At 35.8% G+C, this 72089-nt stretch overlaps 3 protein-coding genes and 1 non-coding gene across 5 annotated transcripts; all 4 read right to left on the reverse strand.

Annotated features, from left to right (window-relative positions):
* Nucleotides 1-16516: 16516 nt before the first annotated feature.
* LOC127099457 (small nucleolar RNA R71) lies at nucleotides 16517-16623 on the reverse strand. Its single transcript, XR_007793955.1, has one exon. It is a non-coding gene; the product is annotated as a small nucleolar RNA R71 (small nucleolar RNA).
* Nucleotides 16624-40494: 23871 nt separating this feature from the next.
* Nucleotides 40495-45722, reverse strand: LOC127092458 (CDP-diacylglycerol--serine O-phosphatidyltransferase 1). 2 transcript variants are annotated; one of them, XM_051031335.1, is made up of 13 exons: nucleotides 45244-45722; nucleotides 43805-44085; nucleotides 43603-43668; nucleotides 43442-43501; nucleotides 43240-43330; nucleotides 42991-43045; nucleotides 42752-42831; nucleotides 42455-42571; nucleotides 42270-42354; nucleotides 41566-41657; nucleotides 41122-41375; nucleotides 40939-41027; nucleotides 40495-40783 (listed from the first exon to the last, which is right to left on the reverse strand). In XM_051031335.1, exons 2-13 carry the CDS (start codon nucleotides 43963-43965, stop codon nucleotides 40650-40652), a joined length of 1284 nt encoding a protein of 427 aa, XP_050887292.1. In that variant the 5' UTR covers nucleotides 43966-44085; nucleotides 45244-45722; the 3' UTR covers nucleotides 40495-40649. The 2 variants fall into 2 exon arrangements, with proteins under 2 accessions (XP_050887292.1, XP_050887291.1); XM_051031334.1 differs by having other exon boundaries at nucleotides 40939-41048.
* A 13012-nt stretch (nucleotides 45723-58734) lies between these two features.
* Nucleotides 58735-59517, reverse strand: LOC127096342 (uncharacterized). The gene has a single exon (XM_051034926.1). It carries the CDS (start codon nucleotides 59515-59517, stop codon nucleotides 58735-58737), a length of 783 nt encoding a protein of 260 aa, XP_050890883.1.
* A 3719-nt stretch (nucleotides 59518-63236) lies between these two features.
* Nucleotides 63237-63977, reverse strand: LOC127096343 (uncharacterized). Its single transcript, XM_051034927.1, has one exon. It carries the CDS (start codon nucleotides 63975-63977, stop codon nucleotides 63237-63239), a length of 741 nt encoding a protein of 246 aa, XP_050890884.1.
* Nucleotides 63978-72089: the final 8112 nt, after the last annotated feature.

A 72089-nucleotide genomic window follows, 5' to 3' on the forward strand; every position in this document is an offset into this window, starting at 1 on the left:
TAGAGTGGAGGGAAGAAGAGAATGGCTAGGTCCTAAACATGCAAAGATGAGGGAAGAGAAATAAAACCACTTGGAGTTCCCTTCTTGAGATCATAAAGATGATCCAAGTTGCTCCATTCCTTTGGAATTAGCAAGCAATAAGCAAATAACTCAAGCAATCATGCAAATATCAATCAAGCTCCTAGGAATCTTCCAATTTGCTTTTGTATCTCTTGTCTTGGATGTCCATGACAATTGTTTTTCTAATTGGCTCAAGTTAGGATCCCTAGCACACAAGAACACACAAATCAAAAAGTTCCACAATGCAAATAAAAGAATGGACAAGAGTGAGTTTAGAATTAGGATCCTTTCAATGTTATCTTCAAGATTTTAAGCATTCTAAAGGCATGAGGCCTAGTTGCTCTTCAACATATTTAGAATTCTAAAGGCATGAGGTCTAGTTGCTCTTGAAACTCCATTAGAATAGGTAAGGTCCTAAATCTAAGTCCTTTTTCCATTTGCATTGGGTTCACACAAACAAAACAAGGCAATAGTATATACACAATAATATGCTCAAGTGAGCAAAAGGCAAATTGCATAAACATAAACATGGGCTAAAGTGAGCAAAGGGCAAAGACAAATGAATTAATGAGCAAGAAATTAAATTGCATTAAAGTAAATTGCAAGAATTAAATGCTTGAATTAAAAGTTAGTCATTAGTAGTTAATGTTAGTGTGTCATAAGGCAATTTAGTGTTATGTTAAGCAATCGTAAGTGGACTAATGTAGTAGTCACACCTATCTGAGGCCAGTCAATAAAACTATAGGTAACAAACACAAGTTAGAGACCATGACTAGTAAGCCAAGCTCCTACAACTTGCCATGCCAAAAGAAAAAGAAGAATGATCTTGTATGGATTTAGGTTTTTTGCTTGACCAAGAAGCAACCTATCTCTAATGCAAAGCAATTCACTTGATCTTTGATCAAGATGAATTTGATTTGGATCAAAGAAGGTTAAGCCCCTCATATGTCAAGGCTAACCACCAATCATTAACTCATTGATAAAAAAAAAAAGAAGAAGAAATGGAATGTACATAATTGAAATTCAAATGACATAAGTAAAACACATTGACCAAATATGAATGGAATCAACATCAATCAATGGTAAACAGAAGTGAGATGAAGCTTAGAAGTCAAGAAACAATAAAAATATTTTTGGTATTTTTTGAAATTAAAATAATACTTGAATTAAAATAAACAAATAAAGGTCAAACTTCAAATCCAATTCAAATCAACTTGGAAAAGTCCAATTGGATCATCATAAGTTCAACATGGTCAAACAAGGTTTGACAAAAAATTATATCATTTTTTGAAAACAGAAACTAATTTTAAACAATTAAAAATGAAAAGAAAATAACATAATTGAACTAAAATCTCAAATAAATCTCAAATCAATTAAGAAATTGATGGGAATATTTTTCATAGATTTATCATCATTCAAAGATGTTAAGAAAATATTTTTGGCATTTTTGAATATTGGAAAGTATTTTAAATGAATTAAAAATAACTAGAAAAGAGAAAATTCACAAAAAATATTAAATGGAAACATAAAAAATATTAAAAATCATTTTTAGAAACTAGAATTTAAAAGGAAAATTTTGCAATTGATCCCATATTTTTATGATTAAAAATGAAGAAGTTATGAATTTTCAAAATAAAATGAAAATTAAAAATGACAAAAAATCCAGAGGCGTCTGATCCTGATTCATTAAATGACGTGGATCATCACGTGGTCAGGAAACGCGCGCTCACCATACACATTAGTCAAACGCGTGGTAGGATGCATTAAATGAAGTCATAACATTCCAAGGCCAGGATTAAATCTGGAAACAACATCCAATGGTCCAGAGCTCATCCACGTGGGGACGGAGGTGTACACCACCGTCTTCTCCGGCGAGATTCACAGCTCCGGCCAAAAATTGCAGGTTTTCAAACCTTCATTAAAATGCGCGATCTATATATCTTTAGAAAGCTAGGGTGATGTACATCACCCCTGTACCCTTGGTTTCCACTCAAGATCTCTATAGAGAGAGAAATCTGAGATAGAAATTTGTGGTGTTCAAATTGAACTTATTCAATTCATGAAATTAAAAGCTCAAATCAATTGCCTCTCACATGAGGACTTCAGAGGTACCAAGCAAAGCAAGAAGTGATCAATATCCAAGGAGTTTCGAATGAAAACAGTTTGAACAACAACCTTTGAAGTGCAGCTTTACAAGACTTGATCTACTCCAATTCTTTGATGCAGTGTGTTCTTGAGATAGCAAGGAAGCAAGGTTTAGGAATTGAAGTTCAATGATCAACCAATGAAGTTGAAAATTGAACTTGAAAATTGGAAAAGAAAACTCAGAATTCCTTTTAATGGAGGTTGGGATTTCACTTGTGCAGCAGTTCAGGCGCCTTGAGGTTGGTTTTTGAAGAGAATGCAGCACTCTATTTATAGCCAAGCATGATGCAAGCAATGAAATTCTCACTCCATGCATGGGCCTGTACAGGCGCATGGGAGGCCCAAATTCAATTGCAAATGCAAGCTAAGATGTAAGTGAGGTGTTTTGGACGTGCAGATTTCATGGTTTTAGCTTGTGCACAAAGATTCAACGTGGTTTCCATAAATGAACACAAATCTTCACCTCTTCGAAAGCACCATTTGCCAAATTGAAACATAGCCATATGGGTAATGGTTGGAAAGGTATTGACATGAGGAAAAAATGTTATGTTGAACAAAAATCCATTTGGAGTTGGGAAAATATTGAAAACTGATCATGAAGTTCAAGGTACAAAACATGTGTATGAGAATTTTGCCAAAATGGACCAACTTCAAGCCCTTTTGTTTCAATGATGCAAGCCTCAAATGACAAAACCTTCAACATCAAAGTTATATATCTTTTCAAGAAAATAAATTTGGACTTAAATTGTGCATCATTTGGATTTTTGATGAGAAAGTTATGGGCACTTGAAGTTGGACTTTTTCATATTTCAATGACTTTGGTCCAAAGTGACCTATAATGTTTTGTATTATCACATGTGTTTCTTTTAGGATTATGAAATTTTGTCCAACATAAAAAATGAAGTAGACATATTAAAATTTCCAATTAATTTTATACCACATCAAAATCATAAAAAATGAAGGAGTTAGGTCCTTGGGAAGTTGGCCCAAAATTAGGGTTTCAATCAAAATGACCTATAATGTTTTGAAATGAATGATGGCCTTACAAGCTTCAAATGAAATTTTGATGAACATTAAAGTTGTTCATATGGTTCTTAGGAACAGTTTTTCTCTTGGGGTCATCTTCATTTGACAAACACATTAAAAGTTAGGTCTCAGTGGATTTCAAAATAGTCAGATGAATTGACTGATCAACTTTTCAAAGCCAAACTTCAAATCTTGATGAATTGATGATTAAGGACACTCAAATAGGCACAAATATGCATAGAATGATGAATGAAAGAACTTCCATTGATTGTATTTGATCATGGGTTGAGGTTGCTTCATGAGCAAGGCATAGTCAATGCACAGTTGAATTAGGGTTTCCTTGGGAAACAATCCTCAAGCCCTTTGGTTTATCTTGATCAAATTGAAAAATTGAGATACTTGGGAGGCATATATGATGATTGAGAGCTTTAGGAACCATTGTCATGCTTGCTTTCACTTTCATCTGGCCACCTCAATGAGCATAGGAGCCTCCTAGGAGCCTTGGATCACATGATTGTTCAAGCTTCAAAACAAACAAAGTTAGTGACATATTTTTGTGATTTTGGTTAGTAATCAAAATAAGAAAAGCAATAATATACAATTCAAACATGCTTGGTGGTCTCAAACCAACTCACACAAGTCCCAACCCTAGGGTTAAGAAGCCAAGATGCTATGATCCTTGAGGCAAATGCAAATGAGCAATGATATGATGCCATGAGGGATCTTAGGGTCAAAATTAGGGTCTTACAGTGCAGACCAAAAAGATACTTGCACTTTGAAACGTAAAAGACCCAGAAATATCTCAAATATCAAGAAAGTATATAATATTTGTGTCCATAACTAAAAGGCATTAAGGGGGGATAGAATTGAAGTGCAACAACTATTGAAACTTCTAGATGATAACAATTATGTATCTAGGTACCGAACATGCACGATGGAGTAATTGTTCGAGATATATTTTAGACTCATCCTAATTCCATAAAGTTGTCCAACATATTTCCTAATGTACTCATCATTGATTCAAAGTATAAGACCAACAAGTAAAGGCTTCGACTATTGGAAATTGTTGGTGCTACCTCTACCGAGAAGACTTATTCTATCGGGTTTGCCTTTCTAGAGAGCGAAAAAGAGGAAAATGTTACTTGGACTTTAGAAGCGTGTTGGGAACTGTTGAAGGACAAAGAATACATGCTGAAAGTCTTTGTCATTGATAGTGATACCACATTGATAAATTCAGTTGCAAAGGTGATGAGGCTATTCCGCAAGTGCACGAAATCAATCATAGTTTTAAAAGATATCGAACCCACATGGATCAATAATCAACCTTACCGTTATCTATTGATGCTATGTAAATCTAAGCTAAAAATAAAAAATAGGGGGAGACTAAAACTAAGAAATTAAAAATAAAATAGATCTTGGGAAATATATTAAATAAAAGAGAGACCGGAATGTGGTTTTCAGTGTACCTATGAGACTCAATAAATCTTTGCCGTTTGTTATGTTTAAAATAATTTTCGGAAGAAAATATTAGTTTAGAAACACTAGCCTCACATCGCCGTGCTATTGACCTGTATTATATTCCGGAACCACAAATATTTTGTTGTTGCTCACCCATTTAAGTTACAGAACAATTTTTCAAAACCAACAAGTCCTAATTAACTACAAAGCGTTGTCGCTGTTTTAAAAATTAACATCCAGTTTTACTATCTGGCACGAATCTCACATTGTCGAGCTATTGAGCCGATACATTAGTGTTTTCGCTCCCGTGAAAAAACTTTTTGATTTAAAGCTAAAAACTAGAACCAGAAGAATAATTTTATGCAAAGGTTACGCCAATTCAATTTACTGAGTCCCGTCGATACGACGATCCTCACATACCGAACTTTATGGACTTAGCTAGACATAACGTGCATATAACTCATGTTATTATTATTGGGCATACAAAACAGAAACATGATAGAGATGATATAGATATGAGTTATGTAACACCCCGATAATAATAAAATAATTATTTAAATTGAGTTAATAATTTACTTATTAATTTAATTAAATAATTGGAAATTTTATTATTATTATTTTGGATTATTATTATTATTTGGAAAATATATATATGTTGGAAATAAGAGAAAGAATCCCATTTGGTAAAAAGAAAGTTTCACGTGAAAACAGAGAAACGATCGTAAAAGAGGAAAAGGGCAAAGAGACAGAGCAAGGGCTGAAGGTTGAAGAGAGAAAAGCTTGGAGCTCAAAGATTTGCCGGATTAATCAGGTAAGGGGGGTTTATCGTCGATTAATGGGTATTTTGGGATAATATGTCATGGGTAGTGATAAGCCGTTAATTTGACCCTAATTGGAATTTGTAAATGTTGAAATGTTGTTGGATGAACTGTGTTGAAAGTTGAAATTAAATCGGTATTTGTGTGAGTAATGTTTTCCCGATCGTATAGCTGTTTACGGAATCGGAATCGGAGGTCCGGAAGTCTTCCAACGGCGGAATTCTGCATTCTGCCGTGTGTTAGCGCAGGAATTGTTGTTTGGTCTGCGTTAACCGGTTAACCCAGGGTGTTAACCGGTTAACACTGTATTGAAATGTGAAAATATTGAGTTTTGCCTGCGTTAACCGGTTAACCCAGGGCGTTAACCGGTTAACACTGTTGCGTTTTGCCAGAAAGTGAGTTTTGCCTGCGTTAACCGGTTAACCCAGGGCGTTAACCGGTTAACACTGTTGCAGAGTGAAAAAATTATTTGTTTTTAAATGTGGTGTACCTAATTGAGGGTTGGCCTATGTTGCCTATGGTGTAATAGGGATAAATTCCCGCTGTTTTGAGCAGTATATGCAATATTGAAATGTACTAATATTGTGGTTGTTGTTTGGCATAATCTGACATGCTTATGTGATGAAAGATTGATGATGTATAATGATGTACATGATGCTGTGAATGTATATATTATGCATGTATGTGTGAATGGACCATTGTATGGCTCAGAGTGTGAGCATATGTTTATTCTTGAATTATTGTTGATGTTGCATTGCTAGATGATTAGCATGCATGGCATAGCCTTCGGGGCTGTAGCTAATTCCCATAGTGAGGAATTAGTGAGTGAACCATTGTGGGTTTGTTGTTGATGTTTGCATACTAGATGATTAGTGTGCATAGTCTAGCCTTCGGGGCTGTAGCTAATTCCCATGGTGAGGAATTAGTGAGTGAGTCACTAGGTCTCAAATGAGTGGGACTAGTGAGCTTAGTAGCCGTATCTGGAGGGATCGGTGAGCTTGAACTATATGTTCAAGAATAGTCGGTACCGCATGTGTAGAGTCTCATTGCATAAAAATATGTATGGCGTATAATATGAATGGATGTGTTCCAATATTATACGTGTGTTGTGTTGTTGTTAAGTATGATTTGAGATTATACTGGTATTGTATATTGATGTTGAGTATGATGTTTAAGCCAATGAGCTATTACTGAATGTGTATTGCAATTAGGGTGATTGATGTGTTAATTACTTGACATTACATGTTGTTTTATAATGCTTATTATATTGATTGAGGAACTCACCCTTACAACTATTTTTCAGGTAACGAGAAATGAGTTAAGTAGAAGCAAATGCTTGGAGTCTAGTGTAGTCTCCCTAGTGGGTCATGCTCTGATAGATGTAACATCGGGCGGGAACACTTTGATTATTATTGTTGTTGTTGTTGAACTAAATTACATGTGATGTTACATGTTTTGCATGATTGAGTTGATCTCTATCCGCTGCGTAATTGTGCAAATACTTTATATTTAAATTAAATAAAAGAGCATGATTGTTATATTGTTTAAATGGTGTGGAATGTTTGTGTGACACCCTTGGTGCACTATTACTCTGATTATATGTTTATTATTTTAATTAATTTTTTGGGGTATTTTAGAAGGGTGTTACATTAGTGGTATCAGAGCATAGTCGGTCGTGTCGAGTCGTAATTATTCTGTTTTCCCTGTACGGGATAGGTGTTGTGTAACCCTATCAGTACTTATTGTTTTAGTTTGTTGGGTTTTCAGAATAGAAATGGCTGGAAGAGGCAGAGATGATGCTGCGATTGCTGAGGCTCTGGGTATGCTGGCTGGACTACTTGGAGGGAATCCAAATGTTGTAGGAATGGGAGCTGCTCGTCAACTGAGTGAGTTCCAGAAGAACAATCCTCCAATGTTCAAGGGAGCATACGATCCAGATGGTGCTCAGAAGTGGTTGAAGGAGATCGAGAGGATCTTCAGAGTAACTGAGTGTGCTGATAACCAGAAGGTCAGGTTCGGTACACATATGCTGTCAGAGGAAGCTGATGATTGGTGGGTTGCTACCCGCACTGAGTTGGAATCTGCTGGGAATACTGAGATCACTTGGGCTGTGTTCAGGGAAAGGTTCCTGAGAAAGTATTTTCCAGAAGATGTCAGAGGAAAGAAAGAGATAGAGTTTTTGGAATTGAAGCAGGGTAACAGGTCGGTTACTGAGTATGCTGCGAAGTTCACCGAGCTGTCAAAGTACTATACTCCCTATAATGAGGCTGCTGGAGAATTTTCGAAATGTGTGAAGTTTGAGAACGGGTTGCGTCCTGAGATCAAACAAGCTATTGGATATCAGAGGATCAGGGTGTTTTCTGACTTGGTTGACTGTTGCAGAATTTTTGAACAGGATTCCAAGGCTAGAGCAGAGAGCTATCAGCAGAGGGTTGATAGGAAGGGTAAGAATCAGATGGATCGTGGAAAACCGTATGCAGCTGGCAAAGGTTTTCAGAAGCAGAGTGGGATGAAGAGGCCTAGTGGGGGAGACTCTAGTGCTCCTGCTAAGTGTTATAGATGTGGTCGGGTTGGACATCGTGTTCATGAGTGTACCAGTGCTGAGATGAAGTGTTTCAAGTGTGGGAAAGGTGGTCACTTGGCTGCAGAGTGCCGATTGAAGACTGTAACTTGTTTCAACTGTGGAGAGTTGGGTCATATCAGTCCCCAGTGTCCTAAGCCGAAGAAGGAGAATCAGTCAGGAGGCAAGGTTTTTGCTCTATCAGGTTCTGAGACTTCTGCAGATGATCGTTTGATCAGAGGTACGTGTTATATTAATGGCTTTCCTCTTATAGCTATTATTGACACATGTGCTACTCATTCTTTTATATCTGTGGGTTGTGCTGTGAAGCTTAAGTTAGAGATATCTGAGATGCGTGGAAGTATGGTGATTGATACTCCTGCAAAGGGTTCAGTGACTACTACTTCGGTTTGTTTGAGTTGTCCTTTGAATATTTTTGGTAGAGATTTTGGGATAGACCTTGTGTGTCTTCCATTAGTGCAGATTGACGTTATCTTGGGTATGAACTGGTTGGTGTTTAACCGAGTTTATATCAACTGTTTTGATAAGACGGTGATATTTCCTGAGATTGAGGAAGGGCAGAGTCTGTTTCTATCAGCCAGGCAGGTGAATGAGGAAGTGGCAGATGGGGCAAAGTTGTTTATGCTGTTGGCAACTTTAGAGACTAAAGATAAACTGGTGATTCGTGATCTAGCAGTGGTGTGTGATTTCCCTGATGTGTTTCCGGGAGAAGTGAATGAATTGCCGCCAGAGCGTGAAGTTGAGTTCTCGATTGATTTGGTACCTGGTACTAGACCGATATCGATGGCTCCGTACCGTATGTCTGCTGTTGAGTTAGCTGAATTGAAGAGTCAGCTGGAAGATCTGTTGGATGAGAAGTTTATTCGTCCGAGCGTGTCACCGTGGGGTGCACCAGTGTTATTGGTTAAGAAGAAAGAAGGTACTATGAGGTTGTGTGTGGACTACAGGCAACTGAATAAAGTGACGATCAAGAATCGGTATCCTTTGCCGAGGATTGATGATTTGATGGATCAGTTGGTTGGTGCGAGTGTGTTCAGCAAGATAGATTTGAGATCTGGGTATCATCAGATACGTGTGAAAACTGAGGATATTCAGAAGACTGCTTTCAGAACGAGGTATGGACATTATGAGTATTCTGTAATGCCTTTTGGTGTGACTAATGCGCCTGGAGTATTTATGGAGTACATGAATAGGATTTTCCATCCGTACTTGGATCAGTTTGTTGTGGTGTTTATTGATGACATTTTGGTGTATTCGAAATCTGAAGAAGAGCATGCTGAGCATTTGAGAGTGGTTTTAGGAGTGCTGCGAGAAAAGCAGTTATTTGCTAAACTGTCTAAGTGTGAATTTTGGTTAGAAGAAGTTAGTTTTCTTGGTCATGTGATTTCAAGAGGTGGTGTTGCTGTTGATCCTTCTAAGATAGAAGCGGTATCTAAGTGGGAAGCTCCGAAGTCTGTTGCTGAGATTCGAAGTTTCCTTGGTTTGGCTGGTTATTATAGGAAGTTCATTGAGGGATTTTCTAAGTTGGCGTTACCGTTGACGATGTTGACTAGAGAGGGGCAAGCGTTTGTTTGGGACTCAAAATGTGAAGAAGGTTTCCAAGAGTTAAAGAGAAGGTTAACTACTGCTCCTATTCTGATATTACCGAGTCCGTCGGAATCATTTGAGGTTTACTGTGATGCTTCATTGTTGGGTTTGGGTGGTGTGTTGATGCAGAATAAGCAAGTTATAGCTTATGCTTCGAGACAGCTGAGGGTTCATGAAAGGAACTATCCGACACACGATTTAGAGTTGGCAGCTGTGGTATTTGTTCTGAAGTTATGGAGACATTATTTGTACGGGTCAAGATTTGAGGTTTTCAGTGACCACAAAAGTTTGAAGTATTTGTTTGATCAGAAAGAGCTGAATATGAGACAGAGGAGATGGTTAGAATTTCTGAAGGATTATGACTTTGGTTTGAATTACCATCCGGGTAAAGCAAACGTAGTGGCTGATGCATTGAGTCGGAAATCATTACATATGTCTATGTTAATGGTTAAGGAATTGGATTTAATTGAGCAGTTTAGAGATTTGAGTTTGGTGTGTGAGAGTACTCACAATAGTGTTAAATTGGGAATGTTGAAGTTAACGAGTGGTATTCTGGATGAGATCAGAGAGGGTCAGAAATCCGATATGCTTTTGGTTGATAAGTTGACTTTAGTGAATCAAGGCCAAGGTGGTGAATTCAGAGTTGATGAGAATGGTGTTTTGAAATTTGGTAATCGGGTGTGTATTCCGGATGTTACCGAACTTAAGAAGAGTATTCTTGAAGAAGGACATCGTAGTGGTTTGAGTATTCATCCTGGAGCTACGAAGATGTATCATGATTTGAAAAAGTTATTTTGGTGGCCGGGAATGAAAAGAGAAATTGCAAGTTTTGTTTATTCCTGTTTGACTTGTCAGAAGTCAAAGATTGAGCATCAGAAGCCGTCTGGGCTAATGCAACCGTTGGCTATTCCAGAGTGGAAGTGGGATAGTATCAGTATGGATTTTGTTTCTGGTTGCCGAGGACAAATAAGAATTTTGAAGCCATTTGGGTGATTGTGGACAGGTTGACAAAATCGGCTCATTTCATTCCGATCAGAATGGATTATCCGTTAGAGAGATTAGCCGAGTTGTATATTGAGAAGATTGTAAGTTTGCATGGTATTCCGTCGAGTATTGTTTCGGACAGGGATCCTAGATTTACATCGAAGTTTTGGGAAGGTTTGCAGAGAGCTTTGGGAACTAAGCTGAGATTGAGTTCTGCATATCATCCGCAGACTGATGGTCAGACTGAGAGGACCATTCAGTCATTAGAGGATCTTTTGAGAGCTTGTGTTTTGGAAAAGGGAGGCGCTTGGGATTGTTATTTGCCTTTGATTGAGTTTACCTACAACAATAGTTTTCATTCGAGCATTGGTATGGCACCGTTTGAAGCTCTGTATGGTAGGAGATGTCGGACGCCTTTATGTTGGTATGAGTCCGGTGAGAGTGCTGTGGTTGGACCGGAGATTGTCCAACAGACTACAGACAAGATTAAGATGATTCAGGAGAAGATGAGAATTGCTCAGAGTCGTCAGAAGAGTTATCACGACAAGAGGAGGAAGTCACTTGAGTTCCAAGAGGGAGATCATGTGTTTCTTCGTGTTACTCCGATAACTGGTGTTGGTCGAGCTTTGAAGTCGAAGAAGTTGACACCTCGATTTATTGGTCCTTATCAGATTTTGGAGAGGATAGGGGAGGTAGCCTATCGTATCGCTTTACCGTCGTCGCTTGCGAATTTGCATGAGGTTTTTCATGTGTCTCAGTTGAGGAGGTACATTCGTGATCCGTCGCATGTAGTCCAAGTAGATGATGTACAGGTGAGAGATAACCTGACTGTTGAAACATCACCTATGAGGATCGAGGATCGAGAGTTGAAGCAGTTGCGGGGTAAAGAGATTGCCTTGGTGAAGGTAGCTTGGGGAGGACCAGCAGGTGGCAATGTGACTTGGGAACTGGAGAGTAAGATGAAGGAGTCTTACCCAGAGTTGTTCGCTTGAGGTATGTTTTCGAGGACGAAAACTCTTTTAGTGGGGGAGAGTTGTAACACCCCGATAATAATAAAATAATTATTTAAATTGAGTTAATAATTTACTTATTAATTTAATTAAATAATTGGAAATTTTATTATTATTATTTTGGATTATTATTATTATTGGAAAATATATATATGTTGGAAATAAGAGAAAGAATCCCATTTGGTAAAAGAAAGTTTCACGTGAAAACAGAGAAACGATCGTAAAAGAGGAAAAGGGCAAAGAGACAGAGCAAGGGCTGAAGGTTGAAGAGAGAAAAGCTTGGAGCTCAAAGATTTGCCGGATTAATCAGGTAAGGGGGGTTTATCGTCGATTAATGGGTATTTTGGGATAATATGTCATGGGTAGTGATAAGCCGTTAATTTGACCCTAATTGGAATTTGTAAATGTTGAAATGTTGTTGGATGAACTGTGTTGAAAGTTGAAATTAAATCGGTATTTGTGTGAGTAATGTTTTCCCGATCGTATAGCTGTTTACGGAATCGGAATCGGAGGTCCGGAAGTCTTCCAACGGCGGAATTCTGCATTCTGCCGTGTGTTAGCGCAGGAATTGTTGTTTGGTCTGCGTTAACCGGTTAACCCAGGGTGTTAACCGGTTAACACTGTATTGAAATGTGAAAATATTGAGTTTTGCCTGCGTTAACCGGTTAACCCAGGGCGTTAACCGGTTAACACTGTTGCGTTTTGCCAGAAAGTGAGTTTTGCCTGCGTTAACCGGTTAACCCAGGGCGTTAACCGGTTAACACTGTTGCAGAGTGAAAAAATTATTTGTTTTTAAATGTGGTGTACCTAATTGAGGGTTGGCCTATGTTGCCTATGGTGTAATAGGGATAAATTCCCGCTGTTTTGAGCAGTATATGCAATATTGAAATGTACTAATATTGTGGTTGTTGTTTGGCATAATCTGACATGCTTATGTGATGAAAGATTGATGATGTATAATGATGTACATGATGCTGTGAATGTATATATTATGCATGTATGTGTGAATGGACCGTTGTATGGCTCAGAGTGTGAGCATATGTTTATTCTTGAATTATTGTTGATGTTGCATTGCTAGATGATTAGCATGCATGGCATAGCCTTCGGGGCTGTAGCTAATTCCCATAGTGAGGAATTAGTGAGTGAACCATTGTGGGTTTGTTGTTGATGTTTGCATACTAGATGATTAGTGTGCATAGTCTAGCCTTCGGGGCTGTAGCTAATTCCCATGGTGAGGAATTAGTGAGTGAGTCACTAGGTCTCAAATGAGTGGGACTAGTGAGCTTAGTAGCCGTATCTGGAGGGATCGGTGAGCTTGAACTATATGTTCAAGAATAGTCGGTACCGCATGTGTAGAGTCTCATTGCATAAAAATATGTATGGCGTATAATATGAATGGATGTGTTCCAATATTATACGTGTGTTGTGTTGTTGTTAAGTATGATTTGAGATTATACTGGTATTGTATATTGATGTTGAGTATGATGTTTAAGCCAATGAGCTATTACTGAATGTGTATTGCAATTAGGGTGATTGATGTGTTAATTACTTGACATTACATGTTGTTTTATAATGCTTATTATATTGATTGAGGAACTCACCCTTACAACTATTTTTCAGGTAACGAGAAATGAGTTGAGTAGAAGCAAATGCTTGGAGTCTAGTGTAGTCTCCCTAGTGGGTCATGCTCTGATAGATGTAACATCGGGCGGGAACACTTTGATTATTATTGTTGTTGTTGTTGAACTAAATTACATGTGATGTTACATGTTTTGCATGATTGAGTTGATCTCTATCCGCTGCGTAATTGTGCAAATACTTTATATTTAAATTAAATAAAAGAGCATGATTGTTATATTGTTTAAATGGTGTGGAATGTTTGTGTGACACCCTTGGTGCACTATTACTCTGATTATATGTTTATTATTTTAATTAATTTTTTGGGGTATTTTAGAAGGGTGTTACAAGTTATGATTAGATTCAGCAACAAACACATACAAGATCAAATACATAGTTACTAACTAATAATAAAAGCATATAAAACTTATGGGAATTGCAACAATGCGGGAAAATCAAATGTGGAAAAACTTGAATAAGGGAAAACTTATAAATGAATATAACAACAAGATTAATCTTTGATGATCCAAGTAGTGAAAAGAATTCTGAATACAAAGCAGTGTACTAATCCCTCAATGCGAACGATTAATACTTTTTACGGTAAAATATATGCCTAATGAAAACTAAAAAACTTGGATACCATGAAACTGAATGCTAGGTCCTTTATATAGTGAAAAACTGGTAAATACTACTTCCAAAATCGTGTGAGAAATAGTGGAGATAAATCAGGGAAGTAGGAGAAACTGAATTCTTTCTGTTGCAGTTTTTCAGGAGGCACACTGCATGGCAAATGATAACACTAAAACACATTGCGTATTTGGCTCGGATTGCACATGTTTATTGTAATTTATTTGTCAATTTCTTTTATTATGCTTGTGTTTTGTTTCATTTCAGCCAACAGTTCCCTAATAAGCCTCTCGTAAAGAAACAACGCGAAAAGAGTAAAAATTGGGGATTTTAAGTGAAAAATACACACATGGCGTCCCACATGGCGTTGGCCAAGGAGGGCGCCATGAGGTGTCATGGTTTGACCACGTCCCAATGGTCACAAGACCACGTCTCCCACTCTTTTCCCACATGGAGGGCGCCAAGTATAGATGGCGGGGGCCATCTTCATGGTTTTACCACGTCCCAACGGTCAGAAGGCCACGTCTCCCACTCTTTACACACATGGCGGGCGCCATCTACCTAAAGGAAGCTTTCGATAAAGGTAGTTGGAGAACTCTCCCATGACCAGAGAAATTCTCTCACACAAGTTTTGAATGGACTTCTTGGACCCCAATGCATTATTACACTATAAATAGGTCTTAGATTCTTAGTTTAGGGCATCCAGTCTTAGTTCCAGCATTAGACATAAACTCAGTACTCAAAGCGGTAATCTGTCACATCGAGAGGTTATCACACTATTGTTGTAATCGAGATTGGAGCACCGTAGCATAGAAGTTTATTTTCCTATCAAATTTACCTTCAAGTCAGATTTACTTTCCGGTATTGTACTAGATTCAAGTCTCCGATTTGGAGCAGGTTTTTATTTTAATTCACAATTTAATATATATCGCACTGTCTTTACTTTATTTAAATTCCCTTACCGCTTTACATTCTTTATTTTCCTGTCCCTCTTTAAATTTATTTACATTATTGCTCTGTTTTACTTTGTTTACTTTATCGCACGATTTACTTGTTTTAATTTCTTTTACCACAAAAAGATTTGTCTTTGAACCGAACTTAAGAGTGACACTTTCGTTCTTTTGTAAACCCAATCACACACTTATCAAGTTTTTAATCCCTAAATGACTTATTCTGCAAATCAATTATATGCAATGTTTACCATAGTCATGTCCAGCTAAATTTACTGTGCTGGGATGTGAGGTTCGTCGTTTCGACGGTACTCCATATGTTGTTTCTGTAGAAATACTTTAGGGGATGACTTTGATTTTAAATAATTTTTCTGAACTTAAATGGATCGGCCATTACATAAATAGTACCGTGTTTCTATTTACGTAATAGTTGTGATTACGTCGGGTAAGATCAAAAGTCGTCTGACACTTTAGATAAAAGTTGTTTAGTTTTTAATTGATAAAAACAGCGAAAGCGCTTTATTAATTAATTAGGAAATTTTGATATTATTAGAAGGCGATTGTAAAACTATTTTCGGACGCGTTTATAGATTTAGGATCCGGTTATCCGAGCGAAAGCTCAGAACCCTTTTAAGTCAAACTTTCAAATCAAAATCACTTTTCAATTGAGCTAAGAGTTTATTTCCTTAAAAAACGAGTTTACTACTTTAACGCGGTAAGGGCCGACCATATGTGACAAATGAAAGGTATAAATTAGAGAGTAAAACTCGGTTCCGATTATGCTAACGCGATGGTTCCAGTTTAATTAACTTTTATTTCAAGAAGAAAATATTGCCCCGTAAGTGTTATTGTTAGACAATATAAGTACTGTTAGATCGAAGTGAATCACATTCCAGTATTATTTCTCTGAATTCAATCTTTGTTTTTATTTCCTATATGCATTACACTCTGTTTCGATTAGCCTTAGATATACAACATAACAATAGTAACCAATAGATTGACATTGGTCTCTGTGGGATCGATAATCTTTTATATTACTTGGACATACTCCGTATACTTGCGGAAAACACCCATCAAGTTTTTGGCGCTATTGTCGGGGACCAATTATGTCGAATTTCATACCCTGTTGTTACACCGTCTAGACTAAGGCATCCCTTTTTTTGCCGGTCAATGCGAAGAACTCGCAGTACTGGAAACCTAGTTGATCCAATAGAGGAACCTGAAAGATACGCTCGAGCTCGTCTTTTATTCTGAAGACTTAAAAAAGCAATGGCAGAAGACCAAAATGAAAGACCATTTAAGGATTTCGCCCTACCATCCAACGAAGAGCCCCACTATAGTATAGTAAACCCCGCCATACCAACTCATAACTTTGAACTAAGACCCTCTCTGTTATAATTAGTGAAACGAAACCAGTTCGCCGGTATTCCTACGGAAAACCCGAACCAACACCTAAAAGTCTTTATTCAATTAGCGGATATCTTAAAAGCCAATGGTGCTTCTCCTTAGGCGATACGTCTAAGACTATTTCCCTTTTCCCTCAGAAATAGAGCCTGATCATGGCTAGATTCCCTTCCAACAGACTCTATAACCACTTGGAATGACCTAAAGAAAGTATTCCTTGCTAGATACTTTCCACCGAGTAAAACCACTATTCTACGAAACTAAATAACCAGATTCACGCAACAAGAGGGTGAATCATTTTTTGACACTTGGGAGAGATAAAAAGAACTTCTAAGAGCCTGTCCACACCATGGGTTAGAGCAATGGCTTATAATTCAAACCTTTTATAACAGTCTCATCTACAATACCAAAATGGCCATCGACGCTGCCGCAGGTGGTGCTCTGATGAACAAACCATAACCCGAAGCTTGCGTTCTCATTGAAGATATGGCACAAAACCATTACCAATGGGGAACAGAATGGGCATCGGTAGAATGGAAAGAGACCAAAGGAGGTATTTATGAAGTCAATTGCCTTGACCATATGAGTGCCAAAATGGACGCTATAGATTAAAAAGTAGAAAGTTTAATGATTAACCCTACAACTACCGCAACCGCAATCCAAGCCGGATACGAGATCTATGGAACCCAAGGACACACGACAACTGGATGTAATCTTTTAGCTGACACAAGCTCAGATCAGGTCAATTACGCCCAAGATAACCCCTATTCTAACATATATAACCCTGGATGGAGGAATCACCCAAAATTTTCCTATAAGAAAAATAACCACACTCAGAATTCTACACCTCAAAGACCGCCTGGTTTCCAAACCCAAAGACCAAACCAACCAATGCAAAGTACTCCCCCAAAGTCAAACATCGAGAAAATGGTGGAGAGCTTCATTACAACCCAAAATCAATAAAATAAGGAATTCATGAACCAAAACATTCATATAAATGGACTAATTACACAATTGGGCACCAAACTCGATTCTATAATTACCCATAATAAAATGCTTGAAACCCAAATATCTCAAGTGGCACATCAACAAGCTACTCAAACTACACCAGGAGGACAATTTCCTAGACAACCTCAACCTAACCCCAAAGGGCATGCTAACGCTATTTCCCTATGGAGTGGAACTACTTACGATGAACCCGTAAACCCTAGGTTGAATAAACCAGAACCCCCCAAGAAAAATGTTGTGACCACACCCGAGAAACAAGTAGAGGAACCAGTAGAACCTGAGAAACGAAAAGAGGAAGAAGTTAAAGATAAGGAAGGAGAGAAAGATACTAAAGTTTACGTACCACCCCTCCTTACAAACCACCAATCCCATTTCCGCAAAGACTTAAGCAAACCAAATTAGACAACGAATATAAAAGGTTTGTAAAAGTGATTGAGAAACTCCATGTCGAGATTCCATTCACCAAAGAGATCACCCAAATACCATCTTACGCCAAGTTCCTTAAAGACATCCTAACCAACAAACAAAGACTTGATGATCCTAAACCCTTAGAATGCAATTCTATTGCTGAAAATAAACTCGCTAAAAAGGAGAAAGACCCAAGATGTTTTTCTATACGTTGTGTTTTAGGAAATCATGTTATCGATAAAGCACTCCTAGAATTAGGAGCCAACGTGAGCTTAATGTCTTTAGTCGTTTGTAATAAGTTAAACCTGGGAGAAATGCAACCGACTAGAATGTACCTTCAATTAGCCGATAGATTCGTTAAGTATCCAATAGGAATTTTAGAAGACATCCCAGTTATGATTGGCCAACTCTATATTCCTACAGATTTTGTTGTCATGGACATTAAAGAAGACGACGAAATTCCTATCCTTCTAGGTAGACCCTTCTTATCAACAGTTGGGGCTATAATAGATGTCAAGAGAGGAAAAATGACTTTTGAGGTAGGTGATGAAAAAGTAGAATTCATACTATCAAAATTCTTAAAAGCACCAACCATAGACGACTCATGTTATGTCATTGACATCATCGACGAATGCATAAGAGAGTTGGACCAAGAAGACCCCGTTGAAATAATTAAATTACCTTCGACCCCCATAAAGGAGGACGACGAATTTAAAGACCCTTATATAGATGACAACCTTCATGAATGCTTAGCACTCACCCCAAACCATATGCCATGTCCTAAGAAACCATCAATAGAGCTTAAGGAGCTACCTAAGAATCTAAGATACGAGTTTTTGGATGAAGAACTAAATCATCCTGTCATAGTAAGCGCCACCTTAAATGGTGATGAAACAAATCAACTCTTAGATGTTTTAAGAAAATATCCCACAACTCTAGGATATAACATTTCTAATCTCAAAGGGATAAGTCCGTCTGTGTGTATGCACCTGATTATGCTGGAGGAAGTTTCTAAACCCTCTAGAGAACATCAAAGAAGGATAAATCCCATACTGAGTGACAAGGTAAAAACAAAAGTGTTGAAGCTACTAGAGGCTGGAATAATATATCAAATCTTCGATAGCAAGTGGGTAAGCCATGTTGTTAGGGACCAATTAGTACTACTTTTTATATCATTTTTATTGGTCCCTTTTACCAAGTTTTGATGTAATTACACACTTTTATTCTCATTATTTTATATAAATGCAATTAAGTTTAATTTATGTTGTTTTGAATAGTTATTTCACATATTTGTTAGTTTTGTAGAATTTTTGGGCAAGAGAGCTTTGGATTGCACAATGATAATTTTAAAGAAGTGTTGAATGCAATTTGGAGGCCTAACTTGGAAGAATACCACTTGGAAGACTATTTTGATGAAGCTTGCAAAGCAAGGAAGCTGAGGTAGCTTCGGTTCGCGCCGCGAACCCCCTTCGCGCCGCGAAGCCTGCGAATCCAGCAAGCTGTTTTTGAGCCAAGGGTGCTGTGTTCAAGGCCAACTGGTTTTGCCATTTTGGTGTCTGCCTTAGGGGAGCTTTTCTGTTTTGGATGAAAATGATCATTTGAGGAAATGTCAACCCTTTTAGAAAATCAGAATGGAAATTGATATTCATTCTAACACATTCACACATTGATTGATAGTTTTTTTGCTATTTTGTAAGAGAGGAAAACAGAGTTTTTCTTCCATTGCATTTTGCTTTCCAAAATGATGATGAGGAGCTAAACCCCATTTTGTCAAGATTGGAGGTAGTAGCTATTCCTATTTGTTTATGTATTGTATTTGACTCTTATATATGATAAAAGATTATTGATGTATTGAATGATATTTTTGCCCTAAGTTGAATATTAGACTTGAGTAGTTGTTGAAAGAGATTATTTAAGTTTTGATATAAGATATACTTTCAAGTAGTGAATAAGTTGTAGAGATAGATTTATTCACTACTCTTCTTTTGTATCAACCATTAAAGATTGCTATATTGATAGTTAGATGGAGAGATCGTCTAAGGATTAATATAGTGATTATCACAATATCATTTAGACATAAATGACTTTGAGAGGATACTTGAACATCATCAATAATCTTAAATCTATATAGTTATCATAAGAAATCATAAGCATTTGGAATAGTGAACTCCAATCTTGCCAAGCTTTTACATTTGATTAAAACCATTTTATTGTTTTAGTGACATTTTACTCAAAAAGATAACTTTCCAAACAAAGCAACTTTGTTACTTTCTAAATTTATAACAAATTGGATTATAGAACGGAGGTAATAACAACCAATCTTTGTGGATACGATATAAAAATATTTGCCGAAAATATACTTTTCAACAAATTGGCGCCGTTGTCGGGGATTGGTGTTCGATATTACAAGCATTGCAATAATTCATTGTTTTAAGTTTTGTTACTTTTATTACTATCCCTCTTGTGTTTCACCTGGTTTGTTAGTTTTGTAGATTCTAGTGCATGCGAGAAAAAGCTACCGAGGAGCAATTTCAATTCGATCCCGAAATTGAAAGAACACCTAGGAAGCTCCATAGCAAAACACGAAGAAGAAGGAAACTAGCCGAAGAGAGGAACCGGAGAGAAGAAGCATCTACTTCCGCATTTGTTCAAATCGAAGAAGTGGTTGTAGAGGCTTGTGACGGAAACATGGCGGATGACAATCGTACCGAAATGTCCGCTAATAGTCCAAGAAGGAATGCTCAATTTTCCCGAGGAGGAAGAAATACGGAGATGAAGACCGGAATCCTCCAACTTCTCTATGCAAATCCATTCACCGGAATGGACCATGAAGATCCGTATACCCATCTCATCAAATTCTATGAGATTGCGGGTTCTACGGGAATTGATGAAACGGGTGAAGAGGCATTATTCAAGAGGATGTTCCCACACTCCTTAGTGGGAAAGGCAAAAGAGTGGTACCTTGATCAAGCACCAAGAGTGATGACGGATTGGAATTTGTTAGAAGAAAAGTTTTTAGAAAGATATTTCCCTCAATCCTGATTCATGGAAGCCAAAACGACTATTGTGGTATTCACTCAAGGAAGCAACGAGTCTCTAAATGAGGCTTGGGAAAGATTCAAGTCAATGTTGAGAAAATGCAAGGGTCATGGTTTTGATGAGCTCACTCAAATCCATATTTTTCTAAATAGGCTCCAATCAACTCACAAGACACTTTTGGATGCTACCGCGGGTGGCTCTCTTATGTCAAAGAATGCTGAAGAAGCTAAAGTCATTATTGATCGGATGACACTCAATGATCACCAAAGTCAACATGACCGTAGCCCTTCACAACGTAAACTGGGAGTTCTTGAGTTAAATACCAATGATGCCATTCTTGCTCAAAACAAGGTACTTTCTCAATAAGTGGAGTTGCTTACTCAACAAATGGCCAAGCTTCCACAGCAAATGAAGGAAATTCAAGGGTCTCAAGTTCGACATCAAGTAGCATGTTGCGAATTATGTCAAGGGGATCATCCTACTGGTTTTTGTCCTCCACTAGAAGAAGTGAGTTATGTGAATAATCAAAATCAAGGCTATCAAAGACAACCTCCTAACAATCAAGGTTATCAACCAAGAAACAATCAAGGTTATCAACCATCAAGGTTCAACAATCAAAATTTTCAGCAACAAAGTCCTTATCAACACCCTAACTCTCAAGGCCAACAATTGCAAGGAGGAAATTCCAAGCTAGAGGACACTCTTCAACAATTCATGCAAGCTTCCATGGTAAATCAGAAGAGTAACGAAGCAGCAATTAAGAATCTGGAAAATCAAGTAGGCCAACTTGTGAAGCAACTGTCTAAACAAAACGCATGATCTTCCTTTTCCGCTAACACTCAAACCAATCCAAAGGAGCATTGTAAAGCAATTGTCACGAGGAGCGGTAAAGAGTTGACAAGTGAAAAAGTGAGGAAATCATAGTAGAGAACGATATGGATGGGATGCTGGAAAAAGAGGATATGGTTGGTGGAAGGGAGAAAGTGGCTGGAACTCTTCAGTTCGCGCCGCAAAAAGAGCAGGATCTGCCAACAGAGAAGCAGACTGAGTTGGAGGTGAAAAAGGATGCCGAACCAAGAAAGAAGAAGAAAGGAGAGAAAGGTGTGAGCGTCATTCCAACCCAACATCTACCTTATCCACATGCTCCATCGAAGAAGGACAATGCTAGGCATTATGCACGGTTCATGGACATATTCAAACAACTTCAAATCAATATTCCATTTGCCGACGCATTAGAGCAAATGCCACGGTACGCAAAGTTCATGAAGTACATTCTTATAAAGAAAAGGAGACACGTGGAAGACGAAACCATCTTGCTTGATGCACGTTGTAGTGCCATCATTCAAAAGACTCTCCCAAGGAAGGAATCCGATCCGGGCCGAGTCGTTTTACCGGTAACCATTGGAAGCACATACATTGGTAATGGTTTGATTGACTTGGGATCTAGCATCAATCTAATCCCCTTATCCATTGTTAAAAGATTGGGAAATGTTGAGATCAAATCGACAAGGATGACTTTACAACTAGCCGACAAATCTACCACTTCACCATATGGAATTGCTCAAGACATGTTAGTGAAAGTGGACAAATTCTTGTTTCCGGTAGATTTCGTGATAGTAGAGATGGATGAAGATCGTGATGTTCCTCTAATTCTTGGAAGGCCATTCATGAAAACAGCCCGGATGATGATTGACATTGATGATGGACTAATGAAGGTGAGAGTGCAAGATGAAGAGGTGACCTTTAATCTCTTTGAAGCCATGAAGTATCCAAATGACAAGCATGATTCTTTCCGAATCGATGCAATAGAAGAGGAAGTAGTGGAGGTCGCAAATAAAGTTCATATTTCTAATCCTCTAGAAAGATCTCTTATCGGAGCCTACAATGTGTTAACCGAAAATGAAGAAGAAGAGATTGAAGCAATGTTGCATGAGTTAGAGTCTTGTGGCGAGCTTACTTATCAAGAAGAAACAAAGAAAGACTTGGATGCGACGAAGAAAACGGAAGAACCGAAACTCGAGTTGAAAATGCTACCTTCACACTTGAAGTATGTGTTCCTTGGTGACGGGTGTACTAAACCGGTGATCATTAGCAACACCTTGTCCACAAAAGAGGAATTCAAATTGATACAAGTGCTGAAAAAGAATGAAGGTGCAATAGGGTGGGTGTTATCCGACTTGAAGGGTATTAGTCCAGCCTATTGTATGCATAAGATCACGATGGAAGAGAATTTCAAACCCGTTGCACAACCTCAAAGGCGTCTAAATCCATCGATGAAAGAAGTAGTTCGGAAAGAAGTTGTCAAACTTTTGGAAGCTGGAATGATTTATCCTATCTCCGATAGTGAATGGGTGAGCCCGGTACAAGTAGTTCCCAAGAAAGGTGGCATGACGGTTATCAAAAATGATAAAAATGAGTTGATTCCGACAAGAACGGTAACCGGGTGGAGGATGTGTATTGACTATAGAAGGTTGAACCAAGCTACAAGGAAAGATCACTTCCCACTACCTTTCATGGACCAAATGTTGGAAAGGTTAGCCGGAAAAAATTTCTACTGTTTCTTGGACGGGTATTCGGGGTACAACCAAATTTCAGTCAATCCGGCGGATCATGAGAAGACGGCTTTTACATGTCCTTTTGGCATCTTTGCTTACCGAAGAATGCCTTTTGGGTTATGTAATGCACCGGCCATATTTCAACGATGTATGCAAGCTATATTCTCGGACTTAATAGAAGAATGCATTGAGGTGTTCATGGATGATTTCTCTGTTTATGGATCATCTTTTGATTTGTGCTTAAAACATCTTGATGTGGTTTTCGGAAGATGCGTGGAGACCAGCTTAGTACTCAATTGGGAAAAATGCAACTTCATGGTCACCAAAGGTGTTGTACTCGGACACAAGATATCCTCCGAAGGATTAGAAGTTGACAAAGCTAAGGTGGAAGTTATCGAGAAACTACCACCTCCAACAAATATAAAAGGAATAAGGAGCTTTCGCGGACATGCCGGTTTCTACCGGAGATTCATCAAAGATTTTTCAAAGATAGCAAAGCCATTGAGTAACTTGCTCAACAAAGGTACGCATTTTCTTTTCGATGAGTCATGTCTTAAAGCTTTCCTTGATCTAAAAGAAAAGTTAGTCACCGCACCCATAATCGTGGCACCAAATTGGAAACTTGATTTTGAACTTATGTGTGACGCAAGCGATTATGCAGTTGGTGCGGTGTTGGGTCAAAGAAGAGATAAAGTTTTTCATGCTATCCACTATGCTAGTAAAGTGTTAAATGAAGCACAAGTCAATTATGCGACAACTGAAAAAGAGTTACTAGCTATAGTGTACGCATAGGAAAAGTTTAGAGCTTACTTGATTGGGTCAAAAGTTGTAGTCTACACTGACCACTCGGCGATCAAATATTTGCTAACCAAGTTGGATTCCAAACAAAGACTAATTCGTTGGATTCTCTTATTGCAAGAGTTTGATTTGGAAATCCGGGATAAAAAAGGTTCTGAAAACATGGTGGCGGATCATTTATCTCGTTTGGTCAATGTGGACATTACAAACAAAGAAGAGGAAGTAAGAGAAGAATTTCCGGACGAAAAACTGTATGCGATTCAAGTGAGGCCTTGGTTTGCTGATTTTGCTAATTACAAAGCAACCGGTTTAACACCGGAAGACCTCACTTGCAATCAAAGAAGGAAATTCTTGGCGGATGCAAAATATTATGTTTGGGATGATCCATATCTGTTTAAAGTGGGTGTAGACAATATTTTGAGAAGGTGTGTAACAATTGAGGAGTCAAAGGACATCCTTTGGCATTGTCACAACTCTCCGTATGGAGGTCACTATAGCGGTTTGAGAACAGCCACTAAAGTGCTCCAATCGGGATTTTATTGGCCATCTTTATTTAAAGATGCACATGAACATGCGAAGAGTTGTGATACATGCCAACGGAGTGGAGGAATAGGAAAACGAGATGAAATGCCTCTAACCGACATGCTAGAAGTAGAAGTTTTTGATTGTTGGGGTATTGATTTCGTTGGCCCATTCCCCTCTTCTTTCTCAAATGAGTACATACTAGTGGCCGTTGACTATGTCTCGAAGTGGGTAGAATCAATTGCTTCACCTAAGGCCGATGCCAAAACAGTGATTAAATTTTTAAAGAAAAACATATTTTCACATTTTGGTGTGCCTAGGGTGTTGATAAGTGATGGAGGATCACACTTTTGCAATACACCTCTAGAAAAAGTTTTGCAACATTATGGTGTAAAGCACAAGGTGACCACTCCCTACCACCCACAAGCGAATGGTCAAACGAAGGTTTCTAACCGGGAAGTCAAGCGGATCCTTGAGAAAACAGTCTCGAATTCAAGAAAAGATTGGTCTTTAAAACTGGATGAAGCTTTGTGGGCGTATCGTACCGCCTACAAAGCACCTATTGGGCTAAATCCGTTTCAAATGGTGTCTGGGAAGACTTGTCATCTTCCAGTAGAAATGGAGCATAGGGCATTATGGGCTCTCAAATTTTTGAACTTCGACTCCACTTTAGCTGGAGAAAGAAGAAAAGGACAACTCCATGAATTGGAGGAATCAAGGAACAACGCTTACCATTCGAATAAACTTTTAAAGGAAAAGGTAAAGGCATACCACGATAGAAAGGTCCGTCATAAGGAGTTTCATGTTGGACAAATGGTATTGCTTTTCAACTCAAGGTTGAAGTTATTCCCTGGTAAGCTGAAGTCAAAGTGGTCAGGACCGTTTGTTGTCAAAGAGGTGCGCAACTATGGGGTCATTGTGATTGAGGATCCAAAGTCACAGGAGAGCTGGACTGTAAATGGCCAAAGACTCAAAGTCTACCATAATGGCGACGTAAATCGGGATGTGTGTGTGTCATTTCTCTATCCGGACCGGGCTAATCATTGATCCGTCGAGCTCTAAACGATGTTAAACAAAGCGCTTGTTGGAAGGCAACCCAACGTTGTAAGTCTGCATTTTACATTTTCTCAATTCTGCTGTGTTGATATTCTGCTGTGTTAAATTTTGTGAAATTGGGTTCTGTCCACTGCCGTTCGCCCCGCGACCATCTTTCGCCCAGCGAACTGAATGCAAAGCTTCAGTTCGCGCCGCGAACAAGGTTCGCCCCGTGAACGGTGCGTGGTAGAACCACTTAAGTTCTGTTAGGTTATTTTCAAAGTCACTCTTTTTGTTTCAAAACATAAACCCTTTTTCCACTCTCACTACCAAAACTTCCAAAACTTCTAAAAACTCAAGAATTTCCTTCCCCACCTCCCAAATCCTCAGTTGTTAGCTAAGATTCAAGTGCACTTCAATAAGGTATGTTGCTCTTTTCATGTTCTCTTCTCCATTCCTTTCGGGTGCTCATTTAGGTAAGGTTAGGGTTTTGTAAAAATTGGAACTTGACACTTGAAACAACCTTGCATGTCTAATGTGGATTCAGATTAGGATTAGGATAGAGATTGTGATTATGACTGATTTGAAGTAAAAACCTTAAAATCCTTGGAACCCTAGCAGGCTCCTGGAGATTTCCTAGTTCGCAGGGTTCGTGCCGCGAACGGGCTTTCGCGCCGCGAACTGGGAAATTCCAGTGTTATGTTTTATGCTGATTTATTGCTAACTCTCTTCATGTTTTGTTGTGTGGTTGTTCTGATGTTTATTACAGATGTCTAAGAGAACCAAAACCACGACTTCCGTTCAACCCCGTTCATTGAGACGGTTCACAAGTGAAGAACACGAAGAACGATTTGAAAAATTAATCAAGAGAGCTATCCAACCGGAAAGGTTCATCCGTTTATCACCGGGTGGGACTTATCGGAATTTGGTTTCCAATTTTGAGAGAAGAAGGTGGACCAAACTTTGTGAACTAGAGGCGACGATCAATTATGATATTGTACGGGAGTTCTATGCAAACGCCATGCATCTTGAAGAGGGAGTAGCTTTCAACTACCAAACAAGGGTAAGAGGCAGGATTATTTCTTTTGGCAGAGATGCAATTAACTCATATCTTGGTAATCCTCTAACCTTGGGAGAGAATGAACGGTGCGAGTATCGAACCCAGGAATTGGCAAACGTTTGGGATCTTCCAGCGGTGAGTGCCATCTTGTGCCTTCAAGGAAAAACATTTGACCTAAATGATCAAGGACTTCCAAAATCTTGGAAAAGAGAGAATCTAAATCTGGAAGCCAGGGCATTTCTGGTGCTGTTGTTGAACAATATCAGGCCAAGGAGCCACAGCACCACGATCCCTTTGGATGTAGGGTGTTTGCTGTACTACATTATGATCGGCAAATCTGTGGATGTAGCATCAATTATAGCGAGAGAAATGCGAAAGATGGCTATAAGCGGAACAAAATTTGGTGGTAAAGCAGGTGTGCTTGCATACCCGGGGCTGATCATGGGACTTTGCCGACGGGCGAATGTTGCCATTCCGGATGAAGTACACTTCTCTATCACTAGTGTGATTAACGATGCTTATCTGAATAGGTTCTGCCAAATCCAGATGAACAGAGCCGAAGGAGCTGGGACTTCGTCCTCTAGACCCCGACCCCGCACTACTCCAGTCTTCGACCAGATGTCGTTTGCCAATTATTGTTGTGAGAGCTTTGAAGCCTCTAGGAGGTCTCAATCATTTATCTTTGATGCTATGCAAAAACAATTCCAGAACACGTTCCTTGCACCCGAAGCCCGTGCATTTCCTTCTCAGGCGGAATATGTCGCTTATGCTAATTGACCTGAGGGCAGACCAACTTTTATGGGGGGTGCAAGAAGTGGTGCAAACCATAATGAGGAGATGGAGGACGTCCTTGGATCTGTTGGTGGTGGCCAAGAGGAGGAAGATTGAGGAGTTGGTGAATTTGAGGAGTTTGTTTTAGTTTGAGTTTTCTTTGTATTATTTTGCTTTTGAAAAATTTTGATGTACTTTTGGGTGGCTCTAGTTCACCAAAACTTTGGTTTGTTAGTTGTTTTGATAATTGCATGAATACTCTTTGAGATTTAAGTGTGTTACAATCAAATTGGTTTACCAACATTTTTTTTGTTTAATTGTTCTTACTCTTAAGTCAAGCTTAAAGCAACCAAGAAATGTTCGCAAAGAAAGAAGCATAGGACACTTCGAGTGGTGATGATAAGAATTAGTGTCGGCATTTCAAGGTACACCTTATCGCTTTCTAGACTTAACATGAGTAGTTTGATGGTATGCGCAAATTCCATATCATAAATTCATTGAAATATATGTCATTTTTGAATCAAAATAGGACTTAACCAATTATGAGGAAGCTTTCCATTGTACACTAAAATGCGGGAAACCGAGCATTATTTCAACTCATTCTTATCATACTAAATCATGCATCAATCTATTTTTGTGTGAAAATTTTGAAAATGATAGAGGCATTGTTTGTTGAGAAAAACCACTTGCCCAAAAAGTTTGAATCAACTAACCTTGTGAGGAGTAATCCTTAGTTAAACCCCTTTGAGCTTATTTTAGGATTCATTTGATTGATAATTGTAAAATCAATTGAAAATTTTGGAATAAATGAATCCTAATTTCTTTCGTATCAATTGAACCCTCAAACCGAGTTGTTTGTAAATTTTGCCTTTTGCTTATGTCTAAGTAGGGAGCATTATTGAATAAATTGGGTTTTGGAATCTAAAGTTGGGGAGAGTAAAGTAAAAAGATGTGATTAGAAACTTGAAAAAGTGAGTTTTTATGAAAGGGTGGAAATATGAAAAGAAATAAGAAAAAGAAATCACCCTTGAAACCATAGAGCAAAGAAAAAAGCAAAGAAAATGCTCATGGTTGTGTGGATGTGAAAAGAAAAAGAAAAAGAAAAAGATAGGGATCAAAGAAATAGAAATTGTGTAGAGTTGAATATTTGGGAATGCTCCCTTAGGATAGGCAACTTTGTTGAATTTTCTTAATCATATCATTTCTTGTAACCTAAGCCACATTACAACTCTTGAAAGACCTCTTGATTCTCATTTTTCACATGATTTGGTATTTGCTTTGATGACCGCATGATTTGAGTTGTTGTTGATTTAATTGCTTGGATGAGTGAAAGTAACCCTTCATGTTATTCATCATTATTATGATGTGTGTGTAAGTTTGATTCAATTTTGACATACATGGCTTTGAATTCCTTGGAATGATTTTTGCACTCAACCATTTCTCTTATTCATGTTTTGTCTAGAATTGAAATAGGTGGATTGAGAAAGTGCCAAACACTTTTGAACCATTTAAATGTCTTTGATAAATCCTTGTTTCAATCTTTTGTGTCATTGCTTTGGTTGTGATGGTGGAAACTTTTGTTTAGGGACAAACAAAATGCTAAGTTGGGGAGAGTTGTTAGGGACCAATTAGTACTACTTTTTATATAATTTTTATTGGTCCCTTTTACCAAGTTTTGATGTAATTACACACTTTTATTCTCATTATTTTGTATAAATGCAATTAAGTTTAATTTATGTTGTTTTGAATAGTTATTTCACATATTTGTTAGTTTTGTAGAATTTTTGGGCAAGAGAGCTTTGGATTGCACAATCATAATTTTAAAGAAGTGTTGAATGCAATTTGGAGGCCTAACTTGGAAGAATACCACTTGGAAGACTATTTTGATGAAGCTTGCGAAGCAAGGAAGCTGAGGTAGCTTCAGTTCGCGCCGCGAACCCCCTTCGCGCCATGAAGCCTGCGAATCCAGCAAGCTGTTTTTGGGCCAAGGGTGCTGTGTTCAAGGCCAGCTGGTTTTGCCATTTTGGTGTCTGCCTTAGGGGAGCTTTTCTGTTTTGGATGAAAATGATCATTTGAGGAAATGTCAACCCTTTTAGAAAATCAGAATGGAAATTGATATTCATTCTAACACATTCACACATTGATTGATAGTTTTTTTGCTATTTTGTAAGAGAGGAAAACAGAGTTTTTCTTCCATTGCATTTTGCTTTCCAAAATGATGATGAGGAGCTAAACCCCATTTTGTCAAGATTGGAGGTAGTAGTTATTCCTATTTGTTTATGTATTGTATTTGACTCTTATATATGATAAAAGATTGTTGATGTATTGAATGATATTTTTGCCCTAAGTTGAATATTAGACTTGAGTAGTTGTTGAAAGAGATTATTTAAGTTTTGATCTAAGATATACTTTCAAGTAGTGAATAAGTTGTAGAGATAGATTTATTCACTACTCTTCTTTTGTATCAACCATTAAAGATTGCTATATTGATAGTTAGATGGAGAGATCGTCTAAGGATTAATATAGTGATTATCACAATATCATTTAGACATAAATGACTTTGAGAGGATACTTGAACATCATCAATAATCTTAAATCTATATAGTTGTCATAAGAAATCATAAGCATTTGGAATAGTGAACTCCAATCTTGCCAAGCTTTTACATTTGATTAAAACCATTTTATTGTTTTAGTGACATTTTACTCAAAAAGATAACTTTCCAAACAAAGCAACTTTGTTACTTTCTAAATTTATAACAAATTGGATTATAGAACGGCGGTAATAACAACCCATCTCTGTGGATACGATATAAAAATATTTGCCGAAAATATACTTTTCAACTGTACACGTGGTACCTAAAAAGGGAGGTGTCACAGTAGTACAAAACGAAAAAGGAGAACAAGTAGCTAAACGCATAGAAGTCGGTTGGCGTATGTGTATTGATTATAGAAAACTTAATAAAGTAACTAGGAAAGACCATTTCCCGCTCCCGTTCATAGACCAAATGCTTGAACGCCTAGCAAGACATTCTTACTTTTTCTATTTGGATGGATACTCAGGAATTTTCCAAACTCCCATTCACCCTGATGATCAAGAGAAAGCAACCTTTACATGCCCATATGGAACATTTGCCTATCGAAGAATGCCATTTGGACTATGCAATGCCCCAACTACCTTTCAACGATGTATGATGTCAATCTTCGCAGATTTCCTCGACGAGATCATGGAAGTTTTCATGGATAATTTCTCGGTATATGGATCTAGTTTTAAAAACTGTTTAACTAACCTTGAGAAAATCCTGGAACGATGCGTGGAAGTCAATCTCGTTCTAAACTCTGAGAAATGTCATTTTATGGTAACCGAAGGAATAATGTTAGGACACATAATATATTAGAGAGGTATTGAAGTTGATAAGGCTAAAATAGAGGTTATAGAAAACCTCCAACCACCTAAGACAATTAGAGAGATCCGAAGTTTCCTTGGACACGCCGGTTTCTACCAACGCTTCATTAAGGACTTCTCTAAAATAACAAAACCTTTAAAAAATCTTCTAATGAAAGACGTTGAATTCATTTTCTACGATAAGTGCCTACAAGCTTTCGAACACCTTAAACAAGCACTAATCTCCGCACCTATTATGCAACCGCCCGATTGGAGCCAACCTTTCGAAATTATGTTCGATGCAAGCGATTACGATGTGGGTGCTGTGTTAGGGCAAAGGTAAGATAAAAAAATTCATGTAATTTACTACGCTAGTAGGACATTAGATGTTGCACAACTTAATTATGCCACAACCGAAAAGAACTCCTCGTCGTTGTTTTCGCCATCGATAAATTCTGATCTTATTTAGTCGGAGCTAAAATCATAGTTTACACCGATCACGCTGCCATCCGATATCTACTAAGCGAAAAGGACGCTAAGCCTAGACTCCTTCGTTGAATCCTTTTACTACAAGAATTCGATCTTGAGATTCGTGATAAGAAAGACACCGAGACCATGGTTGCTGACCACCTCTCGAGGCTCGAATACCTAAAATCGGATCTTATCTCGATAAATGATGAATTTACCTATGACAAACTTATAATGGAAATTAGAACCAACCATTGTGATGACCCAGGCCCTTATTTAAAACCAGACATTGAAAAAGGTCTTGTATTAACAAACGTACCTTGGTACGCCGACTTTGTAAACTACCTAGCCTCTGATATCATACCCCCCGACCTTAATTACCAACAGAAGAAAAGATTCTTTCACGACATAAAACACTTCTACTGGGACGAGCCCTCCTATTCAAGAGAGGCACAAACGACATATTTCGTCGCTGTGTCCCTGAAGAGGAAGTAGAGAATATAATCAAACACTGTCACTCTGCACCATACGGTGGACATGCGGGCACGTCTAAGACTTGCACCAAAATACTCCAAGCAGGCCTTTTCTGGCCAACGTTATGGCGCAACGTCCATGCCTATATTGTCAAATGTGACCGGTGTCAATGGACTGGGAACGTCTCAAGACACGATGAAATGCCTTTAAACTTTTTCCAAGAAATAGAACTCTTCGATGTCTGGGGAATAGATTTTATGGAACCTTTTCCATCTTCGATGGGAAATAAGTACATTTTAATAGCCGTTGACTACGTGTCTAAGTGGACCGAAGTTGTTGCTTCACCCACAAACGACACTCGCGTAGTCATCAAATTATTTAAAAACTACATATTTCCTAGATTTGGAGTGCCTCGCCTCGTTATAAACGACGGAGGATCCCATTTAATATCAAGAATATTTAACAACCTTTTAAATAAATATGGAGTAAAACACATAGTAGAAACACTGTACCATCTGCAGAGCAGTGGTCAAGTGGGAGTATCGAATAGGGAGATTAAACAAATCTTAGAGAAAACTGTTTCGATATCCCGGAAAGATTGGTCCCTAAGACTACAAGAAGCATTGTGGGCTTACAGGACCACGTTCAAAACCCCTATAGGAACAACCCCTTATCAATTGGTTTATGGAAAATTTTGCCACCTACCGTTTGAGCTAGAACATAAAGCTTATTGGGCCATAAAAGCCCTTAATATGGACTACTTAGCAGCCGGTGAAAAACGCATTCTAGACATCCATAAGTTAGAAGAACTACGTTGAAATGCTTAAGAAAATGCCACCATCTATAAAGAAAGAACCAAAGCATGGCGTGGAAAAAAGATAGTAAAAAAGGAATTTAACGTAGGTGACCCCATACTTCTATTTAACTCTAGATTACGATTATTTCCTGGTAAACTACGCTCAAGATGGACTGGCCCTTATGAGGTCACCAAAGTCCTGAAATCTGGGGCAATAGAAGTCTGTGACCATTCATGTAGTTCTTTTGTGGTGAATGGACAAAGATTAAAATATTATCACAAAGACGACATCCCTACCTACTACTCTGGTCATACTCTGATCGAACCATCGATATTTACATCTACTACGTAAACAAATGAATAGTCGAGCTAACAACGTTAAACAAGCGTTGCGTGGGAGGCAACCCACGACCCTTTCTATTTTTTGTTATTCATGCATCAATATTATTAATGTAGAAAAGATGAATTATTTATTATTTATTATGTGCTTAACAAGACTGACTTATGTGTTATTTACATTTCAGGTTTCAGATTCCACCGTCCTCGATAACATTCTCCACTAACCTTGTTTTTCATGATGCAGAACTTCGACGACATGCACGTTGTGTTTAGAGACGATACTCAGAGGAAATGATATATGGTTCTTTCTGAGAGACCAATGATTCCAACCAGATACCCTGACCTTAACTACCTAGAAGCCTTAGGTATTGAAGCCAGTGTGAAATACCTCTGCAACCAACTCCAATGGAACGAATACTCTAATGCCATGAATGTAACCTACAGACACCTGACACTAGAATTCCTCAGCTTGTTCATTTACGAGTCTTACATAGGCAGAGGATTCAAAAGGGGCCGCATTAACTTTCCGACTATTTGGAAAAGAATACACCTTTAGTCATAGAGACTTTGCTAACCTGTTAGGATTTCAGTATGGCCTCGACGCTATACATGAGTACCCTGAGTGAGATGTCATGCAAGATGAACTTGATAAGTTCTGGAGCGACATCACCGGTGGAGGAGGACCTGATCCTTCCACCCAGTTATCCAACAAAATCCATAACCCAACCTTCAGGTACTTCCAAATGACCTTAGCCCAGACTTTCTTTGGAAAAGGTGAAACTGACGACCATGTCAGTGCTGAAGAGATCCTTATGCTCTTTTGCACCACCCAGTCACGTCCTATAGCCAGCGGTAACTTCCTGATAGAAAACCTCAACCTGACAGCTAGATCCTCCGAGGGACTCATTCATGTAGGAGGAACAATGACCCACATATCTCATGCCCTAGGCCTCACGACAAAAATATCTCATTTGATCGCCTATTGCAACCATACCTTGATTGACCTTAATCATTTCCTAGAATGCGACCTAATTAGGAGAATCTTCTTCAGTCCTGATAATTATAAGCTCCTGATTGATGATGAGACCATCCATTACTTTGGACTACCACATCCTACCCAAATGAGTCTCCATAACAAGGAAAATTGGTCATACCCTTTAGAAGCCCAGGATGAGAGACCTAACCCACCAAAAAACCCATCGGTTCCTGAATACCATCCTACACCACTCCCGGAAAGGGCCATAGTCTACTTTTCTAATGTTCGTTTGCAGCAACGCAAAATTTATTATGAATTTGATAATATGCGCAAGGAGTTAATTTCTCTCCATGAAGACCTTACTGATTTGACCTTGCAGATTGAGAGCTCTGACGCTACTCATGCTACCATGTCCGATTGCCTGTATCAGGAAATCTATAGTCTTCGACGCCAACTTGCAGAGGCATTGGCATCCTGTTCACATATGAATCAGGGTGTCTGTCGCCATTCAGTTTAGAAGAGTTTCGGGAGCACTGAGGACATTACTCACACTACGTGTGAGGGAGATTTACCGTATTTTCATTATTATTGCTATTCACCATTGTCTGACTTATATCATTTTTTTATTCCTTCCGCATCTCTATTTCTTTTAAATTTTATTACCACTCATTATTATTACGCCTATTATCACGACATTTATTACATTTTTAGTAGAATTTCTAAATTTTCATCATTGTTATTTTTTTAAATTAATCTTTATCCTTATCATTTATATCGTGTAAAAATATCATTTATGTCTCTTGCAAGTACCAATACTAAGGAAAATCTCAGAAGACGTTATATGCACCCCCAAAATAAAGCTACAATCCAAGACAAAGCCCAAAACCCGTAGGGGATCTCCAACCCGATAACAAAGATGGCAGACGCCATCTACCCCTAGACAGACACCAAGGGATCTGAAGCATTTACACAGGACAGAAGTGAGAAAACACCCTTTTCTTACATTCTCTTCATCTTCAACCCTCTCAAAACCCCACTTCCTCCATTGTTGACCATATTCAAAACCCACTAAATACCATCAACCACTCATTTTCCCACTAACTCACTACTATTCCCACAAATCCCACTCGCTTTTCATCTTTAAAAATCCAACCTTTCATCCAAAATCCACAAAAACCCATTTTACCAATTCTCACTAAAACCACCAATTTTCTTCAACCAACAATAACAATGGCATGAATGGAGCAATGGAGAATTATTTTTCACGACGGAAATCCATGAGAGAGGCAGAGACGGAAACTCGAAGCATTGCAGACACGCGAAATTTTCGCGACCATGTATATTGATGAGGACTGTATGTATAGCTTAAGTATCTGTCATAGCGTAGTCTACATGCTAGATAATTTAAACTTGCATGATATTTTTGTCCGTAGAGAACTGACATTTGAGAGGCTAACCCGAGAATTTTTGAGTTCCCTAATTTATCTCGCCAGTCCTCACATTGCTAGCATCGTCGGCACGGTGAAGTTTATGATGCTTAATTCTAAATATGAATACACCACCGATGCTCTTGCAGGTCTGTTAGGATTCCCATTTAGGGAAGGTGTTATTTGTGAGGCACCTCTAGAGACCAATTGACAACTCGAAGCTTTCCAATTATGGAGAGACCTGACGGGTCACACCATTAGTTCCTTCGAGGGGAACTTGGCCCCGGATATCCAAAACCCGACCATACGTGTCTTTCGCCATTTGTTGGCCGACACCGTCTTTGCCAGAGAAAACTCTAACAAATTAAATTCCAAAGAATTCATATTTTTGCAGGCTGCCCTTTATCGAAGAAGATTGAACCTCGTGCCTTTTATGATAGCACATATGAATGTTGTAGAGAAGAAGGGTGGCACTGTATCATTTGGGGGGTTGATTACCTCCATTGCACGTGCTCTTGGGCTAGACAATGAGCTAGCTACATTAGAACCACTCCCACCTCGCACAGTAAATTTAATTTTTTGAGAGATATGAGATTGTGCAAGGCAAGGAAAGACGGAGGCTACATCCTCATGGTTTATAATGTAGCTATCTCGAGTGTTGTTTTGTCGTGCTCTCGTCGTACAGATGTGCGACGTCAAAGAAACTGGACTTTTGATTTACAAGTTGCACCCTTTCTCGATCCGCCACCACTGAACGCCCAAGAGGGCGAAGGTGACAGAACCGATGACGAATTTGAGTGGATGGACCGATCCCCCGTTCATCACGTACCTTCACCACATGCATCACCTGCACACACTCTATATTTTACTAACCCTTCCGTAGGTACACCTACTGGTTTCTACATTACTGAAGAGATGTGGAGAGCACAACAAGCTCGCGAAGAAGAACGTGATGGCATGTTCTATGCCATGTATGAAAAGCAACAGTACATGATATAATTCATGCGTGAGTCGCAACGGCAACATGAGCAGTCCATGTAATATATGCTGCAATCTCAACTCACCATCACTTCTCAACAGCAACGCCAGGAAGCCTACCTTGGCAACCAACTCAGGCTAGTAGATTCAACTCAGGGTTCCATACTTGGGAACCTTCTCACACTTCAAGAGTCTAACGCCTCACTAGCAGCGAGGGTCGAGCGACTTAAGCTATCATAGAGTGACCGACGCCGCAGTAGGAGTCGTCACCCTCGACGAGTGGGACAGGGAGGAGAGGGTACTAGCGGTCAGCAGTAGCACGATCCAGGTTCTACCTATCTCATCTTCACCTTTTATCGAAACATTGAGGATAATGTTCAGTTTAAGTGTGGGAGGGGATATTTACTATTTCTTAATTTCCTTTATGTTTTCCTTTTTTATCGCTTTCTAGTTTACTTTTTTTTATATACTTTTAGTCTATTTGTAGTTTGTTTTCAACAATTACATGTGCCTGATGAGTCATTTGTGTAGTTTGTCTATTTTTCCCATTTCTTGAGCCATAACAAAAATTTTAATAAAGAAAACAACTTTTATTTTGAAAACTGTTAGACAAGTTTAGGATCATTCGTTGCATAGACTTGGGAAAACTTTTGAAAAATAGATATCGTCTTAACACTGTAAGCTTCTTGACTATAAGGACTTATCCAGATACTTATTATGTTTTGGCCTTAAAATCTCACCCTTAATTATTTACCCTTAAGTAGTTTATTTTAGCAGTCAACACCATCTTAGTCACCGCTAAGTGACAAACTGATGCAAATAGGTACAATCCCGCGAAAAAAAGAAAGAAAAAAAGGGATATAATTTGAAAGCAAAGAATTCAAAAATGTATTCCACCTTCTAAGTTGGGTAACCCTCGCTCGATTATTTAGCCTAACTGTAGTGAATCTTCTTAGAATATGCTTGTGTATATGTGGTTAAACTACAAAGAATGGTTAATATTGATACAATCATGGATCGGGATTACCAACAGGTTTGCTCACCACGTGAGTGTAAGATAACGGGCTTAATGTGACCGCGCCTGAATGAAAAAGGAGTAAGAAAGGGATGAGTAAAGTAGGCCTGAATATAGTATCATGATATGGATTTGTTTGTATAGAGAAGAAACTTATGACCGCAATCCACGGAAAGTGTTATTACGATGTCTTTGGTTCACGAGTTAGTACCTATCAAAGCATCATTGATCGAACTAAAGTCTATAGCCCAGATTTAATTCTTGTATGTTGTTGTTTATCTTTTGTGCTTATAAGAGTTTTTGCTTGAGGACAAGCAAAGGCTTAAGTGTGGGAGAATTTGATAACACTAAAACACATTGCGTGTTTGGCTCGGATTGCACATGTTTATTGTATTTTATTTGTCAATTTATTGTATTATGCTTGTGTTTTGTTTCATTTTCAGGTAACAATGCCCTAATAATCCTCCCGCAAAGAAACGACGCGAAAAGAGAAAAAGTTTGGGATTTTAAGTGAAAAATACACACATGGCGTCCCACATGGCATTGGCCAAGGAGGGCGCCATGAGGTGTCATGGTTTGACCACGTTCTAACGGTCACAAGACCACGTCTCCTACTCTTTTCCCACATGACGGGCGCCAAGTATAGATGGCGGGCGCCATCTTCATGGTTTGACCACGTCCCAACGGTCAAAAGGCCACATCTCCCACTCTTTACACACATGGCGGACGCCATGTAGGGGATGGCGAGCACCATCTACCTAAAGGAAGCTTTCGGTCAAGGCAGTTGGAGCACTCTCCCATGATCATAGAAATTCTCTCACACGAATTTTGAATGGACTACTTGGACCCCAAAGCATTGTTACACTATAAATAGGTCTTAGATTCTTAGTTTAGGGCATCCAGTCTTAGTTGCAGTATTAGGCATAAACTCTATTCAAAGCGGTAATTTGTCACACCGAGAGGTGATCGCATTATTGTTGTAATCGAGATTGGAGTACCGTAGCATAAAAGTTTATTTTCCTGTCAAACTTACCTTCAAGTCAGATTTACTTTCCGGTATTGTACCAGATTCAAGAAGGTCAAACCATCTCAACCGGTAAAAACAAAAGGTGCTCCTAAGAAGGTCAAACCAACACCTAGTGACAATTCAACAATACGGTCTCCTTTCTATTTTGAATATGTTGACAAAAATGTTTCAGACTCTCCAACTTCAAAGTCTCAAAAAAGTGTTTTCAAAGGAGCTCGCATTAGCAAACCATCCCTTTCACCGCCTCTTCTAAAATCCAATTCATCAATGAGATGTCGATTTTTATGCATAAATACATTGAATTGATCGACAATGTTGAGGGTGACAATAATTGTGATTTTAGAGTTGTTTCTGCTTTGCTCGTTAAAGGAAAGGAGGACCGTCCATTTGTCTACATTGAACTTATAAAAAAGTTGAAGATTCATAAAAAATCATACACACGACTATACGAAAAAAAAAATTTGATGCAATTTCTGAATCTCTTCTTCCTTGCATTAGTGGACCGGAACCAGAGGAAAAATGGATGTGACATAGGTCATCTTAAAACAAGTGTGTGTGAAAGAGTGTATTGATCTGACAAGATACGGTTTCTCAAAAACATTTTTTCCATTCGCACTGCTCCACCTCAAAATCCAAATGATTGTATTATGTGTATAAGGTAGCTTTAAAAAATGTGGCACTTTGTTCAAGTTTATTTGAAACCGGGATGCCATATACCACTGACATCACCGGAGTGAACAACTCATTCATCAAGGAAAATTGAGACTTGACCGAATTATTTTTTTAAAAAGGATGCAAGAGTTCACCAAGTTGAGCGAGATTGAAAGAGAATCAAATAAACACAAGTCAAAGGCTACCCTTCATAAATATAGACTTAGTCGGTGACACATATTTCGATTCATTTTAGTTTTTATTCAACAATGTATATATGTGGTTAGACATATTTTGTATGTAAAATATTAATGTTAATGATGTCAAATATATACATTTTCAAATATTTATAAGTTTTTAGAAAATTTCTCCATTTTTCATAAAAACAAGTTATGTTTCTCACTGTTCTGTTTCTGAAATTGCTTATGTGTTGTGTGATTCCGGAAATGCATTTCCATAATCACAGGATGGGATGGTCCCAAAAATGCATTTTCAGAATTTCCTCAAGTAGAAGATAGAATTTTTAAGGTCCATGTTGGTCTAGAACTTATATAAGTATGAACTCTCATCTTATTTTTTTACCAAATCATATTACACCAGAATGAACATCAATTGACATGTCAGATATGTCTACTTCAACGACGCTAAGTCAACAATCGGATCTAAGTTTAATGAGTACATCTCTTTTTGTAGATCTGAACTTGAACTTCATACTGGAGAATCTTCTATAATACTCTAACAATTGAAAATTTGTGAAGCCGAATATCGTTCACCCTCAATTGACAACAAATGGAAGAATACTGGAGAATCTTCTATAATACTCTAACAATTGAAAATTTGTGAAACCAAATATCGTTCATCCTCAATTGACAACAAATGGAAGATTCAATTCAACAATTTTGATCGAGCTGAATGCGACGATTGCAAGATTGTTAACAATTAGCTTTGTAGCGTTTCATTTTATATATTTATCAATGTTTTATTTCTATGCATCTTTCTATTATATATTTATCAATGTTTTATTTCTATGCATCTTTCTATTTCTGCATTTGCTTCTAGTTCAATATTTGCACATGACTGATAGGTTGTATGTTTAAATTGCACCCCAAAAATGCATTTCTGAATTCTATAAATATTTTTCATTTTTCAAACAAAGCAATTCTTTGAATGCGTTAAGCAACTTCCTACTAAAGAATCCACCCTCAACCCAATGATACAATTTTAAATCTTAAAACTAGACTTACATATTTATATTTAAGATATTGAAGAAATAGTAGTATATTTTTAAAATTATTATTAATTCTACTAAATGATAAAATTAATTTAATGGACATATGAGATGGTGGCAAATGGGGTAGACAATCAATGCAAACATGTGATATCCTTCAAATGACTGAAAACAGGTTTCAGAATGATTGATTCCATTCCATGTGAAGAAAATGCCAATTTTAGTTGCCGTGGAAACCAATTAAAAGCTTTTGCAAAAAGAAACTCAAACTAGGACAAGAATAATCTCGCAAACATTTACAATTATGAGGTCGATTTGATAGTATTTACACATTGTATGGCTCTATGAAAAATCCATAAAAATTAGGAAGTAATCAAATCAAAGAATAATAATGCACTACTACAATAGTAGTAAAAATATAATAACTATCGCCTCTTTCTTTCTAGACTCCTCCTACGGAGAAGTTGCCAAGACCATAGACCCAAAAATGTAACAATTCCCCCTCCAACACATGACCATAAAATTACCAGCCATAATGGCATCGACTTCGGATATAAGCCTGCGCGACGCAAACACAACCAAGGTTTAATCAGTGAATAATCAAGCTCCGTGCATATGTATACAGTATTAGTATGATCTAAATGATAAACCATAGACCGGATACAAATTCAGATACATCGATTAGTGACCGGAAGGTGCATATGAAAGTCTTACCGTATCCGAATTTGATGCAAATGAGAAGTTCGACAATACAAATGGCGAGAGAGAGCCAACAATAAGCTCCAACCTTTTTCACTGGCTTACTGAAAAAACATTCAAAGAGACTATGACAAAATGTTAAAAAATTTATAAGGGTATACTGTCATTAATCACAACATGAGAGATTGAGAATGTTACCTGTCTTGAAGGTATGTGTTGTATTCACGAATTGTTGGAATTGCAAGAAGCCACCACAAAATTAATCTATATATAACAACTGAATTTCGCGGCGGTATCCATAGACAAAACTTCAAAAAGAATGTGTTGAGCTCTACTGTCAAAAATACAATGCAAAGACTAAGGACTTGAATAAATCGCCATGGACCCTGGAATGGATGCCACTCGTCTTTGTCCCATTGGGCCGGTGTGAATTGGCTTAACGTTCGTTTCACCTAGTAACAGAAAAAGAGAAGCAAAGAGTATTCTATCACTATCAGAAACACATTTTAATGAAGAGACAATACGTATTAAAATGAAAAAGCACCATACTCGCAATTTCAGTTTCAATAGAAATCAAAGGTTAAAGCATAACGGAAGAACTTATGATGAAACAAATCAAACTCGAGAGAAAAAAAAGCATACTTTTCCAATTATATTAGGTTGGCGGCTAAGACCAACCCACTTGTATGTTTTTCCATCGAAGTAGCGGACAGTATGCATTCCTGCCCAAATTCCTGCAATATTAAACCAAGTAAATCATGTTACAAACAGCTGTAGCAATTTTTAAAAAAATCAATACAACAATTTAGTGACTACCATCAGTCATCAACAACAACACAAAGAATCACTGAAGTCCACATGATCAATCCAAAATTGTTTTTCTAAGATGAAAAAACCAGTAATAGATAATAGGAACAGAATTTCAATGAAAAATAATATTAAACTCAGTATATACTAGTACAGGCTGGAACATCATTATAAAGACCAAAAAAAAACTAATGCAACTAGTTAAGTCATTGAAAATATGATGCAGAATGAAGGTTCAAAGGAGTCAAAGGAGACTGAAAATATTTTCCACTGAAAGCATTTAAAAAAGTCACCTAACTCTACAGATGTACACGGATTTAATCATTATCATCCAAGATAATGAAAAATGTATAATATACCTTTAGGACTTAGACAGTAAAAGTATATTCACATAAATCATTATCCTATAAGCTTTCTGCATTTATAGAGTGGTCCCCCATTTGACTAGGAGACAAGGAGAATATGTTCATGCTTCAAATAATCAACCACATACTACAACTTGCCAAAAAGTCAAATAAAAATGGAACCGTAACTCTTACCAAACCAATTGCAGATTAAGATGTCCAGAATAATACTGTCCCACCAGCACTCATTGAAATTTGGTAACATGTGACGGAAAGTAAGCTGGAGATGGCAACATAGAATGGTTTGTAAAGAAAACAGAAAACATTTACCAAAACAAAAAAACCCATAATCAGAGATTATTAATCAGATCAATGCTAACCTCCATCAACTCAAAACCTATTGATAGCACCCAAAGAAGGGGCTGATTGCGAATCAATATTGCCTTCCCCCACCACCCAATAATGTGCGCTAGAACAAACTCATCGAAAAGTGTATCCTGAAGAATAAAATGTAATAAATAATCTCCGTGTTAGATAGATAGATAGATTCCAACTAACATGATTAAATAAGGATCGACGAGTTATTTAGAGATAATAGGAACACGACTGAGTAAGGATCAACGAGTTATTTGGAGATAGTAGGCAAGAGTATGAAGTTGTGAAAAAAGAAATCATACATAAACATTCTTAAACCTGCTGGCAGGGTTTTCGGGTATATATATGCGACAATCAGCACCATACGATCTTTCTGGAAGTTCTGCCAAAAATCATATGCAAAGTAATTACAAATTTGAATTTTAGTTAACATGCTTATCAATATCTAATTAGGCAATTTGAATCTCAAATTCAACATCAACCTACAAAGAAATGATTCCAACCTATTCAAAGCTATATTATAAGAATCAGATTAACTTACCAATGCCAAGATCAGGATGAAGATACTTCATAAACTGTCGAGCATCGTCGCGTTTCTGTGAGGGGATTATTAAGATTAAATGTTAGTTCACGCTTATCCACTTGCTGGAAACAGAGTTAAAAATGACAAAAAGAAAGCAACAGAAACCCGAAAACGTTGAAGGCAGCTAACACATTCAAATATCAATAGCAAAGATGCATCAAGAAAATGCAAAACTTTATCTTTACAAAATTTAAAATGACAACCTACCTGAAAAAGCAAAAATGTGAGAGCAACAAGGTATACAACAGCCATCCCATGTACCAAGCGCCAAATTGCAGGATGCGGCCTAATGAGAACCCTGAATTAAAAGAGAAAACCGGTGAAAAATAGTATACAACAAAGTCTCCAGTAACAAGACTAATACATGCTTCCAAAAAGAATAGAAGTGAATGAAAAATGCCAAACTCACGTAGAAGGAGCTTGCAGCAAGCAATAAGTGAGAAAAACAGCAATCATTGCCCATACACCCCTACATATAAACAATCAGGTGGTCGTTTAGCATATCATATACACAGCAAACTGCTAAACAAAGCAAAATGAGTGCAAATTAAACTTAAGATACCACCATACCTTTTAACCGAAGTAACAACATCACCTGATGCATCTCTTTCTGGATCAAGTGCTCCACTTGCCCAACTAGCATATAAAATTATAAACAAAAATATGAAATGAGGGGAAAGGTTTTCAATTTATTAAGGAACAAATTTCCTTGTTTATAAAAATTTTAAATAGCATACTCATTGGCGTTTATTTTGTCGAGCAAAACACTCACATAAGAAAGCCAGCACCAATAAGTAATAGTGTGATCGTGCGAGGCTTGTATGCCCACGCAGTCCATGGATCATGTTCATCATCATTTGACAAATGGGAATCACCGTTTTCTTTAATGACACAATCATATCTCTTTGCTCTTCTATGACCATTGGACTCCATGTTTATTGTTCCGGAGAAGCTACTTTCTAACTAGAATTGAAATCAAAGAAATAAGATCATTTGCAGATACCACGCAGATATCCCAACTAGTTCTACGCGCCTCAATCGATCACCCACCTCCTAGAAAGCACACAAAACAAAAGGTCACAAATTGTTCATCTACTTAATTCAAATATAAATCCATCACATGAAAGTAAGAAGAAAAAAAAACAAACTCATCATGTCTAAGAAAGCACAATATAACTAAAAGACACACCAGACACTACTATAACACATGGAGTACTATCTAGATCTTGTAAAATACTCATTCATGCATAACTACATTCCAGTAACTTCTTATGAGCACTTCAATCACAAGAGAATGAAAAAGCCTACAAATACCATTGTGTAATAGTGTAACACTGAATCTCAAAAGTATGTATGATAAAATGATGATTACAAACTGTAAGTGGAATAAACAAGACAAACCCATGTAAACATACAAATTGAAAATTTAAAAAATAAATCACAAGGGTAACACTAATGCCACATAAATTGAATCATCATCTCCTTCACTTTCTCTTCATTCCCCCCCTTTTCCTCTATCATTCTCTTGATTATTTTATCATATTTTAATAAAGAGAGAGTGAGAGTAAAGAAACAAAACAAAAAGAAGAAAAAAACGAAGAACAGTATATCAAGAAAACTGAATAAAAAATAATAAAAAAAACAGTATACCAATAGGTAATAACTCCTGCATAACAAAACCATGTAAATTAGGGTTCAAATTTCAAAATCAAGGATTAAAAAAACTTTAAAAAAACATCTACAAATCCACTGAATTGACAAGACAACAAACCCCAACTCGGTAATTGCAGATTATCATAGAATCTGAAAAACAATTTAATGTAAAAAAAGAAAAAATTAAAAACAACAATCTCATTAGAAATTCTACAGTATATATAAAATTGTACTACTCAACAATATCAAAAAAAAAAAAAAAAAAAAAACTCTGAGCACCGTTCTCCAATAACAGCATCTCAACACAGAAGAGACCCACATGCACATCATACAGAACCACAGAAAATTCAGAAAACGGTTAAAAAAAAATATTATTCTATTTCATATATTAACAACAAAAAAAACCGAAGCGATTGAAGTTTGATAGCTTCACGATGGATCTAAATCTGAAATTGGCATCAATAATTCAACATTTGATGGATGCATGTGATAAATAAAAAAAATAAAAAAAAAAGGGAAAAAGACGTAGAGTGATGAAATTATAAATAGGAGACTTACGTATAGGAGAGAGAGTGAAAGAGAAAGGAGAGTGCTTGCAGATAAAGGACCCCTGGCCGTACAATTAGCGAAACGAGAAGATCGCGGCCGTTGGAAGAATCGGAGAAGAAAGTGTTTGAATGTTGAGTTTGAGGTATCAAGTGTAAAAGACGAATGAGAATGAGAATGATGAATGAAAAGAGAAGAGAGAAGTGGCAGTGATAGAGAAAGGGGAAAGCAAAAGAAGTTGTTGTTAGTTTTAGTTTCTCTTTCTATCTCTATGGTGTGGTGTGGGTATTGGATTTTGGTGGAAGCAGAGTCTGCAACAGCGGCGAAAAGGTGGAAGAGTGATGATGATGAAGAGAGAAGAGAGAAGAGAGAGAGAGAGAAAAGAGTACGATGGTCAAAGATAGATTTGAAGATGTTTTAGATACGCACGATGACGATCATCATCAACAACATTTTTATTTATGACTATATAGCCCTTTTTGTTTCTAATTAATTGCGCTTTTTTTTTTTGTTATCATGATTCCCTGTTTCTTCTCCCTCTATCTCTAACTACTACTACTACTTTACATCCTTTTCAAATTCTTTTTACCCATATTATAGAACAGTCTGTTTTTATTTTTTATTTTTAAATAAATTATTACTCTTATATATTTTAATTTAATTTTTTTAAAGATTCTTTTTAATAAAAAATTTAAACAGTAATTGTTTTTAAAATTTTATTTTAAATAATTTATTATTTTATTTAAATATTTTTTAAACATAAATTTTAAAAAATTTATATTTTAATATAATTTAGTCGTTGGAGTTCATCTTTTGAAGACGAAGACAAGTAAGAATTCTGAACAACAACATAATAAAAATTATTTAATTTTAAATTTATTTTAAATAGTGTTTCATAAAAATTATTTTTGAAATACAATTTTTTTAAATTATGATTTTGATTATATTTTAATATTCAATAATATATTTATATAATAAAATGTCAAAATTCATAAAAACTAAATTTAAAAAAACTTCTAATATTTTAAAAAATGTTTTTATATTGAAAATACAAAGAAAAAATTTATTTTTTTAAAGTTAAAACAAACCCTTGTATACTGAAAATTATTATTGTTCTTTTTTATGATAATAGTTTTTTATTAATATTTTTATTTATTTTAGTAAATAATATTTTTTATAAAAATAAATAAATTATACTCCATTCCGTTTAATTGTATTTATAAAAGAAATTTTATTTTTTTAATTTATTAATATATTTCTTTGACTAAAAGAATTAATATATCTTTTGACTAAAAGAAAAAGAATTATTAAGTTTAATTATATTGGACGGATGATAATATTGAAAAAAATCTAAATCTCACGTAGAGTCTATTTCAAGTTGATTTTGTATAAATTAATTGGATTAAACTTTAATTCAGAGTTTATCGATTTGTACCACATATAGTTTATATATTCTCCAGAAAGTTCAAGTAATGGCATGAAATTGTACATGGTTAAAAATAAAGTTTAAAAATATTTATAGAGTGATATGTTTCTCACTTTTAACTGATTTTGTAAATATGAATTTGGTCAAATTCAGTATTAAAAATTCATTAGTACAAGTCACCATAATTTTTATATCTGCACAAAACTTTATGAGTATTTATATTAAGTCAAAACTCAAATCAAATATAGTTAAAGATAAAGCTTTAAAATAATTATATAAAGTAATAATTTTCACCTAACAAACCCGTATATAGATTAATTAAGTCAAATAATAATTTTAATAACATTATAATTAAGAGTTGAACTTAGGCTATGACTCAATTTTGTTATATATTGCTTCTATTCATAAATAATATTTCTCTTAGATATAAGGAGGACTTTCTCTCTTTTATATATATATATATACATATAAAGAGGAGGATTTTTGCCTAAAAAGAAAAAATTATACTGTCCTAAACACATCGGAATTCAAGAGAATCTCAAACTAAATAGGACAAAAATCATACATATACATCTCTTTCATGAGATCTATTTCAATTTTAACTAACATATCCGTTAATTGATTAACCTCACTGTATATATGATTGATGCACACCTCAGTTTATATTAAATTATTTTAGTTAGGTTATTTGTGAATTCTTTATAATTTATATGTGTTTTATTTAATTATTATGTGTGAATAGATAAATAAGAGGGTAGGAGTGTATGTCATATAGATAGAGGTGTAGATAATAAGTTGTGACTCGTCGGAAGTGATAAAAACTATTTAGAAATTATTTAAAATCTTGATAATTAGAATATAGAGTATTTTTAATTTAATTATTTAAATAAATAAGTGTGATGGGTGTGTGTGACCGTGAGAGAAGTGCGTAGAGAGTAATTAGAAGTTGGTAAATTTTATTTAGAATTATTTTACTAATTAAAATAATATTCTAGTTTTATTATTCAAATAAAATAATGAGATAAAGAGAAAATATGAGTTTGTAGAGATATTGAGGACAATGTGAGAATTAAGGAAAATGTGAGGGTAATGTAGAAATATTCTAATGAGAGAATTATATTTTTATTTTAAAAAGAGAGTTAAGAGGAAAAAGTTAAGACAAAAAGGGAAAAAGAGGTAGGGCAAAGAGAAGAACAAGGGGAGAGCTAGAGTTTTAAGAGAGAAGACCATAGAGATTACTTATTTTTGCTGGAATCACAAGGTAAAAGGGGAGAAGAACCTTTAATAAGGGTTTATGCATTAGAGGTAGGGTAGAGGAGTCATTAAATTCCAATAAGGTGTATGATATGGATTAATTCTAATTATATGTGATATGTGATAGGAATTTTCTATAGTTATTAATGAATTTTGTGCACTATTCATGACTGATGTTTATGTTTTGATACTTGATGTGTTTTTCACCATTGTTACAATTTCGAAAATTTTAGGCATAACCTTAAATTAATGATTTGACGGTTTAATTGAGTATTTTCGTTTGCGATGATACCCTAAGAGAATGTGAACATACGATGGCAGGTGTTGCATGTTTATTTAAATTAAATGTTATATATCAACAAATATGTGTTTCGAGATGTGTAACATCATATGTGCGAATGTTGTAAAAAATCTTTGTTTTATATATAATTATGTGTTGGAGAAATATGGTGTTACATTAGTGGTATCAGGGCAGGTCGGTCCGTCCGGACAGGTTTTTGACATGTTGTTAATTTCCTAGTACGCGACATGTGTGTGAAACACTGTCGGTGCTTGTTTGTCTTTCTAACTGTTTACCAGTGGGAGCGGGATTAGATCCAAGTGGGGGAGGAGCTCTCACTTTGGTCCAGTGCTACAGGTGTGGTGTTGTTGGTCATCGTTCCAATGAGTGTTCTAGTGCACTTAAGAAATTTTTGAGAGCGAAAATTATTTAAGTGGGAGAGATTTGTCTCCACGTTTTTATTAAATTATTTTTGTTAAGGTATTTGTGAATTCTTTGTGATTTATATGTATTTTATTTAATTATTGTGTTTGAATAGATAAATAAGAGGGTAAGGTGTATCTCATATATAAAGAGATGTGTAGAGAATAAATTGTGACTTATTGGAGTTGATAAAAACTATTTAGAAATTATTTAGAATCTTGATAATTAGAATAAAGAGTATTTTTAATTAAATTATTTAAATAAATAAGTGTGATGGGGTGTGTGACAGTGAGGGGGGAGTGTAGAAAGTAATTAGAAGTTAGTAGATTTTATTTAAAATTATTTTATTAATTAAAATAATGCTCTAATTTTATTATTTAAATAAAATAATAAGATAAAGAGAAAATAAGAGTAAAGATACTGAGGACAAGGTGGAAAATAAGGAAAATAGGCGAGGGTAAGATAGAAATATCTTAATGAGAGAATTATATTTTTATTTTAGAAAGAGAGTTAAGAGGAAAGAGTTTTATCGTACAAAAAGTAAAAAGAGGCAAAGAGGCAAAAATAGAGAAAGAGATAGGGCAAAGAGAAGAACAAGAGGAGAGATAGAGCTTTGGAGAGGAGACCATAGAGATTGCTTGTTTTTACTGGAATCACAAGGTAATGAGGGAGAATAACATTCAATAAGGGCTTATGCATGAGGGGTAGGATAGAAGTGTCTTTAACCTTCAATAGGGGGCATGATATTGATGAATTTTGATTATATGTGACATATGATGAGAATTTTCTATAATTATTGATAAACTTTGTGCATTATTCGTGACTGATATTTTCTATTTTGATACTTGATGTGTTTTCCATTATTGTTACAATTTCGAAGGTTTTACACATAATCTTAAATTAATGATTTGATATTTTAATTGAGTATTTCCGTGCGATGATAATCTAAAAGAAGGTGAACATGTGATGACAGGTGTTGCATGTTTATTTAAATTAAGTGTTACATGATCAGCATGTGTGTATTTTCGAGATGTATAACATCCTATGTGTGAATGTTGTGAAAAATCTCTAATTTAATTATAATTATGCGTTGGGAAAATATGATGTTACAATTGATATTTTATTAATTTTTTTAATTATTTTAGTAAATAATAATATTTTTTGAAAATATAAATAAATTATACTCCATTCCCTTTAATTGTATTTATAAAAGAAAATTTATTTATTTTATTTATTAAATATCTAATATGTTTCTTTGACTAAAAGAATTAATATATCTTTTTACTAAAACGAAAAAAAAATATTAAGTTTAATTGTATTGGACGGATGGTAATATTGAAAAAAAATCCAAATTTCGCGTTAGGATAAAAATAGAGTCTATTTCAAGTTGATTTTGTATAAATTAATTGGGCTAAACTTTAATTCAAATATAATAATATTAAGAGTTTTTCGATTTGTACCACCTATAATTTATATATTCTGCAGAAAGCTCAATAGTAATGGCATGAAATTATACATGGTTAAAGTAAAGTCTAAATATATTTTTATAGTGATATGTTTTTCACTTTTAACTGATTTTGTAAAAATAAATTTGGTCAAATTCAAATTTTAATATGATATTAAAAATTCATTAGTACAAGTCAACATAATTTTTATATGTGCACAAAATCTTATGAGTATTTATATTAAGTCAAAACTCAAATTAAATATAGTTAAAGAAAAAGCTTTAAAATAATTATATAAAGTAATATTTTTCACCTAACAAACCCGTATATAGATTAATTAAGTCAAATAATAATTTTAATATAATATTATAATTAAAAGTTAAACTTAGGCTACTATAAATTATGACTCAATTTTCTTATATGTTGCATCAACTTCTAGTCATAAATATTTTTTCTCTCGGATATAAGGAGGACTTTATAATATATATATATATATATATATATATATATATATATATATATATATATATATATATATATATATATATATATATATATATATATATATATATATATATATATATATATATATATATATATAAAGTCCTCCTTAAATAAATAAGTGTGATGGGGTGTGTGACAGTGAGAGAAGAGTGTAGAGAGTAATTAGAAGTTGGTAGATTTTATTTAAATTATTTTACTAATTAAAATAATGCTCTAGATTTATTATTTAAATAAAATAATGAGATAAAAGGAAAATAGGAGTTTGTAGAGATATTGAGGACAATGTGAGAATTAAGGAAAATGTGAGGATAATGTAGGAATATTAAGGTGAGAATTAGGTTTTTATTTTAAAAAGAGAGTTAAGAGGAAAGAGTTTTATCAGTACGAACAAAAAGTGGAAAAAAAACAAAGAGACAAAAAGGGAAAAAGAGGTAGGGCAAAGAGAAGAAGAAGAGCAGAGCTAGAGTTTTAGAAGAGGAGACCATATATATAACTTATTTTTGTTGGAATCACAAGCTAAGAGGGAGAATAATCTTCAATAAAGGCTTATGTATGAGAGATAGGGTAGAGGAGTCCTTAAATTTCAATAGGGTGTATGATATGGATGAATTCTGATTATATGTGATATGTGATAGGGATTTTCTGTAATTATTAATGAATTCCGTGCACTATTCATGACTGGTTTTTTATGTTTTGATACTTGATGTGTTTTCCACCATTGTTGCAATTTCGGAGATTTTAGGCATAACCTTAAATTAATGATTTGATGGTTTAATTGAGCATTTTCGTTTGCGATGATACCCTAAGAGAAGGTGAACATGCGATGACAGGTGTTGCATGTTTATTTAAATTAAGTGTTACATGATCATCATGTATGTGTTTCGAGATGTGTAACATCCTATGTGTGAATGTTGTAAAAAATATTTGATTTAATTATAATTATGTGTTGGGAAAATATGGTGTTACATTAGTGGTATCAGGGCAGGTCAGTCCGTCCGCCCAGGTTTTTGACATGTTGTTTATTTCCTAGTACGCGACATGTGTGTGAAACACTGTGGGTGCTTGTTTGTCTTTCTAATCGTTTGCCAGCAGGAGCGGGATTAAATCCAAGTGGGGAGGATCTCTTACTTCGGCCTAGTGCTATAGGTATGGTGTTATTGGTCATCATTCCAATGAGTGTTCTAATGCACTTAAGAAATTTCAGAGAGCAAAAATTATTTAAGTGGGAGAGAGTTGTAACTCCATAGTTTTCATTAAATTATTTTAGTTAAGGTATTTATGAATTATTTGTGATTTATATGTCTTTTATTTAATTATTGTTTTTGAATAGATAAATAAGAGGGTAGGGTGTATGTCCTATATAGAGAGAGGTGTAGAGAATAAGTTGTGACTTATTGGAGTTGATAAAAACTATTTAGAAATTATTTAGGGCCTATTTGAATTGATTTTCAAAAACTGTATTTTAGTTCTAAAAAATTATAAAACTAAAAATTTGTTTGATAATACTTTTTTGTCATAGAGTTTTCAAAATTAATTTTAGTATTCTGTTTTTAAAAACTAAAAAGTGAAAACATCTTTTAGATGTTTTTCTTTTTTATTTGGTGTTTTGAAAATATTTGAAAAATAATGATTTTTCATTAATGGCATTATCGTAAATATGTTAAATTTTTTATTTTTTATTTTGTTTTTGCAAGTTTGTGAATTTTTTTAATACAACATCACGATAACAATGTTATGTGTTTTTCTAATTTTATTTTAACATATTTGTGAGCTTTTTTTTACTGTATCATACGTTTTATCCATTTTTAATCGTAGAAAAAAATCCACTTTAATATAGAACTCTTTCAATTGATTATTTTTAATGAAAAGTAAAATTTATAAAAATATATTTAAATTGGTAAAGTTTATCATTTTTAATATAGTCCATATTTGATGACTCATGAAAATTATTATATCTTTTATTTGGCATTATTTATTTAAAGTCTTAATTATATTTAAATTTTATTTTAGATCCCTTAATTTTTATTGGTTATATGTTGCTCCGTTATATTACAATACCAAATACTTTAGTACTTTAATTTTTATTTTGATATTTTATTTATTTTAAAAATTACTGTAGATTCTAAAATAAATTAAATAACATTGATTTGAATGTTAGAAAAAAAATTAAATTAATTATAAATAAATATATTATATATGAGTTTTGCTAAGATAGAGTCATTTAATTTTTAACAAGTATATATATATATATATATATATATATTCAACTGATTAATAAAATATTAAAATAGAAAATCTTAAATATTCAGATTTTTTATTAACTTATCTTATCCGATTGATAAAATTACATATAATTTTGGTTTGTATTAGAGTTATTTTACTATAAGACTTAAAAGATTAGATTTTATGATCTTTAAGATATTCATTTTTTTTTAAATTAGAAACCAAAAAAAAAATTCTCCAAACAAGTTTTTAAGTTTTTAATTTTTAAAACGATTTTTAAAAACAGAGCTACCAAACAGATTTTATTTCATTAGTTTTTTAATTTTTTTTTTTAAAATTGATTTATAAAATCATTTTTAAAAATAGAAAATCAAAACTCAATCAAACGAGCCCTTAGAATTTGGATAATTAGAATAAATAGTATTTTTAATTAAACTATTTAAATAAATAAGTCTGATGTGGCGTGTGACCGTGAGGGGAGAGTGTAGAAAGTAATTAGAAGTTGGTAGATTTTATTTAAAATTATTTTACTAATTAAAATAATGCTCTAGTTTTATTATTTAAATAAAATAATAAGATAAATAGAAAATATGAGTAGAGATATTGAGGACCAGGTGGGAAAAAAGGAAAAAAGGTGAGGGTAAGATAAGAATATCCTAATGAGAGAATTATGTTTTTATTTTAGAAAGAGAGTTAAGAAGAAAGAGTTTTATCGGTGCATACAAAAAGTGAAAAAAGGCAAAGAGGCAAAAATAGAGAAAGAGATAGGGCAAAGAGAAGAGCAAGGGGAGAGATAGAGTTTTGGAGAGGAGACCGTAGAGGTTGCTTGCTTTTGCTGGAATCACGAGGTAATGAGGGAGAATAACCTTCAATAAGGGCTTATGCATGATGGGTAGGATAGAAGAGTCTTTAACCTCCGATAAGGGACATGATATGGATGAGTTTTGATTATATGTGACGTATGATGAAAATTTTATATAACTATTGATAAATTTTATGCACTATTCATGACTGATATTTTCGATTTTGATACTTGATGTGTTTTCCACAATTGTTACAATTTTGAAGGTTTTAAACATAATCTTAAATTAATGATTTGATATTTTAATTGAGTATTTCTGCTGCGATGGTAACCTAATAGAAGGTGAGCATGTGATGGCAGGTGTTGCGTGTTTATTTAAATTAAGTGTTACATGATCAACATGTGTGTATTTTCGAGATGTATAACATCTTATGTATGAATGTTGTGAAAAATCTCTAATTTGATTATAATTATACGTTGGAAAAATATGATGCTACAATTGATATCTCAATCCATTCCAATAAATACTCGAATCTTTGTTATCAACGCTTCACTCATAACATTACCATGATCCTATGTATATGCATATTTACTAATAAGCGGGTTTTACTAATTATATATAACTATAACATTTTCATTCACAAAATACAAATTTAAAATATCCAATAGCACTTAAGATGAAATGACGGTGGTCTCTTCCTTCTTAATCAGAAGTCCCGAGTTCGAATTCAACTCTGAACATGCACGAGTGTTAAACTTTTTAAGAAAAATTTGCCGCCTATTATAGTCTTACAAAATTTAAGATATTAGTCTCTGCAATTATATACAGAGGATAGTCAATCATTAGTTAAAATAATATTCATTATCATTTTACTATTTTGATGACATTTAAATTTTATTCCTTGAAAGTACGATTAGTTTAGTGAGAACATTGTGGTTATATATATATATATATATATATATATATATATATATATATATATATATATATATATATATATATATATATATATATATATATATATATATATATATATATATATTAGTGAGAACATTGTGGTTATATATATATATATATATATATATATATATATATATATATATATATATATATATATTGTTTTTTTTGTTTTCACCATCAGTATTCGGTTCACTAGATCGACTAATTCGATTTGGGGGTTAATTTTGGCATCAAGTGATTCAAGCCCTTTTTCGATCGCAGTTGCAGGGGATCGACCACGGTCCTCCCTACCAGTTCAACATCAATAAGTATTGGACCAACTAATGATTGATTGTAGTAAATATATTTATTGTGCATATAGTAGTGCTTTTTTACCACCACCAGTATCATGCATGTCCACATTAAGGCATTCCACCAGTTCTTCCATGTCCATATTAAGCGTCTAACACCATTTATCAAGTAATACTGGATTAAATTATTTTAATGTTCTAACATTAGACAACCCTCACATAAAATATTTTAAAATAGATTCATGTTTTGAAATTGTACCTATCAAAACCTTGAAGAATGAAAGGTAGTAAACTGATAACGCAAACAATACAAAATCTAACATAAATTGGTGCCCTCCCATACACAAGTTACAACACTTCAAACCACACAACCTATTACAGATTTTCTCAACAGAATATCAAAACATAATAGTTTTGACTTATCCTTAATAGGGAGTGTAGCGGTAAAAAAATTAGATTAAGCTATTGATTAACTTAACTCATAAAGTAAGAGTCATCACCGCGCTTTTATTATTTTCAAAAGGAAAAGGGAAAAAGAATGAACAAAATCCAAAGAATTTTTAAAACAAAACTAATAAAAAGAGATAAGGGTTCGGGGGTTAATTGTGCAAAGAGAATGAATTAGCATCCTAAACATCCATGGTACTCCACGGGAACCTCTTTGAAGATGTGTACATTTTAGTTTGAAAAATGTGTTATTTGCAAGAGATTGAGTAACTCTTAAAAACACATGATCGTCTACCTCAAACTCAAGCGATTTCCTTCTCTTGTCATGGTAACTCTTCTGACGACTCTGAGAAACCTTCATCTTCTCTCTAATCATTTTAATCTTATCAGTAGTCTGTTGAACTATATCAGGTCCAACCACATCACTCTCTCCAAATTCGTACCAACACAAAGGCGTCCTACACCTTCTACCATACAAAGCTTCAAACGGAGCCATACCAATACTCGAACGAAAACTATTGTTGTAGGTAAAATCAATCAAAGGAAAATAACTATCCCAAGCACTTCCCTGTTCCAAAACACAAGCTCTTAAAAGATTCTCAAGCGACTGAATCGTCCTCTCAGTCTGACCATCTGTCTGCGGATGATAAGCAGAACTCAAACACAACTTTGTACCCAAAGCACGTTGCAAACCTTTCCAAAGCTTCGAAGTAAACCTCACATCCCTATCTGACACAATGCTAGACAAAATACAATGCAAACTGACAATTTTCTCAATATACAACTTTGCAAGCCTCTCCATCGGATAATCCATTCTAATCGGAATAAAGTGAGCAGATTTCGTCAACTTGTCCATAATAACCCAAATAGCTTCACAATTACTCGGATTCCTAGGTAAACCAGAAAGAAAATCCATAGAAATACTATCCCATTTCCATTCAGGAATAGATAACAATTGTAACAAACCAGATGGCTTCTGATTCTCAATCTTCGATTTCTGACAAATCAAACACGAATACACAAATTCCGCAATCTCTTTCTTCATATCAGGCCACCAAAACAATTTCCTCAAATCTTGATACATCTTAGTAGCACCAGGATGAATACTCAAACCACTACGATGTCCTTCATCAAGAATCCTCTTTCTCAAATCCGAAACATCGGGAACACAAACTCTATCATGACACCTCATGATACCATTCTCATCAATCCGAAAATCACCACCTTTACCTTGATTGATCAATGTCAATCGATCTACCAAAACCAAATCAGATTTCTGACCTTCTTGAATCTCATCCAAAATTCCACCAGTAAGATTCAACATACCAAGCTTCACTCCAAAAGAAGTCTCTTCACAAACCAAACTCATATCTCGAAATTGTTCAAGCAAATCCAATTCTCGCACCATCAACATCGACATATGCAAAGATTTCCTACTCAAAGCGTCATCTAGAACATTTGCTTTGCCAGGATGGTAATTCAAACCAAAATCATAATCCTTCAAGAATTCCAACCATCTCCTTTGCCTCATATTCAACTCTTTCTGATCGAACAAATACTTCAAACTCTTGTGATTATTAAACACATCGAATCTCGACCCAAACAAATAATGTCTCCAAATCTTCAAAACAAACACAATAACAGCTAATTCCAAATCATGAGTCGGATAATTCCTCTCATGCACTTTGAGTTGCCTTGAAGCATAAGCTACAATTTGTTGATTCTGCATTAACACACCTCTTAAACCCATCAAAGAAGCATCACAATACACAACAAATGGTTTTGATGGATTCGATAAAAACAAAATAGGAGCAGTAGTCAATCTCCTCTTCAGCTCTTGAAAACTAGCTTCACATTGTGCAGTCCAAACGAAAGCTTGACCTTTCCTAGTCAATTGTGTTAACGACAAAGATAACTTAGAAAAGCCTTCAATAAACTTTCGATAATAACTTTCCAAACCAAGAAAACTACAAATCTCAGACACAAATTTCAGCGCTTCCCATTGAGATATAGCCTCAATCTTAGAAGGATCAACCAAAATACCACCACTAGGGATCACATGGCCAAGGAAACTCACTTCCTTCAACCAAAACTCACACTTCGAAAGTTTAGCAAACAACTTCTTCTCTTTCAATTCAGATAAAACAATCCTCAAATGCTCAACATGATCCTCTTCACTCTTCGAATAGATTAAAATATCATCGATAAACACAACAACAAACTTATCGAGATATTTATGAAAAATCCGATTCATGTACTCCATAAATACACCAGGTGCATTCGTCACTCCGAAAGGCATCACCGAATACTCATAGTGTTTATACCTTATTCTAAAAGCAGTCTTCTAAATATCTTCAGCTTTCACACGGATCTGATGATACCCAGACCTCAAATTAATCTTGCTAAACACACAAGCACTAACCAACTGATCCATCAAATCATCAATCCTCAGAAGCAGATACTTATTCTTGATAGTAACCTTATTCAGTTGTCTGTAATCCATACACAACCTCACAGTACCTTCTTTCTTCTTAACTAATAAGACAGGTGCACCCCATGGTGGCACACTCCGACGAATAAACCTATTATCAAGAAAATCCTCTAGTTGAATCTTCAACTCTTTCAACTCAGATGGTGACATCCTATACGGAGCCATCGATACCAGACTAGTACCAGAAATCAAATCAATCGTGAACTCAACTTCGTGTTGAGGCGGAAAATTGCTAACCTCATCAGGAAACACTTCAGGAAAATCACGAACAACTGGAAATTCACCCATTGTTCCATTTTCACTAAGCTTCAAACTTACCACCAACATAAGTACTTCAGCACCATCTCGCACAGATTCATTCACTTGTTGAGTAGACAAGAATAAATCACCTTCCTTCTCTGGCTCAAGAAAAAGAACATCTTTCGGAAAGCAATTGATATAGACATGGTTGGCCCTCAACCAGTCCATTCCCAAAATAACATCAAGTTAACTCAATGGAAGGCACACTAAATCAACTTCAAAATATTTATCACAAATATTCAACGGACATTTCAAACAAACAGATGAAGTAGTCTCTGAACCCATAGCTGGAGTATCAATAACCATGCTTCCACGCATAACAGATAATTCAAGATTTAATCTCTTAGCACAATCTAAAGAAATAAAAGAATGCATTGCACCGGTATCAATAATAGCAATCAAAGGCATATTATTAATAAAGCACGTACCTCGAATCAATCTCTCCTCAACAAAAGTATCAGCACCGGACAATGCAAACACTTTCCATTTGGCTTGCTCCTTCTTCGGCTTGTTGCATTTGGTACTAATATGCCCTTGATCACCACAGTTGTAGCAAGTCACATTCGAACCAACTCTGCAATCAAAATATTTGTGACCTTACTTTTCACACTTGAAACAAGTCACATCGCCCTTAGGACACTCGGGAGCACGATGTCCCTAAACACCACATCTGAAGTAGTTGACAGGAGTGTGAGATCCTCCCCCACTCGGCTTCTTGCCATCACCAACTTTCTTCTTACCATCATACGACCTCCCTCGGAATTTTCCTTTCTTATCATGCAAGGACTTGTAATGAGCAACACTCTCACGGCTATCCTCATCATAGATCCTACTCTTGTTAACCAACTCATAAAATCTCATAATCTGTTGGTAACCCATTACCTTCTTGATATCAGGTCTCAAGCCATTCACAAACTTAAGACACTTGGATCTCTCAGCATTAACAATATTGTAATGGGGACAAAATTTGATCAACTCCTCAAACTTTGCAGCATACTTAGCTACAGTACCATTACCTTGCTTCAACTCAAGGAATTCAATTTCCTTCTTTCCACAAACATCTTCTGGAAAATATTTCTCTAGAAAAGCATCACGGAAAAATACCCAAGTCACTTCAATGCCATCCTCATCAAATCTCTGAACAGTGTTGCACCACCAATCCTCAACTTCTTTCTCAAGCATATGAGTGCCAAACTGCACCTTCTGCGCATCTGAACAGTTCATAACTCGAAAGATTTTCTCGATCGCCTTCAACCACTCTTGAGCTTTATCAAGTTCATGAGCTCCTTCAAAAGTTGGCGGATTGTTCCTCTGGAACTTCCACAAAGCATGAAACTCATCAGCATCACGCTCCCGATCACCATCATTCATTTGCAGAATGGCACCAGCCAACAGGGTCAATGTCGCCGCAAGCGCATCATCATTCCTTCCAGCAACCATCTTCCTGCTACACCAACCAAACAACCACAACAACAAGGATTATTAAACAAACCGTATCGATTGTGTCATACACACAAATGAGATACAATAAAATCAAACAAATTCATAACCTGGCTGAATGATCGACCGTGCTCTGATACCACTAATGTAACACCCCCCAAACTACTACTACTCAAATACAACATACAATTGCATAATCAAAGTAAATTAAAGCATGCATACACGAGGGAATCACATTTACTTCTGCCAGAAACAACACATGTCATGGTCACATACAAGTTACATGGATTATAAATCAAAACCAAATAACCAACATGCAAACTCACACAGCGGAATAACATCTCTCTTCATAAATGGTAAATAATGATGATTCCCATAAATCATCTACCACAAAATATAATTTTGGGCTCTAAGGTCACTCGACATCAAAACCAACATATCCAAATAACAAGATAAAAGAGAGCACAACAATATCTCTCAACATCAAAATAAATACAAATAATCCCATAAACCCACGTGTTACATGACTAGAGCACTATAAACTACCTAGTCAAAACACAACAAGAACTAGCCTCTGAATCTAATCCTTGTGCGAAGCACCACTATCTTCGGTACCTGAGCGATGTCGCGATAAAATATCATTCCAACAAAAGGGTGAGAATTTAAATCATTATAGAAAAATATAATAAGATGAAATGTATAACAAACATACATATATTATTAGAATTCGTCACACTTCATACAAACATGCATCATATCATCTTATTAAAGAATCACATGTTTACCATCATACGACATGGCTCAACAATCCATTAGTATTCATTTATAAATACTAAATGATGTACAAAAGTCATATTTCACAACATATCAATTTCATGTACATATTATCATCCATCAGCATTTACAAATCATCATCATATATGTATACAACTTTCACATGATTCCATAATGTATACAAGTCACCATCTCATCACATATATCACAAATATGCACACATATCACATCAACAATTCATATCAAATAGATCACCTAAAATCCACGTATATGCATATCTACAAAAATCATATCCACACAATCATATCACATAATCACACAAATAACAATTCACACCGATACGTGCAACTCAATGTGTGACTCAATGCGATATGCATGTGGATCCCATCCGTTATCATTTCCGGCTTTTCGAGCGTCTCTCAAATAGACTAGATAACCACCTCTAAAGCTCGATTCATACTTAAGCTTTCAAACCCCATTTGGCGTTAGGTTTGAGACAAGTAAATAATCTACGTGAGATTACCCAACATTGCCTCTTTCATAGACTCATGCTAGTGTAAGTGTGCAACAACAACAAGACTCATGCAATTAAGACGATCGCAACCCCTTAATCAAACATAAGCATACCACATCCAACATTTGCATAACATACACCTAACATGACTTCAATCCCAAACAATACATCAAATAACATTCATCATTATGAGTAGAATATATATATATATATATATATATATATATATATATATATATATATATATATATATATATAGCAACTATTAGGATCATAGAAACAAGATTCTAAGCTCCACTAATTTTCATCAAAATCCCAAATCAACCATTTTCAAGTGAAACTCAAACATGCAATTATACACCAAATCATGTTCTATACACATACTCATTCATGAAATTAAATATAGAAACATCATAGCATAACATAAACATCAATTTCATGGATTAAAACATAAACACATGTTAGGGTTTCTCAAAAATAAAAATCCTCAAATCATAAGTTCACGATATCTAATCCACATACATTACATACATTATGTTTACCCATAACCACTTGAAATCCCACCCTTACCTTAGTATAGATGAAATCTCTAGGTCTTTCTTCTTCTAGTTTCCTTTTCTCCTCTTTCTCTTCTCTTCTCTTCTATTCTCTCTTCTTCTCTTGTTTTACAAAACTAACTCTAATCTCTAAAACCCTTACTATCTTTTTAACTCATAATGGGCTTAACCCACTTATCCATCCATTCTAATTAATTTGGGCCATTACTAGACAATTGCTATTTCTACTCATAAAATTCAATTATTCAAATAACACATATATTCAAATAATTCAAATAATCACCAGAACACATATTTAATTAATTATCACACCAAATAATGATTAATTAAAATAAACACCTAATAAATAAATACGGAAATTAAATCGGGGTGTTACACTGATCATCATGATGAGGATTCCTTGACCTGGCCAAGTCCAAAGGACTTTGTGGCTTTGTGATGTCTCTGTGTACAAGTACATTAGACTGTGGTTATCCTTTAGTCATCTTAAAAATAGAGTAACCTCTTGCTTTTTCTTCGAAACTTTTTATCATCCCTAAAACTTTCAATGCAATATATATTAAAAGAAATTCACATTTCATAAATAAAGCAGAAAAATAAAAGTATTGGGAAGATTTGATGAAAAACATTTCATTGATAAAAGATAAACCCGTAAATTGGCAAATTACATGAGGAAGTAATTCCTAAAAGAGGTGAGTGCAAAAAGAAAATGGAAAAATAATAATGGCAATGAGAAAAACTCAGATTTCAACTGAGTTCCAATTTTTGCTATAATCCCAATGTCTTCGAAGGTCCTTGGATCCTGCTTTTGAAGAAAGTAATTGGATTGATTCTCCCCATTCGGAATTTTTATGATGGATTCAAAGATTCTTCGCATACCATAACCTCTCGCTTTATAAATACCTAATTTTTGCCTAGACCAGCCTTTTGGGTTTTCATCCTACCAGGATACCCCTTTTTTCCTAAGTTGTCCCTTGGATTTTTCAACTTATCGGTTTTGTTTTCTTCTTCTTAAGCATAGTATTTTTTGACTGCTTCTACATTCACAGGGGATGGAAGATCTCCACCATCCATAGTTGAGAGTATCAAGGATCCTCCAGAGAAAACCTTCCTCACAACGTATGAGCCTTTGTATTTAGGCGTCCATTCTCTCATTGGGTCAATATGAATTTGTATAATCTTTCTTAACACCAGGTCTCATTCCTTGAGATTTCAAAGACGAACCTTCTTGTCGAATGCCCTCTTGAGACGTTTCTAGTATAACTAGATGTGGCAGATTGCTTCCAAGCGCTTTTCATCAATGAGATTGAGCTTATCAAGCCTTGCTCGTACCCATTCAACTTTGTTAAGCTTAACATCGGTCAATATCCTTAAAGAGGGAATCTCTAATTCAACAAGTAGGACTGCATCCATGCCATATACAAGAGAGAACATAGTTTCTCCAGTGGAAGTACGTACTGAAGTACGATAGCCATGTAAAGCAAATGACAACATCTCATGGCAATCTTTGTATGTTTCCACCATTTTTGGATGATCTTCTTAATATTCTTATTAGCTGCCTCAACAACGCCATTCATCTTTGGACGGTATTACGATGAATTGTGATGCTCAATCTTAAAGTTTTTGCATAATTATTTCATCATTTTGTTATTGAGATTCAAACCATTATCAATAATGATTTTGTTAGAGATCCCATAACGATAAATGATCTCTTTCTTCAGAAAACAAGCAACCACTTGCTTGGTGACGTTTGCATAGGAGACAACCTCCATCCATTTGGTGAAATAGTCAATGACTACCAAGATGAAACAATGTTCGTTTGAAGTAGTAGGCTCAATGAGTCCAATCACATTTATGCCCCACATAACGAAAGGCTAAGGTGATGTCAAGACGTTTAAAGGAACTGGTGGCACATGAATTTTATTTGCATAAATTTGGAATTTATGGCATGTTTGCACATGGAGATAACAATATGTTTCCATTGTCATCCAGTAATTGTCCGCCCTTAAGATCTTTTTAACCATTGTATGCCCACTGGCATGTGTCCCAAAGGAGCCTTCATGGAGTTCAGCTATAAATCGGTTTGCTTCGTGTCTATCCATGCATCTGAGCAAGACCAATTCATAATTTCTATTGAAAAGTACACCTCCACTTAAGAAGGACTTGGCTGAGAGTCTTCGAAGATACTTTTTGTCTGTGATGGATGCATTTTCTGGATATTCTTGTTTCTCCAGGTACCTCTTGATATCATAAAACCATGGGTGGCCATTTAATTCTTCTTCGGCTGCCAAACAGTATGATGGTTCATCCAAGTAGTAAATGCGGATAGATGACACTTCGTTAGCCCACTTGACTTTGAACATGGAGGCTAAGGTAGCCAAAGCATCTGCCAATTGATTTTCCTCTCGAGGAATATGGTGGAATGTGATCTCATTAAAATATGGGACTAGCTTTAAGACATGCTCTTTGTACGGGATCAACTTGTGATCACGAGCCTCATAATCTTCTTTAATTTGGCTGATCACCAGAGTTGAATCTCCATAGATTTCAAGGATCTTGATCCTTAGATCAATGGCTACTTTGATTCCAAATATGCATGCCTCATACTCCACCATGTTGTTAGTGCATGTGAAATACAACCTTACAGTGAATGGTAGATGAAAACCAGTTGGAGAGGTGATAACTTCCCCAATTCCATTGCCTTGAGCATTGTAAGCACCATCGAACACGAGCGTCCATCATGATACTAGTTCGGGTCCTTCCTCAAGGTCTGGACTGTTGTAATCCCTGATAAACATGATATCCTCGTCGGGGAAGTCAAAGTGCATAGAATGATAATCTTCCAAAGGTTGATGGGAAAGATAATCGGACAAGACACTTCCTTTGACAACTTTTTGTATGACATGTTGGATGTCATATTCAGTTAGGGCCATCTACCAATGGGAAACTCTTCCTGTAAGAGTAGGCTTCTCAAAGATATATTTGACAAGATCCATCTTGGAGATCAAAAGAGTTATATACGTCAGCATATATAGCCTTAAGTGTTTAGCAACCCAAGCAAGTATGTAACATGTCTTTTCAAGTATTGAATACCTTTGTTTACAGTCGGTGAACTTCTTGCTTAGGTAATAGATGGCATGCTCTTTTCTACCTGTTTCATCGTGTTGTCCGAGAACACATCCCATTGATCCTTTAATAACTATGAGGTACATGATAAGAGGCCTACCTAGAACAGGAGGCATCGAGATCGATGGTTCTTGCAAGTATTCCTTGATCTTTTCAAATGCCTTTTGGTAATTATCATTCCACACGATCGCCTGGTTTTTGTGAGAAACTTGAATATTGGCTCACATGTTGTTGTAAGGTGAGATATAAATCTAGAAATTTAGTTTAATCTCCTTAGGAATCCACAAACCTCCTTTTCAGCTCTTGGCGCTGACATAACTTGTATGGCTTTGACTTTTTCAGGATCGACTTCAATTCCTCGCTAGCTGACGATAAATCCTAGAAATTTTTCGGATCTTACCCCAAAAGTGAATTTGCTGGGGTTTAACCTCAATCTAAACTTCTTTAGCCGTGCAAAAAGTTTTTCCAGATTAACTAGATGTTCCTCTTTGGTTTGGGACTTTGCGGTCATATCATCAACATAGACTTTAATCTCTTTATGAATCATATCATGAAAGAGCGTTACCTTTGTATGTTGATGCATTGAACCAACATTCTTTAAACCAAGAGGCATCACCTTGTAGCAAAAGGTTCCTCACAGGGTGATAAAGGTAGTCTTTTCCATGTCGTTCAGGGCCATTTTGATCTGATTGTAGCCGGAGAAGCCATCCATGAAAGACAACACAGAGAACTGAGCCGTATTGTCCACTAATACATCAATATGAGGCAGTGGGAAGTCGTCCTTTGGGCTTGCTCTCTTCAAATCTATATAATCGATGCACATTCACACTTTTCCATCCTTCTTGGGTACCGACACAATGTTTGCAATCCGTTGAGGGTAGTTTGTTACTGCCAAAAAGCTTACATCAATCTGCTTTTGAACCTCTTCCTTGATCTTCATTGCCATGTCGGGTTGAGTTCTTCTCAACTTTTTCTTAACTGGAGGACAATCTTCCTTGAGGGGTAGCCTGTGCACCAGAATATTTGTGTAAAGTCCGGGCATGTCTTGATAAGACTAGGCAAATACATCCATATATTCTTGCAAGCGCTCGATCAACTTTTTCTTCACTTCATCTTATAGGGTGGCGCCTATTTTGACTTCTTTTGTGTCCTATTATGTCCCAAGGTTGGTAACTTCTACTGATTCCTAGTGTGGTTGGATGACTTTTAATTCCTACCGTAGTAGTCTGGCTAACTCTTTAGGGAGTTCACAATCTTCTTCATGGTCTTTGTCGGTGTGATAAATGGGATTGTCAAAGTCACGGGGGACCATAGCAGTATCACTATTAATGGAAATCGAGACGAATTTGCATGATTCATGATTTTATTTTCATGAGAGTGGAGAAAAAATGATGAAAACTTAGAAAAGAAGAAAGAAAACATTGCCATTTTTTTGTAATAAATAAAAAATAATGAAGAACAAGAAACACAATTTGAATGCAAAATGATGATTTCATTAATAAACTGATTTAAAAATAGGGGGCCCTACAAGTTGTACCCCATGCCTTGGGCAGAGCATGGTTCTTTTTCAAATAAAAAACAAAAGGAAATTACTCTTTAATCATTGTAACTTCAGGCACTTCCACGGATGTCCAATAGGGGAGCTCTTGGCCTTCAATCTTTTGATACACAGGATCTAATGTGTCAGCGACAATGTCTTCCTCTTCCACTACATTGATCTGACCATTAACAAGGTGCCCGACACTGGTGAAAATGTCTGGCAGTGGGAGCACATGTCCCTTGGTTTCATTTATCATTGTCTTTTTCTGAGTTAATTGTTAGGAATGGCATCCCAAACTAGAACGATCCTTGTTCACTGGTGTAACGGTAAATTCATGACCCTTAAGCTATGGATAAACTTAACGTCAATAAAACTAGAGTCGCCACCATGCTTTTATTGTTTCCAAAGGAAAAGGGAAAAGTATGAACAAAACCCAAAGATAAGAAGTTTTCAAATCAAAACCAATAAAATGCCATAGATTACAGGTAAGGGGGTTGGTTACACAAAGGGAAGGTATTAGCACCCAAAGTGTCCTAGGTACTCCTAGGAAGCCCTTTTTTATGTGCGTATGTGTTTTGGTGTAAAAGACGTTTGAAACAAATAGAGTGTGGGGATGAGAAAAAGAATTCATTGATTATATTTTTTTGTTTGACAAGACCTTCAGACTTGTGCCTACGTACCAACATAAAAATGAGGGATCAAAACCTCGTAGTTCGTGGTATCAATTTCAAAGTGAGTGGATTAATCAAAATTTGAGTTTAAAAAGGCACAAAGGGCCCAAAGGTTTGAATGAGTGTTAGTTCTTTTTGTCTTCTGAAATTTAAGTCAATATGGTTAATTTCATTTACAAGTTTGATTTAAGAAAAGAGTTTAGAAAAGACAATGGCATAAGGCCAACGTTTCTAGTTTGCAATAAACTCTAAGTTTTAAAATCACAAGCAAAGAAGGTTTTTGAAAGGGGGGAGAGATTTGAAATTTAAGAAATGGGAGGAGATGAAGAGACTAATCCTAAGCATAAAATTAAAAGTTAAAAGTTGAAAAAGATCTGACCAATGGGATGCAATCCAATAGACAAGAATGTCATATAGAAAACTGTAGTGGGGTATTCGTTACCTTTAGATTTATTGACTAAATCAAAAGTAAATCATACAATTTAAGTCGCCACCACACTTCTATTTATCCAAAGGAAAGGTAAGAAAGTGAACAAAAACCGAGAAGTTTTATCGAATCAAAAACTAATAAAAATATCAGAGATCGGGGTAAGGGGGTTGGTTATGCAATGGGAAGGTTTTAAGCACCCAAAACATCATAGGTATTCCTAGGGAGCCCTTTTCATAATTGTTGTAAGGTAGGTTGGTATTTGTGAAAATTATTTGTGCAAACATGATTGGGGGGATGAGAGAAGAATGTACAAATTATTTACAATTTTTGTGTTTGAATGGATAAACCCATTGCCTATGTACCATCTTAAAAAAGATTAGGATCAAAACCTCGTAGTTCGGGGTAAAAATCTCAAAACAAGTTGGTGAATTGGTCCAAAATCCTTAAGGTCTTTTGTTATCCAAGGGAGAAAACTCAACCTAAAACCCAAATACACCATGTGAGGATGGCTTCAACATGCTAGTGAGGGGTAACCCTATAATAAGCATGGAAGACTCATTGTCCATCACTAAGGATATAGGTGAGTATTATATCTACCTCAAGGATAACTCAAACCTAATAGCTAAAGGTTATGAAAACTTTTTGATAAGAAGTGGCCATTGAAACCAAAAAACATTTGAATGAGTTATATTTACCAATGAAAAGTATTTACAAAATATGGTCAAAGTTGACTTAAAGATTCAATTCAAAATAAGTGTTATGAAAAGAAAGTTTGAAAATCAAAAGCATAATGCTTATGTTTCTAATGTTTGAAAACAAATGTTAATGTTTGCACAAAAGTTTTGGCTTGGGTTAGAGTGGAGGGAAGAAGAAGAATGGCTAAGTCCTAAACATACAAAAGATGAAGGAAAAGAAATAAGACCACAAATGGAGTTCCCTTCTTGAGATCATATTGATGATCCAAGTAGCTCCCATCCTTTGGAATAAGTAAGCAAATAAGTGTATACTCAAGCAACCAATCAATCAAGCAAGCTCTTAGGAATCTTCCAATGGCTCTTGTATCTCTCACTTTAGATGCACATGACAATGGTTCTTCAATTTGGCTCAAATAGGAATTCCTAGCACAAAATCACACACATCAAAAAGTTCCATAATGTAAACCAAAAATGGACAAGAGTGAGTTTAGAGATTTGGTCCTTCTAATCCATCTTCAACATTAAGGCCTTTTTTTACTCCATTTTTGCATAGGGAATGTCCTAGAATCTAAGTCCTTTTGTCCATTTAGCATTTGGTTCACAACAATCAAAACAAAACACAAGCACAATAATATATACACAATTATGTGCTCAAGAGAGCAAAAGGCAAATTGCATTAACATAAACATGTGCTCAAATGAGCAAAGGGCAAAAGCAAATGAATAATATGTACAAGAATGGTAAATTGCATAAATGTAGAGTGAGAGAATTAAATGTTAATGGTTAATGGTTAGTGTTAGTATGCCATAGGGAAATTTAGCGCTATGTTAAGCAATCGTAAGTGGACTAATGTAGTAGTCACACCTATCTGAGGCCGGTCAACAAAATATAGGCAACAACACAAGTTAGAGATCTTGATTAGTGAATCAAGCTCCTACAACTTTCCATGCCAAAAGAAGATGAGAAATGATCTTGTATTGATTTAGGTTTTTTCCTTGATTAGGAAGCAACCTATCCTTAATGCAAAGCCATTCACTTGATCTATGATCAAGATGAATTAGATTTGAATCAAGGAAGGTTAAACCTCCCATACATCAAGGCTAACCACCAATCTTTAACTCATTGATCAAAAAGAAAAAGATGAAGAAGGAGATGAATAAGAATGAACATTAATGGAAATTTAAATGAAGTAATCAACATAAATTGACCAAAGATAGATGGAATCAAGGTTGAAATTCTGGTATCAGATATAAGATGTCGAAGGTAATGTCACGACACTAATATCTGTTAACACAAACAGGATAAAGATATAGAATGGTAAAGCAAAAGACACAAGCAATTGTTAACCCAGTTCGGTCCAACTCACCTACGTATGGGGGCTACCAAGCCAGGAAGAAAATCCACTAAAATAGAATTAGTTCAAAGACTCTACGTACACTTCAACAAGTTATAGTCTTTCTTACCTAATCTCTACCCGTGCAATTTCTACTTAAGCACTCTTGATATGAGAACCCACTCACTTCCCTACAATCACACCTTGTGATCTTAAACAACAATCCCTTGAGAAAAGAAAATACTTTTCAATAACACACTCTTGATTTTACTTCACAGTTTTAATCAAGAAGACACACTCTTGATCTTGCTTAACAGCTTTGATCAAGAAGACACACACTTGGTCTTGCTTCACAGCTTTGATCAAGTAGACACAAACTCTTGCTTAACAACTTTAGAGTGACAAATTAGTCCAATTCAATCATCAAAAGATGACTTGAATAGCTCACAAGTCTCACAACTAAACAGAACACAAATCCTAGCTCTCTCTCTATATTTTGATTAGTATTGGTTGTGTTGTAAAACAGGTTTTCTAAGTCCCTTTTTATAGAAGCTTTCAGCTGGGCTTGGACATCTTGAAAACCCTAAATCTATTTTCCAATTAAATCTTTTCATAACAACTGGTTAGATCTTCTTGGAAAATAAGTAAATCAGGTTGTAATCCATGATTGAATGCGCCAGCTAATCAGATCTTCAATCATACATAGATTGCCATTAATTGTGCAATCACAAAACACCAGACATTCATACTGAATGTTCTGTGTACAGGATGTCATGACATCGGGTCTGACATCCTGGAAAAATCCCGCATAATTCCATATTTCCTTTTATAGCTTCCAGCAGGTACATGAAGACATCAGGTGTCATGGCATCGTGTATGACATCCTGATACAGTCCTGCATAATTATGTTTTTCATTTCAACTCCAGAAGAAACACAATATCAAAATTCATGGCATTGCATATGACATTCTGAAACAATCCTGCATGATTATGTTCTTGAACTCCAGCAGGTACATAGGATATCTTATGTTAAGACATCACACATAACATCTTGTGAACTCTCTTTGTTTTACCAAAATTGCTACCAACACATAGAACCAACAAACTCCCCCTTTGGCAAATTTTGGCTAAACCATATATCTATCCTTTTTGTTCACAAGAAAACTATCAGCAGTTAAACAACATTTTAAACAGCAGCAGAAGCAACACAATTACTAGCTATAGCTACTAGTAATACACACATGCACAAGGGTACTTCTCGTCACCCTAAATTTGTGCAACAAAAACAGAATTACTAGTTATGGATGCAACTAGTAAGACACACAAATGCACAAGGGTACTCCTTCTCCCCCTAAATCTGTGCATACATCAAACAACCTCCATAACAGCTACTGTAATCATAACACCTGTACCATCCAGAATGTCATTCTGACATCTGCTTCAACATCAACACCTGTGCACCATATCAGACATCCCCTTTGACATCTGTAAACAGAATAACATTCTATTTTAACACCTGTGCACTTCCTTCAATAATAGTTGTCCTTCAGTCCAGCTACATACATCTCATAACTCCACAACTGCTTCCATAACACTTAACACTTCTCCCCCTTTTTAGTCAAAATTGACCAAAGGTGACCAATAGACAAAATAAATGTCAATTAGTCTATCAGAGAATGTTAGCACAAATGTTATAACATTAAACATGTTAAAACATAATAGTTAAGCAGTACAAACCATCATCATTCACAGCTGTGATAGTTGGGATAATGAAAAAATCCAAGGAACTCATCAAGAGTCCAAAATATTACAAACATGCATCAATGAGGACTGCCATAAATTACACATTTTTCAAAAAATACAACTTCAGCATCCAAACAGCAACAGCAGAACAACTTCCAACATATCAGTCACAACAGCCACACAGTCTTCACAGCACACCTCACACAGTCTTCAGTCTTCAACACACAAGAGGGGGAACCATTAATCAGAGGAAGAAGTATCACCTTCACCTTCAGAGCCTTCAGAACTTTCAGAGCTGCCATTGGATTGAGCTTTTGACCTCTCTCTTGAGGTATTGGCATCTGAATCTTCACCAGCCTTCTTCATTTCTTCCTGTTCTAGGCTCCTGATAAGAACTTCCAAAGCTTCTTTTCTTACCTTGGCTACTCTTATTCCATTATCCAGCTCCTTGCAGGTATCTTTCAGTTGATCAATTAAGCTTCCTTGAGATGCATGCTCTCTTCTGGCAGATGTCATGACAACATTATTTACATGACTTCCCTCAAACAGCTTATAATGAATGGATAGAGGGGGTTTTCTTCTGCTTGGCATGTCATTTGTATTGAGTATGCCTGGTTGTTGACTCAAGATAATACCACAAATAATGGATGGGAAGGCAATGGGCAACTTCACAACATATGTGGAGGCATGTCTGATGGTTTGATCAAATATAAACTTTCCAAAATCATAGTTAATCCTGGTTCCAATTGCATGAATGATTCTTCCAAGACTAATGGAAATGGTAGAGATATGATTAGTAGGCACCCAATTAGCTGAATCAATCTTGTGCAAGATGGCATATTTGACCGTTAATTTACTAGCTGATAGGTGATTCCTACTAGGCCATTCCTTAACTTGGCCAGCTGTGATAATCCTACAGACCTCATTGTATGTAGTCTCTAGATCTACTCCTCCATCAGTTCCTCTCCCTAGGAACTTGTTGATGATGGTTGGTGAGAATCTCACACACTTACCCCTTACAACAACTTTGCAAAATTCCCTGCTGCTCCTTTCAGAGATATCCTCAGGGATATTTACAACAAATTCTTTTACCAACCCCTCATAAAATTGGGGCAGATCAACCACAGTCTTCATCAATCCAACATTCTTGATTAACTCCATGACTTCCTTTACTTCAACAACCTCTTTT

The sequence above is a fragment of the Lathyrus oleraceus genome, chromosome 6 (genome assembly GCF_024323335.1).
Source record: "Lathyrus oleraceus cultivar Zhongwan6 chromosome 6, CAAS_Psat_ZW6_1.0, whole genome shotgun sequence".
In the NCBI taxonomy this organism is placed as follows: domain Eukaryota; kingdom Viridiplantae; phylum Streptophyta; class Magnoliopsida; order Fabales; family Fabaceae; genus Lathyrus; species Lathyrus oleraceus.

What these genes read in the sequence shown, in the direction of transcription:
- LOC127092458 (XM_051031334.1), bottom strand. Translation starts at nt 43,965, where the DNA reads ATGGAGTCCAATGGTCATAGAAGAGCAAAGAGATATGATTGTGTCATT. An exon ending in GCAGGTTTAAGAATGTTTAT is followed by an intron (nt 42,572 to 42,751) that starts GTATGATTTCTT and finishes TTTATTCTTCAG; the next exon opens with GATACACTTTTCGATGAGTT. An exon ending in TAGGTTTTGAGTTGATGGAG is followed by an intron (nt 42,355 to 42,454) that starts GTTAGCATTGAT and finishes TGCCATCTCCAG; the next exon opens with CTTACTTTCCGTCACATGTT.
- LOC127096342 (XM_051034926.1), bottom strand. Translation starts at nt 59,517, where the DNA reads ATGGTTGCTGGAAGGAATGATGATGCGCTTGCGGCGACATTGACCCTG.
- LOC127096343 (XM_051034927.1), bottom strand. Translation starts at nt 63,977, where the DNA reads ATGGTGGAGTATGAGGCATGCATATTTGGAATCAAAGTAGCCATTGAT.